At 33.9% G+C, this 56,522-nt stretch overlaps 2 protein-coding genes across 3 annotated transcripts; one reads left to right on the plus strand and one right to left on the minus strand.

Annotated features, from left to right (window-relative positions):
• The first annotated feature begins 18,177 nt into the window (after positions 1 to 18,177).
• LOC145629300 (trafficking protein particle complex II-specific subunit 130 homolog) lies at positions 18,178 to 39,567 on the plus strand. Of its 2 annotated transcripts, none has more exons than XM_081681861.1 (21): positions 18,178 to 18,532; positions 19,740 to 19,969; positions 21,138 to 21,319; positions 22,841 to 23,024; positions 23,395 to 23,485; positions 24,191 to 24,351; positions 26,809 to 26,898; positions 26,986 to 27,147; positions 27,513 to 27,574; positions 27,680 to 27,770; positions 28,616 to 28,779; positions 28,929 to 29,136; positions 32,175 to 32,720; positions 32,802 to 33,014; positions 33,141 to 33,516; positions 33,726 to 33,816; positions 33,881 to 33,965; positions 35,875 to 36,064; positions 37,226 to 37,521; positions 38,960 to 39,053; positions 39,154 to 39,567. In XM_081681861.1, the coding sequence occupies exons 1-21, from the start codon at positions 18,469 to 18,471 to the stop codon at positions 39,327 to 39,329; spliced, it is 3,756 nt and encodes a 1,251-aa protein (XP_081537987.1). In that variant the 5' UTR covers positions 18,178 to 18,468; the 3' UTR covers positions 39,330 to 39,567. The 2 variants fall into 2 exon arrangements, with proteins under 2 accessions (XP_081537987.1, XP_081537988.1); XM_081681862.1 differs by having other exon boundaries at positions 38,963 to 39,053.
• Positions 39,568 to 45,722: 6,155 nt separating this feature from the next.
• On the minus strand, positions 45,723 to 48,254 carry LOC145627244 (norajmaline N-methyltransferase-like). Its single transcript, XM_081679633.1, has 2 exons — positions 47,617 to 48,254; positions 45,723 to 46,770 (listed from the first exon to the last, which is right to left on the minus strand). Exons 1-2 carry the CDS (start codon positions 47,990 to 47,992, stop codon positions 46,256 to 46,258), a joined length of 891 nt encoding a protein of 296 aa, XP_081535759.1. The 5' UTR covers positions 47,993 to 48,254; the 3' UTR covers positions 45,723 to 46,255.
• Between the last annotated feature and the right edge of the window lie 8,268 nt (positions 48,255 to 56,522).

The raw sequence follows: 56,522 nt of genomic DNA on the forward strand, positions 1-56,522 counted from the left end.
TGATTACACCTGCATTCTCTCACGTCAGAGAAAGACTTGAGCTTGGAATCCGAGCAGATACCCACCTAAATTTCCGTTCTCTTTATTCCCTTTCAAGTTACTAACTTGATCGTTAGAGGCGGAGCTCCACCCACCCGGAGTCTCCGTTATTTTGCAGGTACAGCCCAGCCGGATCAGACTTCGTGACGTAATTCTCCCAAGGGACAAAAACACCCAAAACAAAAATAATTAAGGATTTGATTTAAGTTGTAGAATGATTTCCCTCAATAATGTTGAAACAAAAACAAATTCCCATTATGCACCTATTTAAAAACAAATTCCCAAAATACCGTCCATATAGGATTGGTATGTAGGATTGGTATTTAGTTTGGCTTAAAACCGCTAATGTTCTTAACGGTTTTATATTAAAACCGCACATGAAACCGATAGCAATAGTAGCTGTTTTTTTAAATATTTTTTAGAAGAAGCAAAGAGACCTGTTATTATTGAAATCAGGTCTCTTTGAACTTAACAGTAATAATGTGGGCGCTCTCTTTCCTGCTGTTGGCTAAGGCATGGTTTCATAAAAGAGATCGCCTTTTTATTGACAAGTCTCTTTAATTTGCCTCCTTACGTTTTTATAAAAGGTAAGGAGGAAAAGAGACATGTTAATAGAAATAGGTCTTTCTAAAGCTATAACCGCTATTGCCAGTAGCGGTTTTAAGTTGTTGAACCAAATAAGAAAAATATACTCAACAGAGCAATTTCCCACAATATTGTTAGAATAAAAATAAATTCCCTTTTTGCGCCGATTTGGAAACTAATTCCCTAGATGCAGTCTATGTAGGATCGGTGTTGGGTGTGATATTTTTTTCACCTTAAAACCGCTAAGGACAATAGCGGTTATAGCTTTAAAACCGCAGTTGTTATTAGCGGTTTTAGAAAAGAGACCGCCTATTTCAATAAACAGGTCTCTTTTCTTCCTTACCTTTTTTTAAAAAGTAAGGAGGCAAAGAGACCTGCCAATAAAAAAGGAGGTCTCTTTTTTGAAACCATGTCTTAGCCCACAACAGGAAAGAGAGCGCCCACATTATTACTGTTAAGTTCAAAGAGACCTAATTTCATTAATAATGGGTCTCTTTGCTTTTAAAAAAAAAAAAAAAACAAAAAACAAAAACCCGCTTATGTTGCTAGCGTTTTTAACATAAAACCGTTAATAACATTAGCGGTTTTAAGCCAAACCAAATGTCAATCCTACATGGACGGTAGTTTGGGAATTTGTTTTTAAATGGGTGTATAGTGGAAATTTGTTTTTGTTTTAACATTATTGAGGGAAATCACTCTACTCAACACCGATCCTACATGGACGGTATCTAGGGAATCAGTTTCTAAATCGATGCACAAAGGGAATTTATTTTTATTCTAGCAATATTGTGGAAAATTGCTCTTAGGTGCAACATGCTTAATAATTGACTTAGAAATTACAATACGGAGTATAAATAGATGGATTATCATACAAACAAACTTGAAATATATCATGAGCCTTGATTAATGAAGGATTGTTATGGTATGGTTCTAAATTGTAAGGATTATTCTCCTCACCTTATTTTCACCCATCTCCTGTCAAAAATTCCCTAACCCTAATCTTTATATCTCTCTCTCACGTACGCCCTCCCCTCTCTCTCTCTCTCCCCTATCCGTACGACCGACCCCTTCCCTTGATGGCGCATAATGTTCGTGGTGGTAGATCATGGTTAGTTAATTCCCCTCCTCTCCGTAGAAGGTTGATTGAAAGGGTTCAATCACGACTCAATAGCATTAGTGGAGGTTTAATTTGTGCCCATGGACTACGCAGAGGAATCACGTTTAGGGTTCTTGTTCTCCTATTGTTCTTGCTCGATCACACGTGCAATTACGCTTCAAATGTACAATTATATTTTCTTTATGTGTTGTGCATTGATCTTGGTTATTAGATGTTTATGAATATGATTCATGCAATTCTGCTTAAAGTATCTAGTCTTACACTTCTTACATATCTTTGTTTGACTATTCAATTAAAAAAATAAATTACACAGAGACGAAGCATTAGAATTAGCTTCCTCTTTGCAAGTCTTCGTCACTTGGGATGTTTTAATTCAACTTTGTTGGCTAAGTAATCTTGGAGATTTTTGCAAAATCCTTAGTTACTAGTCTCCCGTATTTCAAAGGCTAGGTATCCTACCCTACTTAGTGTTCATTACCACACTAGACTTTCTCATCCTTCTTGGGGTTATAGGAGTTTAGTAAAAGGCTTCAAATTTAAATCTCTTGAATCATGTCCTTTTTATTAGAAGGTGGGAAATGGTTCATAGGTCCATATTTCATAGGATTCTTGGGTGCCTGGTGATTTAGTGTAGTTCAAGGATTCACTTGCTGGATCAGATCTTTTGATCTCGTGCCTTCATTACTTGATCCATGCATGAATACATGGGACTATTCTTTAGTTCACAAGTTTTTCTCTCCTTTAACAAACTGCGGTTTGTATTATGGGTTTAGAACATCTTCGTCAAAAAATAAATGATTATGTTTATTGGAAATTTACTCGAGATTGATCCATTTTGACTAAATCAGTTTATGCTCATTTGATCCAACATTTGGATTGACCGACCTCTCTAATTATCAGCACTTCTTCTCATTGATGGAAACAACTTTGGGGTATGCCTATTCTTCCTAAGTGAGAACTTTTAACGTAGAAAATTTTATATAAGGCATTACCGGCGGCTGCCATTTTACGTATAAAAGGTATGCCAGTTAGGGATGGCAATGGGGCGGGTCAAATGCGGATGATGGTACCTCCATACCCATACCCGCTGATGTATTCATTTTATATAGTATTTTACCCCCGTCCTTTGGTCATAATTAGTAGTGTTTTTGGCTCTTTAGAGCCACTTTTATTACTAATTGGTGTTTTCTAGTGTTTTCGTAGATTTGGTTGACTTTTGCAGGGATTTATGCTTTTGGAGTATTTTCCCGAGATATTTAGGAGCAATCACGAGCACTGGAGAAGCACGACCAGATTTTATAGCCCAGGGCCGGTTGGAGCCATCGAACCGGTGATTAAGGGCTCGGTAGAGGTGATACCGGGGCGTTTGGACCGAGTATTCAAGACCCAAAGAGGAAACCTAGATTGGCCCGAAGAATTGGAGCCCAATCGAAGTCCAAATATTGGCCCAAATGATCCGCCCGGCCAAAGAGGCTGGCGCCCGGAGGCGCGCCCGGCCGGGCGGGAGGAGCGCCCGGTGACGCGCCCGGCCGGGCGCGAGATTGTTATTAGAGGTGAAAAAAGGCGCGCCCGATCGGGCGGTGCCTCGCCCGATCGGGCGCGTGTTTATTTAGGAAACAATTAGAGTCGTATTAATTTGTTTTAGTTTAGGATTTTTGTACGGAGTATAAATACTCCTCCGTAATACGTTTTTAGATCGTCTCTTCTTTTGGGGAGATCTTCTTCTCTCTTCTTCTACTACTTCTTCTTCTCTTAATCCTTTCTCTTAGACTTTCTCTCTCTACTTAGTTTTCTCTCTCTTAATCTCTCTCTAAACCTTTGTTCTTATTTCTTTAATTAATTCCAGAATTGTTTTGGTAACGATTTCTCTTCCCTTAATCTTAGTTCTTTATTTTATTCTTTTGATCATGATTTATTTCATTGCTTTGCTTAGTTTATATTTAATTATGTGTGAGTAGTTTAATTTCTAGGGTTTATGGGGATCTAATAAATAATATGAAGGGGTAATTTATTGTTGTTAATTATCAATGCTAGATTAATTTCCTATTGATTGATTTAATGCTCTGTGACTAGATTAGGCCTATCTTTTATGCATGAGTTTGACAATATTGATTCAAGAATCGAGAGATGAGAATTAATGTTTAGGTCTAGTTTCAATAGGCAAGTTAATTTATAAATGGTTAAGTCAAGATTCGTGAGATGAGATTTAATACCGATAAATTAATTGTGTGATTGTAATAAGTAGCGAGAGCCCTTTACAATCTGATTAATTGATGCATTGATGATTGACTATTATTGATTGTTGGTATTGCATGATGATTTCTTATTGGATTGTTTTAATGTTTTACAATTGCGGCTTGTAAAAGTATAGCAATATTAAATTGATGAATCGAGCAGATGTTAATTTGATATTAAAGGCTATTTTCGATAAGAACTTAGATCTAGTAAATTGCGAGAGCCTGTTAGATCTATGTTGATTAATAAATTGCGAGAGCCTGTTAATCATGTTATTTATGCCATGTCAATGATTGATTACCCTATTTTACCCCGGAATATTATTTATTGGTGAACCTATGCCCTAGATCCTTTTATATATTATTTTCTCCCTTTTCTTACTCTTTTTAGTTTAGTTTCATATTCAACTTTTAATATTGGTTACTTAAATAATTTAGATTATAATATTTAATTAGGAGTAAAAAGATTTGTTTCCCTGTGGAGATCGACCCTACTTCCCTATCTACTTTAGTTAGTGAATTAGGTAATTATTTTTGATTAGGGGATACGACTTTACCCTGTCAAAATTTGGCGCCGTTGCCGAGGAAACGGTTTTATTTTTATTTCTAATTATTATTAGAGTCTAGATTATTTTTAATTTTTTTTTATTATTATTTTTTTTTAATTTTTAATTTAATTTTTTTTTATGAGTTGAAAATATCCATGCTTATGTCACTACAAGAATTATATAATTTTTATGCCGCACCTAACTACTGTAGTTGTCAACGTCTTTGTCATGAAAATCCTGAATGCCCTTATAGTGAGTTTTTTGTGCGTGCTCCGGATGATTTTAGAGTCTTTCCGTATACATATGATCATATTCGGAAACGATTAGTTGCTAATGAAAGTTATTGGAAGGCTCTTGATGAAAAAGTCTATGGACACTATAATAATATGAATGTTGTTGAGGATGAAGAACCATCGGTTATAGAATTTGTGGTTGAAAAATCATTGGTTGACGAATCGGTGATTGAAAAATCATTAGTTGTAGAAACAGTGGTTGATAATTCCTTTGTTGATGATGAGGTTATTTGTGAGGGTAAAATTTTAAAGTCATTATTGGATGATAAAGACAATGACTACCTCCATGTTCGTTCTATTAATTCTAAATTTTTAGCGGAGGAAGTAGAAGGTTGTGGTGTATTTTCATCTCCCTCTTTTGATTTTTCTTTCTACCTTGAGTTCTCTTTATGTACTCCTAACTTTTTCTTTGTAGGGATAAATGTGCTTGCTATTAAGCCCTATATAGTGCTTAATGAAATGTTTGCAGGAGCGTTTGATAAGTTACTCAAGGCATTGAATTCTTCCGATTGAGAGAAGGAGTATGGTCGAGCGGGACCTTGATAAACTAGCGCTTTGCGGGAGGCAACCCGTATTTTGTTGATTTTTATTTAGTTTTTTTTATTTATTTATTTGTTTGTGTGTTTTCTTTTTGTTTTGTTTTAGAGAGGTAGAGGAGAGTATATCTTATATTTGTGGGAGTGTGATTTTGTGCACAGATACTAGAAAAGTTGAGAAAAGATCAAAGGGATAAAGGAATCCCGGGGCAATTAGCAGCAGCAAGCTGCCCCGGCAAATCAGTAGCACGGGCCCGATCGGGCAAAGCTCGCCCGATCGGGCGCGCGTACGCGTCAGCAAACTACGTCAACTTCGACAGGCCATAACTTTTGCGTTTCTTATCCGATTTTTGCGTGTGACCTGCCGTTGGAAAGCTCTTCAAGTCTAGTTTCCAATGCAATTAGAATCACTGTATTATCATTTATACATCAAAAGTTATGATCAGAATAGTGCACCTGACTCAAATTTGAACTTTTTCCCACTAACACTTTGTTTCTTTCTTGCCCAATTTTGTTCCAAAGAGATGCATTGCAATCCTCGAGGCTTTGGTGACATTGATGTGGTGATGATGAAGAGTAGTCACCTTGACTACTAGCTTTCCTTTAAGACAATGAGGACATTGTCTGATTTAGCTTGGGGGGAGGTTCTCGTGTTCGTATGGTACATCTTTCACTCTCTCTTTTCTCTTTTTATTTTTATTTTTATTTTTCTTAGTATAGATTTTATTACTTTCTTAGGTTAGTTTTGTTCCAATGAATTATAAATTATGCTTCCCTTTTCCCCTTAATTGAGAAATTTGTTTTGATCCTTGGTAATTGATGATAGGCATTGTGGATTAGTTGATCATGATATGATGTTTGATTGCCTTGAAACCTTTACATGCGTCAATTTTGTCCAACTACTTGTGAATATAGTGCTTGACTAGTTGATTTGGTAAGGATTGTGTGATAGTTCCATAATTCCTGGTATGTCAATGAATTTGAGTATTGGTTTGCAACTACTAGTAATGTTTATATGATTCATTATTATGCGCATTGTGGAGGACGAAGGCATTTGTTCTTTTAGGTAGCCTCCTGATATTGTAGATACATTTGTTCCCTTCTTGCTACCCATGTTGTTGCCTTGACTTTTTATTGTTTATTAGCCACATTACAAGCCTATTTTGCCCCATTGGTTACTAGTCCCAAGCTTGGCTTGGGGGAGCTATTAGTGAGTGAGGTGAGGGAGTTTGTAGTGTGTTATTTATTTGCACAATTTGGGTGGGATTTTGAGAAGTAGTTTTGTTGATTGTTCATGTTTATTTTTGATGAGTTTGAGAGTTATATTTTCTTGAAAAAATAAAGCATGATATTATGAAAAAAAAAGAGAAGTTCAAAGAAAAAAAATGTGAAAAAATAAGCGAACTTCAAAAGAAAAAAAATGTTCAAATGTTCTAGTTGGAGGTTTGTAAAGAATAATTTTGATACCTCAATGGAAAAATTTCAAGTTTGGAAAATAAAGTTTGTTTATTCACTCTATTGCTCCATTATTATATCTTATGAGTGAAATTGTAAGAGTTGGGTTTATTTATTATGATTGGAGTATATTTGGTTGATGTTAGAGTTGGTTATGTAGGAGATGTTGATCATTATTTATTTTTGATCATGAGTTTTATTAGGATATTGCTCCCTTAAGCATAGCTTTTCTCTCACGTATTTCCAAATTTATCCTACCCTTTACCTTAGCCTTACATTACAAGCTTTAAAGACCTTCCGACCTTTGTGCATAGAACTGTATGAATGTGAAAGTGTTGCTTATCAATGCAAGTTATGATTTGGCATATTTCGAGTCGACTAGTAGGATTGAGCGTTCATTGTTTTTATACACACGAGAGTGTGAGTTGGGAGGGCATTGTTCACATTAAAGGGGTGGTTGGAGAGCGATCGAGTACATCATTTACTCGCCACATAAATGAGAGTCGAGTGTGTGAGCACTAGTCTTGAATTCTATATGCTCTTGTGGTTTGCTCTGTTTGACAATTGTTAGGGAAGAAAGGTAATTGGATGGACTTGATTGATTGACTCTGAAGCATGTTTATTTGATTTACCCTGGATCGCTTGTGCTTGATTTTTACTTATTGGGGTGAAGCATATTTATTGATTCATTGATGAGATCTTTGCTTAGGGACAAGCAAAGGTTTGGCTTGGGGGAGTTTGATGTATTCATTTTATATAGTATTTTACCCCCGTCCCTTGGTCATAATTAGTAGTGTTTTTGGCTCTTTAGAGCCACTTTTATTACTAATTGGTGTTTTCTAGTGTTTTCGTAGATTTGGTTGACTTTTGCAGGGATTTATGCTTTTGGAGTATTTTCCCGAGATATTTAGGAGCAATCACGAGCACTGGAGAAGCACGACCAGATTTTATAGCCCAGGGCCGGTTGGAGCCATCGAACCGGTGATTAAGGGCTCGGTAGAGGTGATACCGGGGCGTTTGGACCGAGTATTCAAGACCCAAAGAGGAAACCTAGATTGGCCCGAAGAATTGGAGCCCAATCGAAGTCCAAATATTGGCCCAAATGATCCGCCCGGCCAAAGAGGCTGGCGCCCGGAGGCGCGCCCGGCCGGGCGGGAGGAGCGCCCGGTGACGCGCCCGGCCGGGCGCGAGATTGTTATTAGAGGTGAAAAAAGGCGCGCCCGATCGGGCGGTGCCTCGCCCGATCGGGCGCGTGTTTATTTAGGAAACAATTAGAGTCGTATTAATTTGTTTTAGTTTAGGATTTTTGTACGGAGTATAAATACTCCTCCGTAATACGTTTTTAGATCGTCTCTTCTTTTGGGGAGATCTTCTTCTCTCTTCTTCTACTACTTCTTCTTCTCTTAATCCTTTCTCTTAGACTTTCTCTCTCTACTTAGTTTTCTCTCTCTTAATCTCTCTCTAAACCTTTGTTCTTATTTCTTTAATTAATTCCAGAATTGTTTTGGTAACGATTTCTCTTCCCTTAATCTTAGTTCTTTATTTTATTCTTTTGATCATGATTTATTTCATTGCTTTGCTTAGTTTATATTTAATTATGTGTGAGTAGTTTAATTTCTAGGGTTTATGGGGATCTAATAAATAATATGAAGGGGTAATTTATTGTTGTTAATTATCAATGCTAGATTAATTTCCTATTGATTGATTTAATGCTCTGTGACTAGATTAGGCCTATCTTTTATGCATGAGTTTGACAATATTGATTCAAGAATCGAGAGATGAGAATTAATGTTTAGGTCTAGTTTCAATAGGCAAGTTAATTTATAAATGGTTAAGTCAAGATTCGTGAGATGAGATTTAATACCGATAAATTAATTGTGTGATTGTAATAAGTAGCGAGAGCCCTTTACAATCTGATTAATTGATGCATTGATGATTGACTATTATTGATTGTTGGTATTGCATGATGATTTCTTATTGGATTGTTTTAATGTTTTACAATTGCGGCTTGTAAAAGTATAGCAATATTAAATTGATGAATCGAGCAGATGTTAATTTGATATTAAAGGCTATTTTCGATAAGAACTTAGATCTAGTAAATTGCGAGAGCCTGTTAGATCTATGTTGATTAATAAATTGCGAGAGCCTGTTAATCATGTTATTTATGCCATGTCAATGATTGATTACCCTATTTTACCCCGGAATATTATTTATTGGTGAACCTATGCCCTAGATCCTTTTATATATTATTTTCTCCCTTTTCTTACTCTTTTTAGTTTAGTTTCATATTCAACTTTTAATATTGGTTACTTAAATAATTTAGATTATAATATTTAATTAGGAGTAAAAAGATTTGTTTCCCTGTGGAGATCGACCCTACTTCCCTATCTACTTTAGTTAGTGAATTAGGTAATTATTTTTGATTAGGGGATACGACTTTACCCTGTCAAAATTTGGCGCCGTTGCCGAGGAAACGGTTTTATTTTTATTTCTAATTATTATTAGAGTCTAGATTATTTTTAATTTTTTTTTATTATTATTTTTTTTTAATTTTTAATTTAATTTTTTTTTATGAGTTGAAAATATCCATGCTTATGTCACTACAAGAATTATATAATTTTTATGCCGCACCTAACTACTGTAGTTGTCAACGTCTTTGTCATGAAAATCCTGAATGCCCTTATAGTGAGTTTTTTGTGCGTGCTCCGGATGATTTTAGAGTCTTTCCGTATACATATGATCATATTCGGAAACGATTAGTTGCTAATGAAAGTTATTGGAAGGCTCTTGATGAAAAAGTCTATGGACACTATAATAATATGAATGTTGTTGAGGATGAAGAACCATCGGTTATAGAATTTGTGGTTGAAAAATCATTGGTTGACGAATCGGTGATTGAAAAATCATTAGTTGTAGAAACAGTGGTTGATAATTCCTTTGTTGATGATGAGGTTATTTGTGAGGGTAAAATTTTAAAGTCATTATTGGATGATAAAGACAATGACTACCTCCATGTTCGTTCTATTAATTCTAAATTTTTAGCGGAGGAAGTAGAAGGTTGTGGTGTATTTTCATCTCCCTCTTTTGATTTTTCTTTCTACCTTGAGTTCTCTTTATGTACTCCTAACTTTTTCTTTGTAGGGATAAATGTGCTTGCTATTAAGCCCTATATAGTGCTTAATGAAATGTTTGCAGGAGCGTTTGATAAGTTACTCAAGGCATTGAATTCTTCCGATTGAGAGAAGGAGTATGGTCGAGCGGGACCTTGATAAACTAGCGCTTTGCGGGAGGCAACCCGTATTTTGTTGATTTTTATTTAGTTTTTTTTATTTATTTATTTGTTTGTGTGTTTTCTTTTTGTTTTGTTTTAGAGAGGTAGAGGAGAGTATATCTTATATTTGTGGGAGTGTGATTTTGTGCACAGATACTAGAAAAGTTGAGAAAAGATCAAAGGGATAAAGGAATCCCGGGGCAATTAGCAGCAGCAAGCTGCCCCGGCAAATCAGTAGCACGGGCCCGATCGGGCAAAGCTCGCCCGATCGGGCGCGCGTACGCGTCAGCAAACTACGTCAACTTCGACAGGCCATAACTTTTGCGTTTCTTATCCGATTTTTGCGTGTGACCTGCCGTTGGAAAGCTCTTCAAGTCTAGTTTCCAATGCAATTAGAATCACTGTATTATCATTTATACATCAAAAGTTATGATCAGAATAGTGCACCTGACTCAAATTTGAACTTTTTCCCACTAACACTTTGTTTCTTTCTTGCCCAATTTTGTTCCAAAGAGATGCATTGCAATCCTCGAGGCTTTGGTGACATTGATGTGGTGATGATGAAGAGTAGTCACCTTGACTACTAGCTTTCCTTTAAGACAATGAGGACATTGTCTGATTTAGCTTGGGGGGAGGTTCTCGTGTTCGTATGGTACATCTTTCACTCTCTCTTTTCTCTTTTTATTTTTATTTTTATTTTTCTTAGTATAGATTTTATTACTTTCTTAGGTTAGTTTTGTTCCAATGAATTATAAATTATGCTTCCCTTTTCCCCTTAATTGAGAAATTTGTTTTGATCCTTGGTAATTGATGATAGGCATTGTGGATTAGTTGATCATGATATGATGTTTGATTGCCTTGAAACCTTTACATGCGTCAATTTTGTCCAACTACTTGTGAATATAGTGCTTGACTAGTTGATTTGGTAAGGATTGTGTGATAGTTCCATAATTCCTGGTATGTCAATGAATTTGAGTATTGGTTTGCAACTACTAGTAATGTTTATATGATTCATTATTATGCGCATTGTGGAGGACGAAGGCATTTGTTCTTTTAGGTAGCCTCCTGATATTGTAGATACATTTGTTCCCTTCTTGCTACCCATGTTGTTGCCTTGACTTTTTATTGTTTATTAGCCACATTACAAGCCTATTTTGCCCCATTGGTTACTAGTCCCAAGCTTGGCTTGGGGGAGCTATTAGTGAGTGAGGTGAGGGAGTTTGTAGTGTGTTATTTATTTGCACAATTTGGGTGGGATTTTGAGAAGTAGTTTTGTTGATTGTTCATGTTTATTTTTGATGAGTTTGAGAGTTATATTTTCTTGAAAAAATAAAGCATGATATTATGAAAAAAAAAAGAGAAGTTCAAAGAAAAAAAATGTGAAAAAATAAGCGAACTTCAAAAGAAAAAAAATGTTCAAATGTTCTAGTTGGAGGTTTGTAAAGAATAATTTTGATACCTCAATGGAAAAATTTCAAGTTTGGAAAATAAAGTTTGTTTATTCACTCTATTGCTCCATTATTATATCTTATGAGTGAAATTGTAAGAGTTGGGTTTATTTATTATGATTGGAGTATATTTGGTTGATGTTAGAGTTGGTTATGTAGGAGATGTTGATCATTATTTATTTTTGATCATGAGTTTTATTAGGATATTGCTCCCTTAAGCATAGCTTTTCTCTCACGTATTTCCAAATTTATCCTACCCTTTACCTTAGCCTTACATTACAAGCTTTAAAGACCTTCCGACCTTTGTGCATAGAACTGTATGAATGTGAAAGTGTTGCTTATCAATGCAAGTTATGATTTGGCATATTTCGAGTCGACTAGTAGGATTGAGCGTTCATTGTTTTTATACACACGAGAGTGTGAGTTGGGAGGGCATTGTTCACATTAAAGGGGTGGTTGGAGAGCGATCGAGTACATCATTTACTCGCCACATAAATGAGAGTCGAGTGTGTGAGCACTAGTCTTGAATTCTATATGCTCTTGTGGTTTGCTCTGTTTGACAATTGTTAGGGAAGAAGGGTAATTGGATGGACTTGATTGATTGACTCTGAAGCATGTTTATTTGATTTACCCTGGATCGCTTGTGCTTGATTTTTACTTATTGGGGTGAAGCATATTTATTGATTCATTGATGAGATCTTTGCTTAGGGACAAGCAAAGGTTTGGCTTGGGGGAGTTTGATGTATTCATTTTATATAGTATTTTACCCCCGTCCCTTGGTCATAATTAGTAGTGTTTTTGGCTCTTTAGAGCCACTTTTATTACTAATTGGTGTTTTCTAGTGTTTTCGTAGATTTGGTTGACTTTTGCAGGGATTTATGCTTTTGGAGTATTTTCCCGAGATATTTAGGAGCAATCACGAGCACTGGAGAAGCACGACCAGATTTTATAGCCCAGGGCCGGTTGGAGCCATCGAACCGGTGATTAAGGGCTCGGTAGAGGTGATACCGGGGCGTTTGGACCGAGTATTCAAGACCCAAAGAGGAAACCTAGATTGGCCCGAAGAATTGGAGCCCAATCGAAGTCCAAATATTGGCCCAAATGATCCGCCCGGCCAAAGAGGCTGGCGCCCGGAGGCGCGCCCGGCCGGGCGGGAGGAGCGCCCGGTGACGCGCCCGGCCGGGCGCGAGATTGTTATTAGAGGTGAAAAAAGGCGCGCCCGATCGGGCGGTGCCTCGCCCGATCGGGCGCGTGTTTATTTAGGAAACAATTAGAGTCGTATTAATTTGTTTTAGTTTAGGATTTTTGTACGGAGTATAAATACTCCTCCGTAATACGTTTTTAGATCGTCTCTTCTTTTGGGGAGATCTTCTTCTCTCTTCTTCTACTACTTCTTCTTCTCTTAATCCTTTCTCTTAGACTTTCTCTCTCTACTTAGTTTTCTCTCTCTTAATCTCTCTCTAAACCTTTGTTCTTATTTCTTTAATTAATTCCAGAATTGTTTTGGTAACGATTTCTCTTCCCTTAATCTTAGTTCTTTATTTTATTCTTTTGATCATGATTTATTTCATTGCTTTGCTTAGTTTATATTTAATTATGTGTGAGTAGTTTAATTTCTAGGGTTTATGGGGATCTAATAAATAATATGAAGGGGTAATTTATTGTTGTTAATTATCAATGCTAGATTAATTTCCTATTGATTGATTTAATGCTCTGTGACTAGATTAGGCCTATCTTTTATGCATGAGTTTGACAATATTGATTCAAGAATCGAGAGATGAGAATTAATGTTTAGGTCTAGTTTCAATAGGCAAGTTAATTTATAAATGGTTAAGTCAAGATTCGTGAGATGAGATTTAATACCGATAAATTAATTGTGTGATTGTAATAAGTAGCGAGAGCCCTTTACAATCTGATTAATTGATGCATTGATGATTGACTATTATTGATTGTTGGTATTGCATGATGATTTCTTATTGGATTGTTTTAATGTTTTACAATTGCGGCTTGTAAAAGTATAGCAATATTAAATTGATGAATCGAGCAGATGTTAATTTGATATTAAAGGCTATTTTCGATAAGAACTTAGATCTAGTAAATTGCGAGAGCCTGTTAGATCTATGTTGATTAATAAATTGCGAGAGCCTGTTAATCATGTTATTTATGCCATGTCAATGATTGATTACCCTATTTTACCCCGGAATATTATTTATTGGTGAACCTATGCCCTAGATCCTTTTATATATTATTTTCTCCCTTTTCTTACTCTTTTTAGTTTAGTTTCATATTCAACTTTTAATATTGGTTACTTAAATAATTTAGATTATAATATTTAATTAGGAGTAAAAAGATTTGTTTCCCTGTGGAGATCGACCCTACTTCCCTATCTGCTTTAGTTAGTGAATTAGGTAATTATTTTTGATTAGGGGATACGACTTTACCCTGTCACCCGCCTAAAAATCTTATACTCATCCCCGCCCCACCACCCGTGGCGGGTACAATATCCACATCCATACCCGCCCCACCGAGTACAAGATAGGATCCATCCCCACCCCATCACCCACTTGGATATTCATACCCACCTTATACCCGCCCCAAAATCGTCCCAAACCCGTTGCCCTGATGCTCTATTGTATCATATTAATGACGATTATATCAAATTAGGTTAAGAAAATTGGAACTTTCACCATTCAAGCTTATTGGGTCTTAGGGGTATCAAGTTTCATAAATTCTCAACTCTTCTAAAAGAAATATGGTGCAGGTATAAGGTGGGTACGGGGCGGGGCGGATATGGGGCGGGTCTATTCTAAAATCCATACCCGCCCCATCACCCATGGCGGGTACACATTTTATACCCATCACCCGCCAAACCTCCCTCCATCCCCGCCCCACTTGGGTGGGGATGGGGCGGGTCTCCCATTTAACCCGACCCACTGCCATCCCTAATGCCAGTTGATCCAAACCGTGGTTTTTGCAACCAAGATCTTGAAATAGTTGAACATCTTTTCTTAGACTGCCCCTTTGTTCGTCTTCTATGGGTATGTGGTCCCTTAGGTTGTCTACGAATTCCCGATGAATCTTCATTCCCCTTCGAGGTTTAGTTCACTATAGTTTGATCACTTCCTTGGCATCTATGAAATATTGGTCTAGGTTGGACTCTTTTTTTAGTATGGCAAGGGCAATTTGGATATCGAGGAACAACATACATTTCTGTGATTCAACTTGCTTTCCTAGTTCAATTTTCCAACTTGCAAATGCCTAGATTTTGAGGAGCTTTTTAGCTAGGGAGTTCCCTATTCCTAATCATAGCTCCACCTGACTGGGTTTGGTTTTCATCTGTATTCGTATTTTCTTCGAGGTAGGGACTTCACCTACCTTTCTATAGATCTTACCGTTGATGATGCTTGGGATTCAACAGACTGTAAGGTAGGTACAACTAGGGATGGCAATATTAGGTGGATATCCTCTAACCCGCTCCACCCGCTTTAAATAAATGGACGAAAACCCAAATTAAATGGATAAGAAGCAGGTGATGGATCGGATCGGATGTGGATGACATTTTTTTTTCAACCGCTAACCATCCACCCACCCGTTTAACATCTATTAAATAATAAATCTATGAATTTTATTAATATAATGTGAAATGTGCAAGATTACTTTTTTTTTTTGTTGCAAATTAATTTGTCAAACAAAATGATGTTATGGATTTCCTTTTTTATTAATAACTAGGGCAGCTAACGCGCGCGTTGCGCGCGGAATGGCTAGCCATTTTGAGTTAGCTTTTTTCAGCTTGTGTTTAGGAATGGCAATATCCATTTATCACATGTATACGTAATTATCACAAGTGTAGCTAAAACTTGGCAGTGTTTGGGTGGAACAACGATTACTTTAGTTGTGGACGATTACTGTTTTACATTATGTGTTTAAAATAAGTGTTTTTTTTTAATAAAGCCTTACGAATTTAGACCATAGTTTTAAGGTTTATTGGAACAACTAAAGCATCTAACCTAACGCATAATATTCTTAAACCATAACCTTGAAAATGTTACAAACAAAAGGTTCAAAAGCAACAATTACAACCAAACATTGAGCATAATATGTTGTATGTGGTAGTGTTCTTGTATGAAGAAACACTGTGTACTTATTCATGTTGTAGCTAAGTTGTTCTAGTAGAGTCTAGGAAAAGGAAATGGCTTTGATAGCCCACTTTAGAACCCGAAGTCTAGTTAGGGATGTTGTTGATGCAATCTAAACGTACAGTAGCTTGGTTGCCAAGGTGGTAGTTATTACTTCAAATTCTTGTTAGTCGCCCTGTGAAATAATGCATTGAACAATACTAACCTTTTTTTTTTTTAAAGGTGAAGGAGATATTAAGATGAAGGAGAAATAGGAAAGCCAAGTATATAAATTGTTGGAATTATAAAAGAACTATCAGTTTCCTAAAAAAAATAGTTACAAACTCTAGCAAGTTTTGAGCTTGGTTTTAATTATAATTTAATTAGAATTGAATTGATAATAGGAAATGAATGCACGGAATCTGAAAAGAGTTACAATTATTGTTTATGGGAATAATTATTGCAAATTAATTTTAAGTACGGAGTACTATTTTAATCTTCCTATGACAGATTGATAACGTAAAATGTTGTGCAATAAATTAAAAATATAGCCTCCATTGAGCTAATGAAAAGCTTTTTCACATTCATCATCTTTATTGCTGGTCAATTATTACTTTTGGGTTGTGCTTCATCTTCTTTGGGTTTTCTTCAGGGATAGTGAATAAAGATTGAGGAGATAGAAATTAAAGCGCAAAACTCATTAATGGGTAGGGATTATAAAGGGGTAAGAATGTAAATAAACATTTTGAAGGGCAAAAAGGTCCGTGCACTATTCATAAGAACAACTTCCCACTTTTTTATAAGGTAGGGAAATAAAAGATATTGTATATATAACTGAAAATAAGAGTTTTTATGTGAATTTTTTTCACTACTCATCCATTAGTCATCTGCTCCATTCGTTTCATTCGCGGATGATGGACGTACGGATATGGATGATGGGTGAAGCGAATGATGGGTGAAGCGAATAGAATAATGGATGGGTGCAGCTGAAGCTCCACTCGATCCAAATCCGATCCATTGCCATCTCTAGGTACAAGTTGGATTTTCTCGTCCGTGGGTACCAATGATATCTTTGGGTGGAGGTGCCCAGGCTTGTTTTGCCCAATAGCCTGTTTATTCTTTCTACTTTATGGGATGGTGGTGTCACAGACATTTCTACAGTCGATGGATTTATCAAAAGATTTGGAACATCAACCTTTCGTGTTTGTCAAATACTGAAAGTTAGACATCAGTGAGTGGTCTTTGCTCATGATCTACCAACTTTAACTCGTTGTCGTCAGCTTCTTTGCTTTCGTTTTTAGTTTCTGTTTTTTTTCTTTTTGTACATGCCTTTGTAAAAAATTAAAATACTACGAGTAAAAATAAACATGGCCAGTGGTATGGACTCCTTTGGTCTATACCTAGGGGCAAAAATACACTTTCAAGTAGATTTTTAGACAATAATTATTTTGTTACCAGCTGTAAAAAAATACTCTCTCTCCACTTTCCCCCCCTCTCTCTCCTCTTTCTCCACCAAAATTCTCACCGGAAACCTTTTTTTTTTTAAAAAAAAAAAAAAAAATTCTCCTCTTTTCCTTTGTAGTTCAAAGACCTCAAGGCCAGTTTGTATTTCGACCAGAATTTTCACCGAAAAATAATTTGAAAACCTTTAAGTGAGAGGAGAGAGACATCACCATCACCATCACCATCTTCGTCTTCATCAACAACAATGCCGGTGGGTTACTACATCGTCCTCACCACCACCACTATCGAATATGTAATAATAATATCCAGAACTACAATAATAATATAAAATCATATGATAACAGTATATAAATCAACCATAGTAGTATAAAAATCAATAACAATATAGTCAAGCCCACAATAATCATATACCCAAAAAGTATATAAAGCAATTCAACAATAACGGTATACAAATAAAAATTAGTAGTATACAAAATAAAATAACAGTATACACGTTAATGATAACGGAGCACCGACAAACAATTAATGTCGTCATCTTCAACTCCTTCACATCCAAATTGTTTCGAATTTCGATAACACCAAACAAAGAACTCACCGTTTTTCATGGAGAAAATCGTAAATTTGCACACCGGTGGTGAATTCATCGTCTCTCGTGACCAAAGTAACAAGATGTTTAAAGACCTTGAAAATCCTTTGCCGCCCTCCAATTATACTACCTTTTATCAACCACAAAATTTGCTGCTCCGGTCCGGCGCCAGTCGTTTTTTCACGGGAAACAACAGCAAAGAGGGGAAAGTAACTTCTCTCTCCTCCTTTTTCTTTTTTACCCACCCCTCGTTCTCATTTGACCCCTATTTTATTTTGGCTTTTTTAATTCACAAATATTATTTTTTTATTTAGGTATTGGACAGGGAGTTCAATACCGGATAACGGACAATACTTTCTCCAGTCTAAGAAACAGGTACTCTAAATAAATTTATTCCAACAATTTTCAATTTTTGATTAAACCAACTCATTCGAGTCGGGTTGACATGTGAGAGATTTTAAACCCAGTACTAATGTTACCTATACCGAAACAAAACACACACTAAACGATCTCACTACACCAAAGAAGAAAGGAGAGAGAAGGAGAAGCCTCAAAGGTGGGAGAAGTAAGAAGGATGAACAACAACATTTGAACCAACACCAGCAAAGTCGATGCTTCTTTGCTCCATTTACTTACTCCCTTAAACACTGAAAACATCCACCATAATTTCAATTCACATTCAATCCAAAAACCAAAAACCCTGGATTTTCTTCTTCTTCCTGATTAAATCTTGCGCGATCACCGCATGATTCCTTCTTCTTCATCCTCAGATCAATCATGGCGAATTACTTAGCGCAGTTCCAAGCTATCAAAAACACCTGCGATCATCTCGTCATTGCTGGTACTCTCTTTCTCTCTCTTCTCGTAAACTTCCATTATTGTGTTTTGCTGATTAATTGCACAATTCAGAAGATTGGCATTTTGATTTCATTTATAATTTTTTGATTTGCTGTTTGATTGATCCAATGTCAAACTGCTTGTCGCTTGATTTGCATTGATTTGATTTCGCAATTACATTGTTTGATTTAGTTTTGTGATGTTTGAGAGTGTAAGATTACTACTACAATGCAGAATGTTAGTTCTAGGGTGCAATCAATGATATGAAACTATTGAGATATCATATAAATTGATTTTCTATAATGTGGGCAATATAGAGTATTTGGTAAACCGATAATTGTGCTGATTCAATCGAGCTATCGGCTCGCTAGTAAGTTAGTAATTTGAGGACTAGGGTATCAATCTTTCACATAGGATTATAGGAATCTACTAAGCAATCGATTTTGGACTATATTAAAAGTTGATGCTCACTTACTAGATGACCTTGCCCAAGGTATATATGATATCATGCCTCGTACTTTTTTTAATTGATGTAGTCGCTTTAAGTGAGGCATAGGGGAGTCTTTTTCCAAATAGGTTGCACCATGAGTTTCAGAAAGCACGAGTCATACCAGGACAAGTGGATATTTGTAGGCAAGGTGTAAGGTTTGAGTGAAGCTGTTATCGACTTTTTTATTTTTAAGGAAGAGTGAATTTATGGAGTAGAAGCAAGGAAAATTGGAGAGGAGGATTCGATGGAAGGATTGATTACAGATAAGGGGGGGGGGGGGGGGGGAGGGGAGGGGGTACTTCTTGAGATAAACATAGAAAAGCTCCTTGCATTTGACTAATACATTAAGTTATTAATTGAAAAATATACAATCAACGTCAGCATAAATTAGTCCACAAAAAAATAAAAAATGGTTATCGATCATTGGCCATTTGAGTAAACTATGTTCTATTATTGTGAGATGGATTGTAAAGTTGTAATACCATGTCATGACTTCAGCCTGGAAGACATAACAGTTACCAATGTTAGAAGCCTCAACAAGGGGAGGTATAGCCGTATAGGCAAGGTCTTTTTATTTATTTATTTATTTATTTTTTCTCTATTTGAGCTCTTATGTTCATGTGTATCTATATTGATCCAATTGTTCTTCTTCTTTTATGCTGCCTTTACATTTGTTTATTTGTCAACATTCATTGCTAATGCACATACAACTATGTTTCAGTCGAAGATGTGAGTGATTTGTGGCCAAATGTCAAAAATTTATTTGAAGAGTGGCTTCCATTCAAAAAGGCTTGTCTAAATAACAAGACTCGAAATCCTGTGTTTCTGGAGAAACTGCCAGCTGAATATATATTGACCACAGATTCAAGGCTTCGCAGCCGCTTCCCACAGGAGCAGTCACTATTTTGGTTTCGGGAGCAGTATGCTACTGTGGTACTTGTTACATGTGAGGTAAAAAATTAAATCTTCTATCACTTTCTACCTTTCTCCTTATTCCTTCAATTTAAAATTACAAGTGTTTCTCATGCATTTTCTGTTAAAATTGATAAAATTCTTCTTGTATAGTTTTTTCCATTTTAAATCATGCACCCTATAAAGTCTCTCCTTTTGTGATCCCAACGGTCATGGCTGTTCTGAAATTGATACATATCCTTATTGGATTATAAAGTTCTTGATTTTACATTTTCTTAATGATTGAGTGTCAAAGTGTTTTGCAGCCTTCTTGGTCATTATTTATTTTACAGTTTTCATTTGCACGGTCTTCAAGATGTATCTTTGACCATTAGTGTCTAGTCACTTAATAACAAATACTTATAAAAAGTTATGCACCGAAAGGATTCCATCAGTATATCACAAGAGTGTTTTTTGTATGTATTTATGATATATTTTGGTCAAAGTCTTTATAGATTGATCATGAAAAGAGGGCCGAGTGAGTATTAGCAATGGTAATACAAAAGGAGGACAAGGTGTCCTTACAAAGAAACTCTTAAAAACTACAAATTTGTCCAATTCCTCTTCATCTTTCCTAGAGAATATTTTGGGAAAGGCCCAGCTGCTATAGCACCTAAAGAGGCTAGTGACGTTGCATTGTCCAATATCAAATCACGCGGGATAGACTCATGCTTAAAAGTTCAACTATTTCTTTCTAGCCAAGCACACCACAATATTGCCATGCCATCCCTGAATTGTGCCAAAGCATTGTCTTCTTCACCCTACCAAAACCCAAATTAAAACTGTAACCTCTCTTGAATGTATTTGATTAGAATATATTACTGATATTTTCCTGAGAGCCACATCATTACGTGATTTGGAATAAAGTAACTTGCTTTGCTTCCTTTTCTTACCTTTATACTCTCATTTCTTTGCTGATATGAAATTATGATTAATGTTTCTTGGAATTTGGTGCGAAAGTTATCACTTGTATAGGTTTCCAAAATTTTGGTAGTTATTTTATTTTATTTTTTGGTTGGGGGGGGGGGGGGGAGAGGTTATTGAGCATAATTATGAGTGAATTACAGGCATACTTAATGTTGTTGTTTAGCCTTACTGTCATTATTCGGTTGCAATTTTTCTTTGCTTTGTGTTTACTTGCTTCTATCCCTTGATATATATGCTGCAGGACCTTGATGAGTTTAAATCCATCCTCAAACCTAGAGTGAAATTGTTAACACAAAATGATGAGAAGGAGTGGTTCATTGTGTTTGTGAATAGAGCTCATCCCACCAATGATCAAGCTACCAAGATGGCGAAAAGGGTATATGCCAAGGTGGAAGTGGAATTCAGCTCAAAAAAGAGAGAAAGGTATTTTTAGTGCAACAAGGAGCATGTGGTTCCTGCATTATGATTCTGCATAGTATATTTATGTCATTCCTAGAGCTTGTGTGACCTACAGAATTGACTTAAGGTGCAGTTTTACACCACATTAAATGAGCTTGTTTGGTCTACTATACTGATCAACTAACAATTACAGTAACAATTTTTTCAATAATACTTTTATTGAGTGGATGTATAGAATCACATTACTTGTTGTGTTTTGGATATATTTGTGTTCTGAGATCATTTTTGGATTATTGGCAGACTTTGATAACCTTTAATCATGAGTATTTATAGCAGCTGTAGTTGTATCTGTCTGAATCTGCTCAAATTTATAGCATGAACAACCTTAATGTGATAGCTTCAACACATAATATGCTGAATTATTAATTGAGTGTAACTTCCAAAGTTTAAACTACTCTTTTCCAACAATAGTAAACTGCAATTTAAATTGGAAGAGGGTCGCATCGACTTGTGGCATGATGTTACTACCGTTCTATAATATTTTTTTGCTTACTACTCCCTCCGTTTTTTACTACTGGTTATGCTTTCTACTTCAGTTCGTTACATCCTCTTTAATCCATTTATGGCAAACTATAATTTCCATCTTACGCAAATGCAACACTTTCTTTCCTAATTTTTCTTACACAAAAGCCGCTTACAAGTTACAAGCTTACAACACTCTCTTTTCTAATTTAAAACATAAAATCACTTTAAACACTCTGTCCTAGTTTTACTTTTACATGCCCCACTTGCTACTCTTTCTCCCACCCTCTTTGGTTTATGTTGCTACAATAATTTTAACCAACAAAAAGAACAAAGGGTGTTTTTATTTTATAACTCTTGGTGTATCTCTTGATACATAGGGTTTTTATTAATGTGTAATACTTAACATTGGGTGGCGTGAGTATTAATCATATAATCATTTTCATACCTGTCACCTGAATATGAACCAACTGATGTGTTGGAAGATCAGTTGGTTTTGATTAGGATATCTATACTTGTGTTTGTGCATACATTCTTTATTTCTTTGATTTTTATTACAGCCTTAGATATCTGACAATGATCTAGGCAGTGGTATATCTAAACCGTCATGTCATGTTGCCTTCTAAGAACGGGGACCTCCTCACCTTTAGCTAGGCGTGTTTGTGCTTAACTGTCTACTGTCAAATATCAGGTAAGCTAGGTAGTTGGGACCTTTTTGGCTGTTCATGTTGTCTAAAAGCCAGAGGAAGGAGTATACAAGATTTCTGTTAGGTTTCTGGTGGTGTTTGATTGTGTCCTCCGAATTCAATATAATATTTCCTAGTGTTTTTGATTGGTTCCATTCTCATTATCCATGCCTTTTCTCCTTCGAGTGTGGATTATAAAATGGCCTAAAATGTGTTGGATTCAACCCTACAAAAGAAGAAATGTGGCATAAGTTGAGTGGAACACTTTCACACCAAAATGAACTCTCTTGGAAATTTTGCTGCATTTTGCTTAAAGCTGGGAATTTCTCTCTCTCAGGTGTTGCAAACTAGACTTACATGGACCAGAAGCAAATTTTTGGGAGGACTTTGAGTCTAAGATCATGGAGTGTATTCGTAATACATTGGATAGGCGAGTTCAGTTTTACGAGGAAGAGATTCGGAAGCTGAGCGAGCAACGATTTATGCCAATCTGGAACTTTTGTAACTTCTTTATACTGAAGGTGTTGAATTTCTGTCTTAATCATAATAGCAGTTGTTGATAGATGCTTCAGCTAGATGTGCCTTATAATTTTTGCTTATTGTTAGTCTACATCTTCGTGGTGACCCCTCATTATTAGTGTTTTTTTTTTCCTAGACACTGTATATCCTGAACTTTTAATTATCTAATGCCTATGGTTTGCCTTTTGTTGTGGAGTCACTAAATTGAATTTGAATTGGCTTTATAACCTTTTTTCTGTTGTCTTTGGCTCTTTGGTTGGATGTAGGAAGTACTATTATGATATTTATAATCTTGTTTCATCTAATAAATTTTGTATCCATAACTTTATTACTTGTTCTCCTTTTGGCCTGAAATTGTCTTATTTGCTTTAGGAAAGCTTGGCTTTTATGTTTGAGATGGCTCATCTTCATGAAGATTCATTACGCGAGTACGATGAGCTTGAACTTTGTTATTTGGAAACAGGTAATTTGTTCATTGCTTACTTTATGTAATTGGCTTCATCTGCATATTAGAATTCTTTTAGCTTTCAAGAAGTGAGAATTATAATGTTTTTTTTGTAGCTTGAAATAAACTTTAGGTTTTGGTTTGGCTATAGTTATATAAACTTTAAGTTGTCGAACTTCATGACTTTGAAAAGTTTCAGGAATCTTGTTTGTTATCAAGTTTGGGTTTTTTTAGTGTATCGTTTCACTTAGGTTTGGCTATAGTTATATAAACTTTGAGTTGTCGAGCTTCATGACTTTGAAAAGTTTCAGGAATCTTGTTTATTATCAAATTTGCATTTTTTAGTGTATTGTTTCACTTAGGTTTGGCTATAGTTATATGAACTTTGAATTGTCGAGCTTCATGACTTTGAAAAGTTTCAGGAATCTTGTTTATTATCAAATTTGAGTTTTTTTAGTGTATTGTTTCACTTTTCTTGGGAAGCTCTGCATGGGGAAGGGCAATTTTGTATGAATAGGATAATTGAATGAAGAACCTTACTACTTCAATGTTAAGAGATTTTTTTTTTCTCTGTTGATCAATTTCATATTACTACTGTATTTGCTAAAGTTTTCCAGCCTGTATGCAGTTTTGTGTTTGTTAACACAACTATTTCCCCATTCTAGGGAATAATGCTACATATTTAACAAAAAAAATACTATGCTAACACTAAATTTTATGCAGTAAATGTGAGTGGAAAGAGAAAGGAGTTTGGTGGAATGGACCAAGGTGATGATCGAGCTGCACTGCTAAATCCTGGAATCAAACCACTGGCACAAATAGTACAGGATGATTCTTTCAGAGAGTTTGAATTCCGTCAGTATCTGTTTGCATGTCAAGCAAAGGTATGAAAGCGATTTATTCATTTTGTTAGTTGTATGAGATGGACACTGTTATAGAGCAAAATTTCCTTGTTGAAAGATGAGTTTGATACTTGGAAACTTGAATTCAGGGAAAAAAAGGGCAAATTCCTCCTAGGCCTGATATTTAGGTCACACGTACCCTGGCTGGATAATCCATGTAACATAATATCTTTGTTTTTGGAACCCTTTGCTTAGTGCTAGGCTGTCCTGATTTCACCGAAAAAAGCTGCATATGACAATGCAGCATATATATTGATTTTTTGTTGTTTTTGTTTGTTATCTAAGTTGATGGCTTAATGCTGCCATCTAGACCTTTAGGGATGGACTTCATTTAAGCCAAATGTCTCGTAAGCTATTCTGATTGTGGCTGAGATTGTCCAGGTTCTGGTCATAAAATGATTGATATTGCTGGATGTTGTCATTTCTGCATCCTTTTCTATCCTCTTTCCATTGAATCGAATAGGACCATTTTTTTTTTGTTCTGCTGCTCCTAGAAGCCCTACTGCATAAAATTTGGTAAATCTGCTCTGAGAAAGAAAGCAATTTGCCCCCTTCTGTGTTACGAATATGTATTGATGCCTAAAAATCTTCAGGAATGTATTATATTGTAACTTATTACCTATCAAAAATAAAGGGGGTGGAGGGTGGGGGTTAATTTATCAGCTAAGAATCCTAGGCGTTAAACACTATGTTGGAATAATTGAATAGCAATTATGAAGGGAAAGCGAGGGGAGAAGAGTATAAATACGGGGAAGGAAAGGAAGAGAGTGAGCTTCTATTTTCTTTCCAAATCTTTCATATATTGGAAGGATTTGATTTATTAAAGGAGAAGAAAAATGGAACCTTCAAATCCCCTCCCCCTGCCCTTCTCCATATGATATCCAAATAAGGGATGACAATTCCCTCGCTTTCTCTTCTCTTCCTTTCCTTCCATTTCTCTCTATCCAGTCATTTTGTAAAAGATATAAGCAATACAATTAGTAGTAATACATAAATACATACTCAATCAGCCTTTTATCACTTGTTATTTATTGAGGCTCTTCTTACCCTTACACAATGTGTATCCCTTAAGTTTTGTGTTCATTGTATCATTTCATTTCCTCACTCCACAAGGAGAGGGTTGGGGGCTCTGTTATGATGCATAGAATTTAAGGAGTTGGAGAGTGATGTTAAAAAGTGTGTCAAGAGCTTTTATTTTTCCTGTTTATAAAGTGTGTTTTGGGTGAATTGATAAGTTCTTAGTATCTCAGTAAGCTGGATTTATTCATTAGACTTGATGTAACTCATGCATGATGCATGTAATGTGTGTACTTCATATGGAGCACAAACGTTATTTATAATTTTACATGAGAACGAGCACCTTTATGTTTTTAGCCTTATAGATAATGTAAGATAAATGACATAAAAATACCATAAGAAGCATTGAAAGTAGAAGTAGCATTCTCTGACATGATACCAACACATCCAAGACCGACATAAATATAAAATTTACTGAAGTTGACTCAACATGAACACAGCCCATTTTGACATTTTTGTCATATTACACAGTTATTAGCTTCTGGATTTTTTTTTGAACCAGAAACGAACAAGAGACGAAACACAAAAATGACCCATATGGAAACATTATCTCCCTCTATTATAAGTTAATGTCATGCACTTGTTTTTTCCCCCATATAGTGTTTGTGAATCATAGAGTATCTGTTGATGCAGTGAAAATACAACTTTTATAAATATTCTAGATGACAGCAACTAATGCTTCTCTAAGAGTTTCCCATTTGATTCCTTGGTATGAGAGAACTATTCAATTTTTGTAAAAACCATGTATCGGCTTCTTAGTATCTTGGACGCCCGACTACCAGAGTTTGGCATATTGACCCATTGGGGTGTTTTTTGTTCTTTCTACATGCCTGCAAGCTGCATTATTTTAAGAAACAGATAATATATTTCAGCGTAGATTAGTGTACATTAGAGGACAAGCTGTTTTGAAACTTAATCAGAAAATTAAAGCTGTATCTTTATGATAGAAAACTCTTAAAATTTTCTGGTTTGCCTATAAGGAGAGGTAGGCTATTTGTGGGTACACTTAAATTAACGCGTTGTGGACTTGTGTATCATGGCTTGAGGGGATTGAAAGAATATTTAGAAATTGGTGTTGGGCTTCTTTGCGTGGTAGTACTTTATAATTGTTGTCTTTTGAGCGTATTGGGCTTACTCGTGATTCTCTCTTTCTGTTATAGAATGTGACTGGATAGTGTTTATGCTACCATGCAACTACTATGCTGAGTGGCATCATCCATATATATTTTGATTTTGTTTGAATTCACATCCTTGAAATTGTTTAATACAAGACCATTCATTCTTTGGTTTTTACTTATTTTCTTTTTGTCATTGTCAAGTAATATTGATAGCTTATGCAGAGATTTATGCTGACTTTTGCAGCTTCTCTTCAAGTTAAGTCGTCCTTTCGAGGTAGCATCTAGGGGCTATTCATTTATCATAAGCTTCTCTAAGGCACTGACACTCTATGAGGTACAAAGTTTCATCTAGTTTATTGTTAAGCTTTCAAGCAAGTCTTAATATTCTCAATTCATTACTGAACCTTTTATTTTCTTCCAGAGCATGTTGCCTTTCTGTTTGCGTGAGGTGTGGGTAATAACTGCTTGCTTGGCTTTGCTCAATGCCACTGCTGCAAACTACAAAGATGGACTAGTAGCCCCTGATGTAGAAAAGGAGTTCTACCGACTTCAGGGTGATCTCTTTTCATTGTGCCGGGTCAAGGTAGACATTCTAAAGTCTTATGGGTATGGTTACTCTATCAGGAAAATTGTTGGGGTTGTATCATCTGATGATCTTAGTATATTTGGTTGAGGATTAAAATCTATTTTCATAAAAGAGTTACTGTTTAATAGATAAGGGAGTTATCAAATCACATCACCTATGTAAAGTATGTTGGATTTTTTTTTTTTTTTTTTTTCATTTGCTTATTCAAATGCATAATTATATGCCTGTGGCTGTATGTATGTATGTATGTATGTATGTATGTATGTATGTATGTATGTCTGTGGATCTTTTCCTCCTTACCAGTTTTTCCCTTCCCAACAGAAATTTCTTCTCTATCTGACATGGGTATATTATTGTGGCAGTTTATGAGGCTTGCGTACTTAGTAGGATATGGGACAGATATTGAGAGAAGTCCTGCAAATAGGTAAATTGCTAGGTTTTTTTAAAGATACTTTGAATTATTTCTGGGTGGCATAGTGCCTTCAAACTGTCTTCTGCTGCTTAACTTATTTTGGTTGCCACCAAATAGTGCTTCCCTCAGCATGCTGCCATGGCCCAAACCAGCAGTTTGGCCTTTGGTTCCACCTGATGCTGCTTCAGAAGTTCTAGAGAAAGAAAAGGTAATATTTCTGTTGCTACTATTGACGGTCAGTTATTACTTTATGACTTATAATTGCTCAGGGGTTTATTAGTGCCTATTTTATTTGTGTGAAGAGCTTCTGCAATCCCATGGTCTATTCCTTTTGAGTACTAAAGAGTGGGTTATTTATTACATATTGGATGAAGTGAAGCACTTCTTCCAACTTTTTGGAAATTAAAATTGCTTTTTGCTGATGATAAAATAAAAAATAAACTATTAGTGATGAAGGGGTAGATTGAAAGAAGACTAATATTCTGCATTCAAGGTTTAAATCTTAAAAAGCAAGTAAATCTAAAATGTGACCACTTTTTTTTTTGAGGAAAATTATTTTAATTTCAATAAGTTGAACTATTGTAAGATAATGTCATAACGACAGGGCTATACAATAACAATTTACGACGTCCAGAGTAACTGAACAAAGTACGATAAAATTAAAATGCAAATGGCCAACTTATAATATAGAAACAAGTCAAGGTAATCCTTAGACAGCAGATTCAGGAAATGGCTGAGCTTACTGGAGTTCTTTCCAAGTTGGCTGGGTATCCATGTTCGTGTGATGTCATTATTATTTCCAGGGAAACAATGAATGGCTCTATATAGCATTTGCCTGTTTATTTGTAGTTGTCTTTTCTTTTTTCCTTATTTTTTTTAAAAAAAATGTTATTAATGCTCTTTTTGTTATGCTTATTATTTCTATTTGTTCTGAATCATTTTTAGTGAAGTTTCTTGGTCTATTCTGAAAGAAAATACTTTCTTGAAGTCTTCTTTGTTATTTGTTGAGATAGAATTGAAAAGAATATTTGACTTATTTTTTGGTGTGTCCAGATGATTCTTCAATCAGGTCCAAAAGTGAAGCATTTTGGTATTCAAAGGAAGCAATTGCCTATTGAGCCCTGTGTTCTTCTCCGTGAAGCTAATAGAAAGAGGGCTTCTCTATCTGCTGGAAATATGTTTGAAATGTTTGGCACACAGCTTAATTTGAATGAAGGGTGGGTAAATGAGTCCAGTTAAATTTTGTCTACCTTACTTGTTACCTTATTGAACTATATGTGTAGCTTTAGTTAACGTTCTTATCTATCTGCTGAAGTCTTTTTCATTTTTCCTGTTTTTCTAAGTAAAACCTTACGCTTATCTACAGCTTAGATGTTTCAGGAGGTGCAAGCCCTCCTAGAAAAACACCTGCACCATCCATGTCACGTAATTATTCGACTCCAGGAAACTTTGAAGGCTCTATTGATAGACCTATGAGACTGGCAGAAATCCATGTTGCTGCTGAACATGCCTTGCGAAAAACAATCTCTGATCCCAATCTATGGAAATCTCTATCATCTATTGAGGATTTTGAGGTATCATATTACATACTTCACGTCATTGCAACTGTTATTGGTTTAGTTCTGTTTTATAACTGAAGATAGCAAAATATCCTATCTTGTTGTGTTATGAACTGAATCACTTTCTATTATCATCTGCCCCATCCTTTGTATAGAAAATCCAACTATTTGAGCAAGACTTCAATTAGATATTGCTAACGTTTATGAGTTTCCAAATTTACCCTTATTAATCTATGAGTTCTCTCATTTGTCTCTACTAAAAATTTATTCAACGCGATCTCATTAATTAAAAAATTGACATTAATATTAAAAATGCACAAACATTTTGGGGTTTATAAAAAATAGGATTTTACCAAAATTAAAAATTATAGGACAGCGAGAGTATATACTTGTTTCCTCCGTTGACACAATTTAGTATGGCCCACCCACCCTCTTCCCCCTCCTTAGGTGAGCTCTGACCCGGGTCTTTCTAGAGATTCATCATTTGCCCAGACAACTGGGACATGTGCTGCTGTAATGAGATTAAATTAAATATCAAAAGAAGAAAAAAAACATGAAACTCTCTTTAGGATTTCTTGGGGTCTTGCTAAAAGTTGGAGAAAATTATGAGGGACTTGTCTTTTTCTTGTTTGCATGAAAAGAATAGAGTCCGTCCTACTCCGAAGAATTTTTTAGTCCATGGACTTGAAAAGTAGGGGGCATTTGGTTTCAGGGATTTGTTGCCATTGTTGGCCAGAGTCATATTCTTGGTGGGAAAAATATTGGTGATTTCCTTTCTTGACCTAATTATCTGTGGCAATGAATGATTTTCAGAGAAGGAATCACTATTACAGATGCCCTTTTGTCCCAAATATTGGCTTTGTTCCTGCTTAGGACAATTCTAAGGTCCATTTTGGAAATTTTGGCATTTGGAAAAGAACCCTAGTCCCCCCCCCCCCCCCCCCCTCCATATAAATCCTAGTATGTTTATGATTAAAGGGAATTATGTGGCTTTTAAAATTTGCTTTAAAATGGATACCCAATATTAGGGGTTGGAATAGGTAGGGCCTAGGGGTATGGGAATTGTCGAATTGAAGTATATAGTATACATTTGGCCATGTTTTTTTTAGCTGTTTTTTATAATTATTTAAATCATGAAACCTCTAGAGTAATCTTATTCCTCTCCTTCATTTGATATTTTTATTTGGAGATCTTAGGTTTTGGGAAAGTAAAAGGGCCTTTGTGTGCGGATGGCTTGTTTGAAAAGGCTTAATAATCATGAAAAATATCAATTTGGCATTGGAGGTGTTGATTTTTCTTGTTGTGTTTGCTACATACTATCTTCGTTCCAAAAAGTCCTTTATGATTATTATCTGCCCTTAAATTAAGACAATTGAAGAGAGTGTTGATGTGGTGAGTCGATGTAAGAAAAAGGTAAAAAAGTACAAGAAGGGTGAGGTAGCAAAAAGATTTTGCAAAAGTAGAATAAAGCAAAAGTGTAAACAACTTTTACTAAACGAAGAATCTAAGAACTTTCAAGAATGAAAGTAGGCTTAATGTGCTGCTGTTAGACAGAATATTTGAAATGTAAGTTTTGCGAAATTAGAAATAGGTTGGTACTTTGTAGGATCGATCACCTTGTAAGGGATATTTGTCTAGGGTTCTAATATCTTCTGATTTTAGGATCCATTATTCAAAAGCATGGGAAATTGAATAGAAATGATGGTCATAGAAACAAAGCTGGTTGGTTGAAGTGGAAGAGTGCTACAATGCTCATAGAAACAATTAGGCTAGCATTATTATATGGTAAGGAATGTTAGGCTATGGAGCATTGTCAAAGTCATAAAATGAATGTGGTGAAGATGCATATAGTGGGTTTGATCTGTGGCTAACTGGCTATACATTACAAGAAAGGATCGATTGGGTAATGAAATGATTAGGACGAAAGTAGGGGTTACATCTGTTGAGATACTTGAGAACTAGATGAGGGAGAATCGCTTAAGGTGGTTTGGCCATTTAAGTTGAAGATTGATTGACACTTTGACAGTAAGGAGGCTTGAAGAGTGACAAAGTGATAGGGGCAATAAGGGTTAGGGGAAGACCTAAGAAAACTTGGAGGGTGATTGAGAGTGATATGAGTCTTTTGGAGATTGAGGAAAATATGGCGTTTGATAGAGCGGAGTGGAGAGAAGATATACGTCGGACATGTCATGACTTTAAATATGTACTCTTTTTTTGGCGGTATCAATCCTGTGTTGCAAACTCTTTTCTGCCCTTAATCTCTCAGTTCTCATAATAATCTAGGTAGATTTATAGCAGCATTAGTGGGGAAGGGGAAGAATATAGTGTGACAAACAGGGGCAGAAGAGGGCGTTGACATCTCCTTTCTAAAATTTTACATTTGGCATAATTCTTGGCATGATGGTTGTCGAACCGTCTGTATGAACAAGTGGTTATTGATGACTATAAGTCATGGTTCAAATCGTAGTAACTTTTTTTGAAAATGATTTTTTTATTTTTGTCAGCATTTATTTATGGTTTGGGTACATGGAGATTACCTATTGTTGCCCCCTTCCCGCCAAGAAATAATGTGTGGCTTCACCCTGGGACTGACAAATTAGCGAAAAGGGTGATGATAGAGAAGAGATAATGGAGAAAGGGAGGGAGGGGCCTTAGAGCTAGTGGGTAATTATTACCCTCCTTTTTGAGGAGTACATTACTCCATTAACTTAAGCCTCAATTCAAATAGACAAAAAAAAACTCAGAATTGCTGTTCCTTAAAATTTTCCCACCCATCTCCCATTCCAGGTGACCCCCAAGGCCCCAAGAAACTTTAATTACTGACATTGAGATATAGGTCAACTTTAACTCATATAACTTATAATAATTGATTTCTTTAGTATTTAATACACATTTCATGAAAATCGGTAAGATTAGTTCGTGAGAATCTGCATTTAATTTTTAAAAAAGGACTCTAGTGTTGGCTTATTAGAAACCCTAAAGAGTTGAGACTGTCAATTCGAGTATTTCTCTATATACTGAGTACAAATTCATCCATTTTTCATTCATGGCAGCAAAAGTACTTGGAACTAACAAAGGGAGCTGCTGAAAATTACCATCTTTCCTGGTGGAGAAGACATGGAGTTGTCCTTGATGGTGAAATTGCTGCTGTGTGTCATAAACATGGAAAGTATGACCTAGCCGCAAATTCATATGAGAAGGTTTGTGCTCTTTATGCCGGTGAAGGTTGGCAAGATCTTTTGGCTGAAGTGCTTCCAAACTTGGCCGAGTGTCAAAAGATTCTCAAGGATGAAGCTGGTTATTTGCAATCTTGTATAAGGCTATTGTCTCTGGATAAAAGCCTCTTCTCAACCAAAGAAAGACAAGCATTTCAGGCAGAAGTCATTGGCCTTGCACATAGTGAAATGAAGCACCCAGTTCCACTTGATGTGTCATCTTTAATTACGTTTTCTGGGAATGCTGGGAGACCATTGCAGCTATGTGATGGTGATCCTGGTACTTTGTCGGTGACTGTGTGGAGTGGCTTTCCAGATGACATTACCCTAGAATCACTAAATCTTACTCTGATGGAAACTCACAATGCTGATGAAGGTGCTAAGGTAGGCTTGGTCAACTCTTCTTGTAGCACTAAGTGAATTTATATAGGGAAGGATTCACTTGTTAGTTTTATGAATTTTCAGGCTACAAGCATCTCTTCTGAGACAATATTGAAGCCTGGAAGGAACACTATTACACTTACCCTGCCGCCACAAAAACCAGGTTCATATGTCTTAGGAGTCCTTACTGGTCAGATTGGACACTTGAGATTTAGATCTCATAGTTTCTCCAAAGGTGCTCCTGCAGATAGTGATGATTTCATGAGTTATGAAAAGCCAACTAGACCTATCTTAAAGGTATACACCTCAGTTGATATGGGTCTCAAGATAATTCTGCTTCATGCTCCTAACTTATGCTGACCATTGACTCAGCTCTGATCATGAATATATTTGAGCATTCTGACGAGTTCTTTTATCATGTAGGTATTCAAACCCAGAGCTCTGGTTGATCTTACTCCTGCTGTTTCATCACCTCTGCTGATAAATGAAGTACAGTGGGTTGGAATAATAGTAAGACCAATAGATTACCCCCTTAAAGGGGGTGTCTTGCACATTGACACTGGCCCAGGTTTAGAAGTTGAAGAATCTCATGTTATTGAGATGGATAGATACACAACTGCTCATAAAAGTATACCTGACATGGGATACTCTGGGGAACAAAATTCTCCATCTTCTCTTGTCAAAGATGTTACACAATTAAACCTGCAGGATGGCAAGATTCAGTTGCCTGACTGGGCAAGTGATCTAACTTCTGTCTTGTGGATTCCAGTTCGTGCTGTAAGTGATGGAATTACCAGAGGTATGGTGTTAACTACTCCTTCTACCGTAATTTACTTGCTCCATTTGACCAATTTTTGTGGAACTTTTGGGCCAAATGGGGAAGTAAAATGAGATTGAGGGAATAAACCCCGCATGTTTAATGCGGAGCCAGAAATTTGAAGTACTGTTGAATATTTTTTTTTTCTTATTTCTGCTATTTTTAACTTTCCTTCTTAATTAATTGTTCAGCGGCATCGCAGAGGCTGAGCATTGTGGATATGATGAGGACAATGGCTCTTAAACTTGAATTCGGAATGTCCCACAACCAAACGTTTGATAGGTACTGTTGTAGGTGTTGTTGCATCTTTTTGTGATACAATACTTAACAAAATTGTTTTATGCAGGACTCTGGCTGTCCATTTTACTGATCCCTTTCATGTGAGCACACGTGTCATTGACAAATGCAATGATGGTACTCTGCTTCTCCAGGTATTTACTGTTGATATTAATCTATCTCTAGACAAATTGCTTATCTTATTCATGAATTGTTGAAAATGTTGTTGCTGAAAAGTGCATATTGTTTATTTAGTTAAGTGGTTTCAAATAGTTTTGATGCTACATTAGCAATGGGGTACTTTCAATCATTCTAATGACAAGCTACAAATAAATGTATATGAATGTATTGCCATAATGTTGTTATTTGTGCTAAAGTAAATTTTCTATTTTGTTCCTACATGTAAATTTTTACTTTAAATCTTGTCAATGAGTCAATGTTGACCATCATTTAGTTCTTTTCTAAAAGATTAATTATGATGTTTCACTCAGAATTGACGAGCGATTTGTCACATTATAACACAACAAAAATTTACAAAGATGAGCTGTCCTGGTGTACCTGAGAGTAAGGAAAGGAGTGTTGTAGTGCATGGTGGATGCCTAACTTTGGTACTTGGATTTTTAATTCTTTGATGATAGTGTTTAAACTCAGGTATCAGAATAATGAAGTGAACTTTCATATTAGTCAATTGAAACCATGACTATTCTTCTATGCTTTTGTGTTAATGAGTGAATTGTGGTATGTACAAGATGTTGAAAAGTTGGAATGTGCAATTTTTTATTTTTTGGTGATGTTGTGATGAAGGGAGGGATTCTTGACTAGATGGAATCATCAGATATGCAGGATAGTGTTGATGGTCTCGTGGAGGAGAAGCTGTGGAGGAATGCATAGTGGAAGGTTTTGGAGGTATGGATGTGGTTGGAAAAGGAGTAGGTGATATGGTTTGAGAAAATGAAGGCTGAAGAGTGGAATATGGTTTTTAAGGTGGTGAATATTAAAAGTTGTATTTATATGTACTAGTGAGAAGGGTCAAAAGCTATAGTCTGTGAGGATCCACCAGGCTATTGCTCTTTAAAATTCTGAATATCTATCAGAAGATCATCCAATAATTTTAGCTTTGATGTGGAGTCATGTATCTCATGCTGATAGTAAGTGTTTAGAGCACCCTTTTAGGGAACAGATTAAGAAAGTAGTGTTTGGTATGGGTATAATTAATAAGTGTTGGATTTCTTTAAAAGATCATCTGAAATTGTTAAGGACTTCTTTGAGATTGATAGTGAGAAAGAGTTTGAATTTAACTTCGTCTCTTTTGTTCTTCTGAAGATTGGTCTATTATCACAGGGATTATTGAGTATTTTCTACGTGTTTATTTATGGTATGCTTAGAAGTTGGTTTGTTTGGTTTGAGGCATTGCAGGGCCTTACTCAAGGAACCTTAACATCTCCTTTCTTGTTGACTGTTGATTTTGTTCTTAGTAGAATGCTTTTGCCAAGCAAGGATAGTGCTTTGTAACATGGAGGGTCTGGTAGGGAGGGGTGGGCTGTTTTATCTAATTCTCTTGAGTATATTTTGCTTAAAAAGATAGTGAAATTAATGATAATAGTGCTACATTAGTATCATTGCCTAATGAAACACTGATTGACGGTAGCTTTGAATAAAAAAAAATTACTTTTATTATAAAATAGATATTATTTTATCATACAATTTCAGCAAAAATAATGGTCAAAATTTGAGCTGTGGAAAGTTAGGTGTCTTATATTTTCGAAGGGAGGGATTATCTATTATACTTAATTTTCAGGATATAGATCAACTCTTCCTTTTTATCCTTCCAACTTATCCATAAGAAGACTATTGGACTTGCATTCAAGGGCCAATGATATTGAGCTCTGTTTTTAGGTTATTGTTGTTAAATTTGACTTGAGGGAGAAAAAATTTCCAGGCAATGCAAGACATTCATATTCCACTTCAGTAGCACATTTTGTTTTTTTTAATTATGATTTGATTAAATTATGCATGTAGTTGACAAATAGATAAATATTTTACATTGCTTCTGTATCTATTCAGGTAACTCTGCACTCACAAGTTAAGGCTACTTTGAGTGTTCATGATGCTTGGCTGGATCTTCAAGATGGATTCGTCCACAACTGTCAGAATAATGGGCGACCAGCTTCAGCTTTCTTTCCTCTCACTGTTTCTCCTTCTTCAAAAGCTAGCATGTTGTTCAGCATATGCTTTGGTTCCATGAATGTCGAAGGTATTATGAGAATTTTTATGCTTGATATTGATGGTAATGCATGACTTGTTACTTGGCTATACTACACAATCTATATCAAGGGCTTGACTGCTTGAGTTCAAACTCTTCAATTGGTGCTTTTGTCCGCTTGTTAGGATGTTTTAATTTATCCTTTTCAAGGAGTAGGTGGAAGTGGTTAAAAAAGGCTAATCTTTGGGTATACTTGTCTATCAAAGGGAAAAAGCTAGCATACAGGTTTTCACAAACAGATACACAAAGTGACTAACAGACTGTTTGACATCCACCTTTTACTTTTCTCAAACTGAGGAGAGTGGATGAAAGAGTTAAAACTAATAATTTGTGCCTACATATGCTGAGAGTTGATGACTACATGGAATAATCACTTTTGGTTCATGTAGCCGACCCCGCTTATGTGTTTAAGGCTTTGATTGATTGATTGGAGAATATCGGGATAATCAAAGTTTTAATTTAGGGAAGAGAATCAAGGGATTTCTTTCATTCCATTGTAGTTTGTGTCCTAAGGAGGAAGATTTTTTTAATCATCTTTTACTCTTCTATCCTTGAGTTCTTTTCTTTGGCACTAATCATTAAGCTAGGTCCAGCCTTATTTTGAGAAGAATGTTCTTATGGCTTGGAGAAATAAGGGATGAGAAAGGTAGGCTTGTTGAAGCGTTGAAGATGGTTCCATTGGCCATTTGGCAGTGCTTATGGAAAGGAATAAACCAATAGAGGTTGTAGCTTCCTCTCGTTTAGGTTACAAGTTTAAAAAAAAAAAAAAATTATGTTTCTGTATAACTAGAGTCTTTTATTTGGTTCTAGGTGATACTTGTGTTTGTAGATAAACTGTTTCATGATAGCTCAGGGGCACGTATTTTTTGTTCTTAGCCCTCGTTCTTGGAATATTTATTTTTCCCTATCATATCTCTTTTTTGTTCATTATAAAAACTTATGTCTGCAATTGGAAATATGCTTCAAAAATGGGCATTGGGCAGTCCCCACCTGGCCTTTTCTGCTTGCATTGAAGAACAGCATTTGCAAACACAGTTAATTACTTAATTGGATTACTTTTTAACCATCAATATACAGTTGACTGCTTTCTTAATATTTCATGTGCTTCATCTAATTATTCGGTAAATTGTTTGTTATTTCCTCTTGCTGCAGGTGATACTGGGGCATCCGGTGCAGAAAGTATATTAAATATTAGTTATAAAATTAATGGAGATAGAACCATGGGAGCACACATGCCTGTCATAATCAAGTCTTCCGCAACTGACAGTGAAGGACAGGATTTGATCTTTAAAAGTGCTCTTGTTTTACAAAGACCTGTGTTGGACCCATGCCTGGCAGTTGGCTTTCTCCCATTTCCATCAGATAGCCTTAGGGTTGGCCAGCTTGTTACTGTGAATTGGAGGATTGAGAGGTTAAAGGATGCAGAAGACATGGTTCCTAAAAGCAATGTGAGTCATTAAGTGCTTTGTTGGTAATGTTGTATCTTACATAACTTAGTAGTAGTATACAATTCAGGATAATACATCACTTTTTCCATATTTCCCTGGATAATACATCACGTTTTCCATATTTTGGAAAGTTTTTCTATGAGAGCCAACTGCACCTGCCATCAACTTTTTATGTAAGCATTATTCTAGCTTCTGCTTCCCCACTGTCACCATGCATGCTTTTGTGACTTATTTTCTCTAGTTCAAACTAGTTTATAGCACTCAATTGTATTCTCTAGCTCTGTGCCAGTAGTGCCCACATCACCACATGAAGTATGGATGGATTGATTGTCACTTTTCTAATTATTTTTTTATTTTTTTGTGATAAAACGTACGCCTATTCCTGTGTGATTGGTGTCTTGATCTGCTGATATTTAGTTTTTAGCTTTCTCTAACTAAACTGCTGGGAAGTTTTTCCACACAAAGCTTTCCCCTCTGTTTCACTTACTTAGCAACCTTGTTAGTCTAGATCTTTACTAGTTTTACCTAGGTGATTGAAGGGACAAATATACTTAAATACAGTTTTCACATTAGAGAAAATGAGATAGATCTAATCATCTTTTGAAGTACAGGAAGTTACTCCATCTTTTTTAATTTTTACTTATTACTTTTTTCGGGGGGGGGGGGGGGGGGGGGGGGGGGGCAGGGGGGGTTTGTATTGCAAGTTTCACAACTCTCCTTTTCTAGGGGGCAACCCTGGCCCATTTTCTTACCTCTTGATAGCTTTATAATTTCAAGGCTTTGATTGATTGATTAATAGCTTTATAATTTTATATGCACAGAATGCATGCTATAAATTTCAAAAAAAAATGTACAACCACCTTTTTAAAAGAGTACGCAAATAATAAGGGTGATTTAGATAATCTCAAGTGGACATCAAACTCCTAGAGTTGGCTTGGGTAGTAGAGTTTATCAAAGCTAGTGGCTTGTTTTATATTCTAATCCCGTAATCATGCTGTTGAGTGAGAATGTTAGCTGCTAATGGATGTCCAAATGATGAAAGCTATACACCTTATTAGTTTGCTCAACTTTTATGAGTAACTTACATGTAAGGAAGGGTGTTGTGACCTTATGTAGTAATGAGTTGAAGCGCATGTGAAGAAGAGGAGATAAATAACCACTGTATTTGTGTAGGGAGTAACTGTTATTGCCAAGTGGTATTGCAATAATACCTCCCTTAGACTTTAAAGTTGCTTGAGTCTCCTCTCTGGATATGCCTAGGCTCATTTTCTCTAATTTAGCTGGCTATGAATAGCTTAGGTAATTGATACTGCAACTGTAATTATTGGCTTGTCTTTTCTTCGTACATGTTACTGAAATTTGTGTGAATAGAGGCTGTCAAATTTGTTATTTTAGGTTCTGTTTCTTAAATAAGTAGTGTGATCATTCTTGTCTTCAGCAGGAGGAAGTATTATACGAAGTTGATGCGAATTCAGAAAACTGGATGATTGCTGGCAGAAAGCGCGGGCATATCTCTCTCTCTACTAAGCAAGGTAATGGCAGTCAAAAGTTCAAACTCTATGCTTAAGTGAACTCGATATAATTTGGATTCGACATTTTTATTAGGAACTAATATGCTTGTAATATATACAGGCTCAAGAATTATCATCTCAATCTTGTGCATACCCTTAGTGGCTGGGTATGTACGCCCCCCTCATCTTGGGTTGCCAGATATTGACGAGGCAAATATAAGTAGTAATCCACCTGCACCGCATTTGGTCTGTGTCTTCCCTCCTGCTCTAAGCTCCTCATACTGTATACCAGCGTAACTATTCAAAGGGTGTTTATCTTTGTACTATTGATTGATTTTTGTAGTTTAAATCAGTAGATTGTAATTCTTTCACAGCAGTATTGATCACTAGGCACTAGAAAATTTTCAGCATTGTGAGTACCCTATCTGTACAATCTGTAATTACCACCACATACTAGGATGAGGAACATTTTTGTAATTTGCATTGTAATCTCTCTTTAAGTCAGTTTTAAAGAAGCAAGGGGATAAATTTATTTTTTTTTATAGTACTTTTTTTTTATTGTATGCCTGAAATCTCTTGATGTATAACTTTGCAATATTTGAATGATTGTGTGACATTCAATAGGTACTACATAAAGAGTAAAAAATTGCCGTTATTTAATATTGCAGAATGTACGAGTAGAGTATATCAGTATATGCATAAATGACATATAGGTCCTAAATTAAAAATATATTTTTAAAATACAATGTCTATTTAAATGATGTGAAAACTATACTCTTCAAGAATTTGTCAATAATGGAGTCTTGTTACTCTTCTAGATACCAAATACTTGAGATAGGGCCTATTCACATTTATCGAGCTAAAATGAATATTTTATGACAGAAGGAAATTAGGAGTTGAACTAAATTGCACTGAGCTGGTTGGAGATGAACTGAACTGAGTTAAAATGAATGTTTTATAAGAGAAGGAAATTAGGATCTGAACTGAACTAATTGAAGTTGAATTGAATTGAGTTTAAATGAATATTTTATAAGAGAAGAAAATTGAGAGCTGAAATGAAATTAAGCTGAAGTGAACAGACTTATAGTATATATATATATATATATATATATATATATATATATATATATATATATATATAAGTTGGAGGTGGAAAAATCTTGGTACTTTCATTCTTTTAAAATTGTATCATGTTGACTTTCACGTATGTCAACCCACAACTTTAAAAGTTTATATCCCATACCTTTTTTGCTACAATCACTAATATCCCACAACTTTGATCGTTAATATGTTTAATTTTTAATAAGTAAAAATTTTAATTTGAAAAAAAAATTGATTCAAAGACAATTTAAACAAGATTTCACATGATAATAGATCATATTATTAATTACTTATAAATCGCAACATGTAGTTAAAGGAAAGCATGTAAATAGTGTAAAAGTCAATATGGTTCAATATTAAAAGAATAAATAAAATACTTTTTTTTTTTTTTTTTTTGGCTCATTGTTATGGTCTTAGGATAAAATCCATCCCCTCTTCTCATCTTCCGGCTTTCCTCAAATGAGTCTTTTTTTTCCATCTATCTATTCTCTTTGTTCCAAACTATCTACATTAATATATACAGAATACTAGTATATAATTAAACACGAATAAAAAATTAAACTTCATAATAATAGCTATTTAACTTCACACTTTGTATAATATTAAGTTATTAATGTTTGTAATAACTCTCATTTATATACATGGATAAAAGATGGATTCCTAATAATTTATTCTTCTTACCTTTAAAACAAGAAAACAAAATAGTTTCCCTCCAAAGAATTTGCAACGTAGCAGTTCTAGATTTTATGATCTGAATGCATTGGATAGACATTATATTGTTGTCCCATATAAATTCTTTAATGGACCAGGTTCACACTAATTTATTGTGGACCACTAACATTAAGGAAATTATGGTTGTTTTATTAGTAAAAAAAAAAGGGTCACTATAAGTCTATAATAGAAAAAAGGTTGAAATAAAAGTGATTTTGGTAATATATAGGCTATAAGAGGTTAATTTTTTTAATGAAATATTTTATATACTGGTTAATATGAATAATAAAGGTCATTATGTTAAAATTAGTGTCATAACGTTGTACTTTAAGTTCACAATAATATTCAACGTTATACTAGTTTTAATAAAGGTTACTATGTTAAAAATAAGGTTACTATGGAAAAACTAAGGGTCACTATGTTCAATATACTGTCAGTTGCGTATGTATAAACCTCGGGTCCACAATAATATTATTGTGGACCAGGTCCACGCAAGTCTTTCTGGTTGTCCCATGTTCACATGATCGTATTAAAAAGGAAAATGAAAAGCTCTCTTCAAAATTCTATTTTTATTTGTTTTGTTTGATAGAGATTTTTGGAGTGATTTTTTTTTTTTTTTTTTTTTTTTTTTTTTTTTTTTTTAAACAAGATTTTTGGAGTGATTAAAGCAAAGGGCAGATGGCAAAATTTGGTGGGTTCCCTAGAAATTTTCATGTGAATTCATGCGTGGAATAATTGTGGCTGTATAAAATAGTCGCCCATGTTAGCAATGATGGTCCTCATTTATTATAACTTGCTAGACGTTAGGTGTTGTTCTTTTTAAAGCTTCTACCAACGACTTCTATTTATTTGCCTTTACTTTTACATTATTTCATATGCCTTTGATTCTTTGACGTATACTTTCTTTACATAATTAGTATGATGTTTTGTTAACCCATGTATTACACAAAATGATCATTTTGATATGATAAATTAAAAAAGGTTATCCATGTATGAATATAATAACTCTACAAGGCTCCGAGAATCATTATATTTAGTGTTTTCAAAAACAAATTAAGAAAATTGTTGTACAGTGTTACGTTGCTATTTGTAAACATTGTTAGTTTGTATCATTATAAATCATTATATCAAGTATTAAGTTTGTGTAATAAGTTGTATTAATAATCATTAAGTTTATGTATCTAAATAATGTATATAGTTTCTTTATAAACGATGTTGAGTCTTTACAAAAATTTCATTTATGACAAAATACAGTACTATTTTACTACGGAATATAGGTGTCAAATCTCAAAAAAAAAAAAAAAAAAAAAAAAAAAAACAAAACCTTTCCAATAAAATATTATTGAGATTCTATTATATATAGATTATTCTTGGTATAAAACTTAAATTACTTTGTATAAAGAATCTGTTTTTACAAAGTATGCAAGTTATTTTCGTAAAAGTTACTCATATGATTCGATTCATATCTTTCACATTTTCACAATACTATTTATTGTATTGTGAGGGTTTGTGACAAAACAAATTTGTTTGTAGTAGAATATATATAACAAATAAAATGGACTAAGGGCCTATTTTCATACGTTGAAATTCAGTTCATTTTGATTCAGTTCAGCTGAGTTCAGTCAATAAGAACAGGCCCTAAAAAGAAAAAGTGAAATTGATTACAGTATAACCTAGCAAGAAATAATTAACATGCTTTTGTATTATTCTGTTTTCTCAAAATCAGAGAGTATTAACGCATTGATCAATCTAGAAAAATTATTTTTATTTTCTTAATTATTAGTTAAATCCATGATGGACTTTTTTTTTTCTTTGGAGAAATTGATTTTCATGAACTAATTACCTCTTGTCATAAATCATACTTGTAAAAGGCAATCAAAGTTATGTAATAGTGAGTGATCTAAGCATAACATTTTAGCATGACCAATGAATCTTATAATATTTTGAACGTCGAGATACATTGTTTGAGAGTGACTTCGTACATATAATATTAAAATGACAAAAAGATGATTCATGTCACTAGTCTAATAATTAAAGTGTAACACACTTACTTAAGGCAAGTTATTAATGAAAATGACATTGATAAAGTAGGATTAGTTTGTGCCATAATTTACGGGTTTGGATGACCGGTGAAAGACATAACATAGACAAGTAGTTCCTGCTAACAATGACACTCTAGTAACAAGTAAAGAATGGTGACCAATAAATATTAAATGCTGAAACCAACAATTTTCTAATTTTATTTTCCACATTCAAATAAACACAGTTTGGATAACTGACTTCACTATCAAATTATCAATACCCCACACCAATCAAAATATCATTATATATATATTAAGATGAATGACCTTACTGAACCGGCACCTCTCATAGGTTTAGTCAACCCAACTCCATTAATGCCATTATATTAAGGCCTCTTAAGTCTTACAGTACTAATTAACATCCATTTAAACCCCCAAAAGCCCAACATTAATATTTGAAAATTTATTAAAGGTATGCAAAACAAGCTTCTTTTTAACCCTTTATTAATATTATATCAAGGGATATTGTTTGTTTATATAATATGGTTGATTCAGAATTTTAAAGTAAAGTGACACTAAAGTATATTATGTGTGAAATATTTCAAATTAAAATTCAAACAAAACCTACAAACATTCTTTAATTCGTATATTGTACGTGATCATTATTTCAAATAATCTTTAACTCGACCATGTCAAACAATTTATCTAAATCTAGTTTCAAAGTCATCAAAGAAATCCCATGAAAAAGTCTATTTTGCAACACAAGTATTGAACTACTCCAAATTTTGGGTCGACAATTCTTTTTCTTTTTTTTTTTTTTTCATTCTATTCCCCCACAAATTAAGGCTAAGACTTCCAACATATATATTGTGCCAACAATTTGGGTAGTATTTTTATTTCCATAATAATTAGAAAATTAGTGTGTTACTTCTGTTTCTTATTATGAGCAACAAAAGAAATAATACCCTTTTGTGGCACATAATAAAATAAAATTAAAAAAAGGAGTAAGTTTTTCATAAAATTTAGAAATGTTTTTTTCATTGTGATTTGTGTTTTTGATTGAAATTCATAGCCAACCTATGAGATCTATAAATTCAATAATAATTGTAATTTTGATTAAAGCAATATAAAAGCCGTCAATAAGACATGCTCAATCATGTCAATTTAATCAGTGTCAATCAAAGAATTCTAAACCAAGGATTGTATGAAGGTGCTATCCAAGTAACAAAACCTATGAATTATTGAAAGGGATAATTGACCAATAGTTTTTTTTCAAAAAAGACGTGTGTGATAAATATTGTCTTGAGAAATTTAGAGCTAGTCCATTTAGTACTAACTAAACTGTAATCCTGATCTTATTATACATATCTCAATTTTTTCCTGATCTTAATACAAAACTATTTTTCCCGATCTTATACAAAGTTGTTTTTCGTGATCTTAATAGCTTTGTATTTATCATCATCCTTATTAGCCGTGAAATTATTTTATTAGATGTTATTAAACTTTAAACTTGAAATATTAAACGTGAAAACAAAGATGAACGTATGTCTATCTCTTTCTTATAACAAATTACATGCATGCTTCGTAGTTTTCATTCTTTTCCAAGTATCTATTATAAGACCAGACTTGCACACTTTTAAAGAAACAAGTGTTTTTGTACATGTCAAGTGTATTATATATGGTGCTCAAATCGTCTAGCTATGTCACCTTGTAGATGAGTGAAAGATTAAACTAGTTAAACTAACATAAATAAGTAATACTTCCCAAGTTATTGGTAAAATTGATTTTAAGGAAAGATTATTGGAGCAAAACTAATATTTTATAGGTGCAACATCATGTGCTATTTTGCTTGATTTGTTTATTTTACAATACATGTTCATTGAATCATTGGTCGGAAAACGCAACGAGGTTTTGAAGTTAGCATCCAATCATGCAAAATTGTATAATTGATCTTATAAATTAATGTATTGTGCAAGTTCTAAGAGTAAAATTAACTTATCTAACAAATTTATATTACTCGGAGATTCGAGTGATAAATATTTATATACTATTTGTTCAAAGTCGTTGTCGGTGATCTTTCTTAAACAGTTTTATTGTGTCAATTTAGTTTAATATTGACACTGTTTTGTTCATTAAATACTTCAATCTTCTCACAAATTCTCAATCCCACCCCCCAACTTTTTTGTTTGTTTGTGTGCGATCAACAATTGATTATGTAGAATTGTAGATTGTCAAATAATGTATTTGTCATGAGAAATGATATGACCTTAATGATTTTTATTCTTATTTATATATATATATAAAATAAATTATATAACAAAAAAAAATTAAACAAAAAATAGATAAATAAAAAGTATTCCATATTATAATCACATAAAATTAAATTTTGCAAAGAGTTGACTATAGGACTTGTTCAAATTTACAGAACTGAGTTGAATAAACTGAACTGATAGGAGCTGAACTAATTGGAGTTGAACAGAATTGAAGCTTTTTTTAAGTAGATAGAATCATATTGAACCAACACTAAGCTACCTCCTCCATATGTTAAACTAATCTACATATACTAATCAACGTTTGAGATACAAAGGGTGGTAATAACAAAATCCCTCTATTCCTATAAAAATATTGTAGATGAGGCTCAACCTCGTGATTTCTAAGTTACAAAATGAGTTTTCTACTAAATTTACTTGTATCAAAGGATGACCATAAATAATTACATTCTATATTTGGAGTATGGGAACTTCTTCATTTATCACGGAGGTAATAAATTAGTTAAATTACGTGATCATGTTTTTATCCTCAAATTAGTCAACGTTAAACAGGTTAATAATGCATAAATTAAGTGTTGCAAATAAAATGATACAAAAAGTCAAAATATGGGTATTATATCAAAAGTATACATTAACTCAAACGATATGTTACAAATGTGAAAGTCAAAACATTAGTAGTGTATCAAAAGTATACATGAGCTCGAGCAATTAAAGACATCCACTCTAGTAGAATTACCATCATCTCCAAGAGAACTCATCTACACACAAGTAGGACTTATTTTATTTGGGAGATTAATTAGTACTCCGTACTAGACTAATATCAATACTAATACTAATAGTATATATACTTTCAAGTTTCAATATTCACAATCCCTTTTGTTGAGAGCATCATAATATATTCTCCCCTATTTCTCACTCACCCTAAATTCTCACTTAATAATCTTGGATTGGCTTCGCCTCCCCAAAATCCTAAAAGAAGTAAAAAAAAAAAAAAAAAAAAAAAAAAAAAAAAAACTCGGTAATAGTTGCAACAGTTTGATGAGAAAGCTCGCACATAATTAGTCAAACTGATGCAACTAAAAGTGAACGTCGGAAGTACTAATACTCCATTAAGGAAAGATTAACACAAATTGTGGCATCTCCAGTCAAGTCTGACTTCCCCAGCATAAGAATAAACAGGGCCCACCATATTCTGTAATTGCTGATAACAAGGCTTCCGAAACGACACTATATGACTACTAACCATGTATGCAGTGACGCGTTCCGATACCCGAATCTCTTCCATCCGTAATTCTTGCAATTTTCTCACGTACTCTGGCACGTGCTGTAGGTCCCACACTACTCCTACCCCACCTGGCTTCAACACCCTAACCATCTCCCCTACCACCCTCTCACGCTCCTCCTTTCCCCCGGCCCGCCTTATCGCTGCCCCCGATACGACCACGTCAAAGTAGTCGTCTCGGAAGGGCAGTCTCCTTACGTCACCTTCTCGACAGGTGACGTATTCTTGGACCCCTTCTAGACTAGCGGTCCGTAACGTTCGTAACGTTATGGACCGCTTTTGGTCTAGTCCTACTACTCGGCCTGATGATCCTTGCTTCTTTAGTTGTAAAGCGACCGCGTTTAGGAGAATACCTGTAAAAATTTAAACTTTTTTCCGTGACTTTTGTTCTCATTAAAAAAAGTAAAAGGGAATTTGTATGCATTAATTAAATAAATAAATTTCCTTTTGTCCCATAATTATGGTTCTAGCGTAACACTTTCTACCTAGTATTAATGACTTTTTTTTTTTTTTGACCTTTATAAATTATAATCACGCCGTTTCTATAATAAAAGTTTAAATTTCACTATTAACAACGGATTATTTGTATAATATGGGACGAAGGGAGTACTAACACTACTTAAAATTAAAAATAAAAGACAAACAAATGATATATTTAATTAGTAGGTAACATCAAAATTCAAAAAAAAAAAAAAAAAAAAAAAAAAAGTATTTTAGAGATTAGATTAAATCATCCATTTTTAGTTTTTTACCTTTTGTTTTCATCCGTCATATATTTGACTTTAATGCCAAGGTACTATTCATATACTAGTACTACATTTAATGATGGAATAAAGATAAGAAAATAATACAGTAAATGATTTTCTGAATTATTTGAATTTAACATTGTACACTGTTACAAAAGATAAAAGTAAATTTTATTTTTTCTATATTTGAAATAAGATTACTGTAAATAAAAAAAAATAAAAAAAAATAAAAAATCCAGTATTTTCTATTTTTATAGAAAGGCACTCTCACTAGATTATAGTTAATTTGTTAACATAAACCATACCATTATAAGCAAAAATTATATAATTATGAGTTCCATCACTTTACATATAATCAACCGTTATATAAACATTAAATACATTTTAAGACTCCATAATCTAATTAAGGGACGGAAGGAGTAATAAAAGAGTGACATATAAGAATGAGCCTACCTCTTCCACAACCAACATCAAGAGCAGTCTTAACATTAGACCAATCAGTAACAGCGGAGATCATCCGCTGAGAGATCTCCCACCGCAACGGCACAGCCGAGTACAAGAAATTCGCCGCCGCAAACAGCAAGCACACCGCGATCAAAGCCGTCACCGACCCGATCAAGCCGGCGACAAACCTCGCAGATCCCGGGGGCAGCAGAGCGAACACCCGAAGAGCGGAGAGGACGCTCGTAAATGGAGCGAAGAAGTGAAGGATGAACACGGAGAATGAAGCGAAGATCAAGGCATGGAAGAATAGAAACAAGAATGTTTGCCATTCATCCATGCCGTAGATTGCATAGATCTGTGACCAATCTCTGCTTCCTTTACCCATTGTCGATTGCTACGTAATTTGTTAATTCGTAAATAATTTTATTGTATGCTCCGAGCTATTGGATAAAAAGAGTCCAAAGTTCGGAGCAATAAGTAAGTAAGGAAGTAGGGGTTCAAAATATGATGATTCTGGAAGACAGCTTTTGCGCAGAATTAAAAGCGGGTGATATGGGGAAAGGACGTAAGACGACGCGTTTCGGTTGTTTTTAGGAGGATTGAAGAGAGAGAGAGAGGGAATAATGGAAGTGAGGAAAGGGTGTGTGAAATAGAAGTGATTGATGGGAGGGAAGGATTATATACGTGTTAAAGAGGCTGCAATTTATGAGGGGATTGTTTCCAAGGGTTACCGGGAAAATAGGTTCGGATTTTTTGGGAATTTTGTTTTTTTTTTTTTGGAGTTTTAATTCAAGTGTTACTCTACAAGAGTTAAGGGTGGTTTCAACTCTCAAGTACGTGCAAAAGGAGAGATTGCAAAAGGAGGGCCTACGAAAATAAGGATTTCAAAATTTGGAAATTAAAAAAATATATATATTAGTGTTTAGATACTGTAGTTGGGTTTATGGTGTACTTTTAATTTTAAATAAAAGTTTATCTTTGTCGTAAAATAAATATATTCAAATGTAATCAATATAATTAATCAAATAATGATATTTCCTCAAAAAAAAAAAAAAAAAAAAAAAATCAAATAATGATAGTATTTTTTTAAAAATAAAAATTATTTAGGATGTATTATATTTATCTTATTTTCACTTATTTCAGGTGTAATACGTTTAGATAAATTCAGGTAAGGTTTTAATAAGGGTTATCCGAGTACAAATTACAACTAAAATAAGTTTTAATAAGTTCAGATAAGTGAAAATCAAGTTAATAGAACAAACCTATTTGAACTTATTAAACCTTATTTTAGTTATAATTTGTACTAGATAACTCTTATCATAACTTATTTTTCCTGAACTGAACTTATTTTATCTTATTAAAACGTATCTTATCTTATAAAAACTTATAATTTTTTTTTACTAGTTTTTTCAAACAAGTTAGCTTGGCCAACCTAATTGCATATTCTAGCTCTAATGATCAACCTGATAGCTAGAGTTATTTGAAATTACAAACAAATCCCTAAATACAATCATTAGAGTTGCTCTTATTTAATAAATTAAAGATCTAATTTAAAAATGTTGCACAAAATAATTGTCATTAGTGAATACTCACTGCATTTTCTAACCTTGCCTATGTTATCAGTAATTGAAAAAAATTAGAGGGAAGAGTTTGTTAGAGTGGTGGGGCAGAAAGTCAATCAAAATGAAGTGGAAGTGTGAGGAATAAATCTGAGTTCCGGTAATTTCGCATTATCACTCTCCCAGTAATTACTATACTTGATGCTGCTGCGCCGACAATATGTTGCCCCTAATTGTTTTTTAAATTTAATTTAGGGACACTTTATTTAAATATTTTCTTAATATAAATAGTTATATCTAATATCTTCACCTAAATTTATCTAAGATAATTGGCCTAAAATTTAGGGAGTGTTCTAATAATGATTTAGACCTGTAAAATGGATTGTATCAAACTGAAATAGTCTTATAGTATTTGCTTCTAAACCTTCGTAAAAACAGTTTTGAATCAGCCTGAATGGTTGGTTAGTTGTAAAAGACAAAATAATAATGACGAGATATCTTTACAGTACTGATCGAGTAACCCTTATAAGACTATAATATTAATGAAGTAATCTCTATTATGGCGTGTGATCAGCCACACATAAAAATTTGTAGTTTTTGATATAGAGGAATGACTTTTAGTTTAAAATTAAGCAAAAACTTCTAATATGATTTATTTGTTGTTTAAAGTTTTTTTTTTAAAAGTTTTTTTTTTTTTTTTTTTTTTTTTTTTTTTTTTTTTTTTTTTTTTAACATTGTATGTACAAGAGTTTGAAGGTACATTTTATTTACCTTTTTGTTATTGAAATTATTTGAACCCATTAGAGCCTATTTTATGAATTTGATTAGTACTTGAGAACGCTAATATGAACTTATCTTTCGTAAACTTAGGGTATGTTCACATTTACTTAATTTCAGTTCAGTTCAGCTCAGCTCCAATCAGTTCTGTTCAGTTCAGCTCCTAATTTCCCTCTCTCATAAAATATTCATTTTAGCTCAGCTCAATTCCGTTCAGCTCCAATCAGTTCAGTTCAGTTCAATTCAGCTCATTTCAGTAAATGTGAACATGCCCTTAATTTACTTAATCATTGAAAAATAAGGTGATTAATTAGAACAAGCCTAAATATTCGGCATAAAGGTCAACCAATAAACTTCGAGATCAAACTCACTAAATATTGAAACGTGTCATTATATTTTAAGCCGATCTAGGCTAGCTAGAAACCGACAAAATACGAATCAAACACACTAAAAGGATGGATGCACATCAATCACTACATGTAGAGAAAGGCAGACAAATCAAGGAATTGTATGATACCAGTAAATCGCCAATTCTTCAACAAGAAGCCAGATCTAGAATTAACATATAGCCTAATTATAAAGCTAATTGATGTACGTTCCATTAAAAGAGAACTTTCGCATAATTGGAAATATGCATTATGCTCAAGGAAATGAAGTAGTTAGTACTATAATAAGAGAAGTGTTGAAGAATTCTAGTATAGATCAATTAAGTGTGATTGTTAAGCTCAATTTTATTTTTTGTGAGACAGATACCACAATTAAAGCCTAAGGAATCAAATCACATCTAATAAATAAATATATACACTTTATTATATAAAAATAAATAAAGATTGAGTTATGAGTGTCTTTAATTCAATAGTTACGAGTTTAAATCGGTTGCCTTCAAATAGAAGTGGACGTTTCTCTAACTAAATTAAATACTACGTACTATTCACATATTTGTACAATTGCATGGCCACTTTACTTGATTCCAAAAAAATCTATCGTACATTCACCTAACTACCCTTGACTTTTTTTTAAAGAATGAACAAAACAAACTAGTGGGCTTACTAGTTTACTACGAGTTAGTGTAAGTGTAAGTACATGAGTTTCGACTATGGCATTGTCACCTATTGATGGTTGTTGTATGTTCGATATTAGTTGATTTGATTGACTGATTTGATTAATTATTTAATTGACTGATTTTTGTTGGTTGTTTGTCTTTTGATTTGTATGAGCATGATCGGTGAAAATTATTGATAATGGGATACACGAGTAATTATGAAGTACTCGTAATAGTACAGTTTAGGTTTGAAAAGTTATAAGCCAAAAGCTACTTATAAACATTTTCATTTAGCTTTAAAGTCCGCTTTTGAACTGGTTGAAATAGCCAATTATCAAACTAAATTTTCAGAGAGTGTAATCAAATGAAAAAGTCAAAAGCCAATAAAAAAGTTATTTATTAAATAAGGATTAGCTAAACTTAAGTGGAAATTGCCATAGCACCAACTATGCATGTTTTAGAATGATAAATTTAGTATAGATTAAGTTTGATCAGAGATAAGTAATTAGTCTTTAAGGAACAATTTCAGTAAAAACAAAAAAAAATTCCTTCGTATTATTTTGATTGATTGGATATGTTGCTGAATAAAATTTTATGATGTATAATCAATTAGTCCTAAATAATTTGGTTTAAGTCTAATCATATTAAATCAAGTTGGATAGTTGTTAGGAAAAGAACAAATACGTGAGTTAAGCGTAGTCTTCTCATACTAAATAAACCGAAAAAAGAACGGCCAAGTAATAAGACTAGCCAGAAAAAAGGATGACTAACATATAAGACTGGTGATCGAGGTACTACTTTTATTATTATTATTATTATTGGTTTTAGAATGGATATCCTACTTATTGGACCAGTATAGTTGAGTAATAATTTATTGCAAAAGCTAACAAACGCCCTTAGGAGCATTGTATAAGCTAGCTAAAAGTAGAAAGATTAAATTAAAATGAACATCAATTACACCGATCGACGCGTGATTTTGCCATGCTTTCCCAAATTAATACCATTTTAGGCAATATTTTAAATGCTTATTCAACGCCCCGAGGGCGTTTGTTAGCAAGATCCTGATTTTATTTGTAGAATGGTTAACTGATTGATGAGCTTACTAATTGTTGGTGCTTAGTCATCGTCACTGCTGTTAAGTCGCTTGTGTCTAAAGATTTAGATGCCCCTACCATGTAGCAAGGTTGATTACTTAAGTACTTGCAATAATGATCGTGACTTCGTGAGGATATAAATATGTGGTTCAATTCGATTTTAATTAATATCTTGTTATTAATCACTAAAATTTTCAAATCAGTGTTACACCTAGTCCAATCATCATGTGAAACTATATGGAAGCCACATTTTCTCCTATACGAAGTATAAGCATTGTGCCTAAATGTCTATGCCAATTATACCCCTTTTAGTCTATCCTTCGATATTAGATAAAGTACAAGTAGATTATTTTCATTTTGGTTGGTAAGAAGAGCTGCCATATCGATCATGCATGAATCGATCTAACCAACAGGCAAGGCCATTTGGGGGAAGATGAAGGGGTAGAAGATTTAAGAGAAGATATTGTGTGAGCCTAAACTCACGGTGAGACAATATATATAAGTTATTGGACATTTTATATAAGCTTTTACACATCTTGATTTATAAAATTTAGATACTGTATAAGTTTTTGGACGTTTCATATAAATTATTAGACATATTACATATGTAATATACCACATATAAGTTTTTGGATGAGTGGACTTATAGTGAAACAAACTCAGTCAATACTTTGTGAAGGTTTCTCTCCTTTAAGTATATGTTCTCTTCTTCTTATTTTCAGTTCAGTTCATTCAACTTCAATCAGTTCAGTTCACTTCACTTCACTTCAGTTTTTAATTTCCTTCTCTCATAAATTATTCAGTTTAGTTCAGTTCAGTTCAATTCAGCTTCAATCAGTTTAGTTCAATTCAGCTCAGTTCAGTAAATCAGAACAGACCCTAAATGAGTTTAGTGAAACTTAGTCTTTTGGCCTCTAGGTTAGGAGATGTATGTAAACCTTATTACTTCTAGCTAGGGTACTAGATTAGGCCAAGTTTAACATGGCATTTGAGTACAATTAATGCAATAATTTAGATAATCTTTTAATCTAAGTATATACTTCATATGTGTCAACTTACTGCATTTGTAAATTGTAATAAAAAAATTTGATATCTCCTATACAAACCTTGTGCAATTTAAGCACTTAAATTGTGAAGCATAAAGATTTAACTCCAATCTACTACGCTACATATGTAGCAGTAAAAGCTCATGACATTCCCAATTTAGTGATTAAATAGCTAGCTAGCTTAGTGCCTCTAATTATATTGTTCGGCCTTTAGGAGGCACTAAATAATTAATTCAACTGCTCTTCAAATCTAGATAAGTAATGCATTGATATTTTAAGATTTTGTTAAATGATTATATGATATAAATGGGGGAATATTGCTTCTCAATCTAAATTAAACTAGATTACTAGATAGCCACGAATTCATGACCCAACCAATCGATAAAGATCAACATCTATTTAATTTGTACCAATCCTACTACATACCCATCATCGATAAAGATCAACATTTATTTTATACCAATCCTACTATTATATCCATCTAAGAAAGATCAACGTTTCATACAACCTTAGCTAAATTGAACTCAATCAACATTTTGTTTAATTTCTTTTGCTTCTTCATTTTATGAACACCAACTTTTTTTAAAAAAAAACACAAATAAAGAAATAATATGGATAATCACCGTCAATGGACCGTTATTAGTTAAAAGCCTTTAGAAATAGTGTTGCATTCACATTAATCACATACATATAAAAGGTGGGTCATATAAATAGCCAAAAAACGCGGTAATAGGCTTTAAAGTTTGCAACTTAAGGGTGAGTAAAGGGAAGCAGGTTGTAAATAATTTACCAAAAGTAAATAAAATTATCTGGCACCAAAAAAAAAGGAAGATATTTTATCAACTGTTTAGATAATAGAGTACATTTATATTATTCTTGCTTTTATATTGTTAGTTGGATTCTAAAAAGTACACTAAAATAGTAACAATTCAATAGTGTATCTTCATTCTTTTTGCTGCTTTTAGTTTTGCCTCCATTATCTTTGATTCTTTTCATACTGTTTGGAGTACTTTCATTCTAGTATCTTTTAATCCTCAACTTTGAGTGTATGTATGTTAAGCTCCTCCATTTTTAATTTTCATCTACGACGGAATATTTTTAATTTTCATCTACGACGGAATAATATATAACTAATTCGTATTATTACTCTATTTTTTGCATTATAGTAAGAACTTTTAGAAGAATGTATTGTGCTAGAACTTCTCTTCTCCCTATATTTATTATCTCATTAGGGTTAGTTTAATTTCTGGAATTGGACAATCTTAGGTTAGCTATTAATTGACTTTCTCTAATTTGTTTAGATTTTAATTAAACTACATTATTTTTTATTGAATCTACATTTTATAACATATTTAATTTGTTTGTTTGTTCTCTTATATGCGACTATTAGGTACTGATAAGTTGTTATTGGACTCTATTACATGTGTTCTTTTTATTATTCCTCTATTATGAGGAAGTTGCACAATTTTATTACGTAGTATATTGCAAGATATATAACGTATGAATAATGTAAACTATTTACTAATAAACGCCGCAAGAATGAATTTGTTATTGCCATTATTGTATGATTTGTATCGCAATAATAAAAATGCTATTAAGTAGTATAGTAATTATTAAAATGATGGTGTTTACATCAATAGTTCTGTGTCTCATACATCAACACAACTACACTAGCAAATTAAGATCGCTTATTATATGTTAATGAGCACAATTGAACCGCTCTGTATTAGAGCGAGGAAACTAAATTATGTCTAACTTATCTATGATAAACACGTTCGTGACTAAGTATATGTGTCACATAACACTCTTCTCATATATGTACTATAAACATGTCACACTTTCCTCTCAATTACATTTTTTATGAGATAAAAAAGCTTATTATAGAGCTTAAACTCATAAACAAACTAAGTAACATGTAGAAAAATCTTACCATCTTATCTACTACCTCCGTTTCTTATTATGTGCAACAAAGAAGTATTATTTAATTTGTGAGACATAAATATTCCTTTGTTGCACATAATAGAAAACGGAGGTAGTATTATATTTCACTTATATTATGCTTGGAATCCTAACTCAGATCAACTATGTTTATTACTTTATTCGAAATTCCTCTATTTTGTGTTCAAAGTTATGAACAAACTAGAGCATCACCCGAGCCACAAATTAGCTATCATAGTTATTCCAAGGGTAACTTATAACCAATTAGTTTGGGATGAAGTCTTATGTAAGTTTTTCAGTATGATTAGCACAATTCATCTCCTCCTTCTGGCGGCATGAACATAATTAAACCAAACCTGTATTACTTCGTACAAAAATTGAACTTATCTTTATTTTTTTCTTTATTCAAAGTCAACATTTGACTATAAATTGTAATTTCCTGCTGGTTTGCCTAACTTTGATTGAATAATAATAATAATAATAATAATAATAATAATAATAATAATAATAATAATAATAATAATAATAATAATAATAATAATAATAATAATAATAATAAATCAATCAATCATCCGTTGTATTCTAATTCTTAAGGCTTAAAAGTATTGAAAGTGTACCTACTTGGTGTATACCTAACTCACAAAATTCCAAGCTTAAAGCATTATTTAGATTACTAAAACATTTAATTAGCCGTTCTTCAATCTATTTTTGTTATAATAAAAATGTAGCTCTAAAGTACTAATCTGTAATTCTATATATGTAGCTCTAAAGTACTAATTGATAGAGTATGAAACATATTTCTGGGCCTCAACCATCGGCTTAAGCTTTTGGTTGAGTTGGTCCACTAACATGGTATCGAAGCCAGCGTGACATAAAGGTCACGGGTTCGAATCTCATCCACCCCTCCTTCAAAGTGGAATTAATTCGCGCCAGGTATGGGTGGGCTTGTGTTGCATCCACATTTCAAGCTCAAAGGGCCTTTCATGTGAGGGGGAGTGATAGAGTATAAAACTACAAATTCTTGGCTGCATTCTAGTGCAGCCAAGCTAGCTGCAACAGCAATAAATATGAACATATTATTTATTGTTTGATTATTTGAAATTATTATGAGTTTGTGATGAATATCAATTAAATTGCTTAATTGTTAATGAATATCAATTGTTAAGGTTTATAATCAATTTTTTAGAGTTTCAATAATTACAATAGATCTTGAATATAATTTCTGTAAAAAAAACTGAAAACGTAGGAATTTAAAATGAACATCTTTTACAAAATGAGCATTTAGTACACCGAAAATGAATATTAAATACATAAAAAATGAACATATTTCGACAATTTATTTTATCTTTATTTTTATTAATAATTATGTACAATGAATTTGAACCTTTATGAAAATCATGTTCATTTTAATATCCTAAATGTTCATAACTTTTTGTTACATATTCATTTTATAAGTGTT

Source organism: Chenopodium album, chromosome 4 (assembly GCF_948465745.1).
Source record: "Chenopodium album chromosome 4, dcCheAlbu1.1, whole genome shotgun sequence".
Taxonomy (NCBI): Eukaryota; Viridiplantae; Streptophyta; class Magnoliopsida; order Caryophyllales; family Amaranthaceae; genus Chenopodium; species Chenopodium album.

What these genes read in the sequence shown, in the direction of transcription:
- LOC145629300 (XM_081681861.1), top strand. Translation starts at nt 18,469, where the DNA reads ATGGCGAATTACTTAGCGCAGTTCCAAGCTATCAAAAACACCTGCGAT. An exon ending in AGCTCAAAAAAGAGAGAAAG is followed by an intron (nt 21,320 to 22,840) that starts GTATTTTTAGTG and finishes TCTCTCTCTCAG; the next exon opens with GTGTTGCAAACTAGACTTAC. An exon ending in TTTCATTGTGCCGGGTCAAG is followed by an intron (nt 27,148 to 27,512) that starts GTAGACATTCTA and finishes TTATTGTGGCAG; the next exon opens with TTTATGAGGCTTGCGTACTT.
- LOC145627244 (XM_081679633.1), bottom strand. Translation starts at nt 47,992, where the DNA reads ATGGGTAAAGGAAGCAGAGATTGGTCACAGATCTATGCAATCTACGGC. An exon ending in TGATGTTGGTTGTGGAAGAG is followed by an intron (nt 46,771 to 47,616) that starts GTAGGCTCATTC and finishes AAATTTTTACAG; the next exon opens with GTATTCTCCTAAACGCGGTC.